Source organism: Cupressus sempervirens, chromosome 7, assembly GCF_028749045.1.
Source record: "Cupressus sempervirens isolate cs-2001-9-10 chromosome 7, ASM2874904v1, whole genome shotgun sequence".
Lineage (NCBI taxonomy): Eukaryota > Viridiplantae > Streptophyta > Pinopsida > Cupressales > Cupressaceae > Cupressus > Cupressus sempervirens.
In genome coordinates, this window is record NC_143124.1 from 453,037,094 (window position 1) to 453,109,182 (window position 72,089).

A 72,089-nucleotide genomic window follows, 5' to 3' on the forward strand; every position below is an offset into this window, starting at 1 on the left:
TAGGTAAAGGTGTGCTAACAACTTTAGCATTCTCCATAGAGAAACGTTGCAACACCTTCTCAACATAATCAGCCTGAGATAGCATCAATGTTCTATTCTTCCCATCTCTACAAATCTTCATACCAAGGATTTTTTTTGCTGCCCCCAAATCCTTCATAGCAAATGCATGTGCTAACTGACATTTTAGCCCCTTAATATGATCCATGTTAGACCCAGCTACAAACATATCATCAACATATAAGCATAAAATAATGTAGCTATCATCATCCAACCTCTTAAAATAAACACACTAATCTAAATGACACCTATTATATCCATGCTCATGCATAAAACTATCAAATTTAAGATACCATTGCCGAGGTGCTTGCTTCAAGCCATATAAACTTTTCTTCAATTTGCACACTAAGTTCTCCTTACCTTTGACCTCAAAACCCTATGGCTGAGCCATATATATTTCTTGATCCAAATCACCATGAAGGAAGGCTGTTTTAACATCAAGCTACTCTAAATGCAAATCTTTAGTAGCCATAAGACTTAAAATAGTACGGATAGAAGTCATTTTAACAACAGGAGAAAATATCTCATCAAAATCAATTCCCTTTTTCTATGCAAATCCTTTTACAACTAACTTGGCTTTAAATATTTTCTTACCTCCTCCCTCTTCTTTCAACTTGTAAACCCACTTATTCTATAAAGCTCTTTTACCTATAGACAACTTGCACAAATCCTACATCTTATTCTTCAGCAAAGAGTCCATTTCATCTTTCATTGCAGACTCCCATTGAATCTTAGTATCCACCTGCATAGCTTCATCATAACTTTTAGGTTCACCAACATCAGTAAATAAAATAGAATACCAAGATTGTAAAAATCTTTGTGGAGGTCTAATTTGCCTCGTTGACCGTCTAACATTCATCAGTGTGTGTGGTATTTGTTGTTGTGATTGTTGCACATCATGAGGAATGGCTGGAACATCAACTTTGGAGTATCATCTAGCACAACATAATCATCTTCTTTCTTCTCATGTTGCTACAACAGATCTTTGTACAACACTTTCTCATTGAATATGACATCCTAGCTTCTTAAAATTTTATGATTTTCAAAATCCCAAAGCCTATAACCAAATTCATTAATGCCATATCCAACAAAGACAGATTTCTTTGATTTAGCTTCTAGCTTGGTTCTATTTTTAGAGTCTATATGAGCAAAAGCTTCACAATTGAAGGTCTTGAGAAAAGAATAACTCACCTTCTTACTAGTCCATGCCTCCTTTGGAATACTACAACCCAAAGGAGTAGAGGGACCTCTATTAATCAAATTTACAATAGTATTGATAGCCTCTGCCCACATGTGTAAGGGCAACCCAACATGCAACCTCATGCTCCTTGCGGGCTCCATTATAGTCCTGTTCATGTGTTCAACCACTCCATTTTCTTATGGAGTCCTTGGAATAGTTTTTTGTCTACAAATATTATTAGTGGAGAAATAATCTTCAAATTCATGACTGCAATACTCACCACCATTATCAGATCTATCGGATCTGAGACATTTTAATTTCTTGCCAGTCTCATTTTCAACCAAGCATTTCCATTTCTTAAAAGTTTGAAATACATCAGATTTCTATCTAAGGAAATAAACCCATACTTTTCTAGTTGTGTCATCAATAAATGTAACATAATAATGAGAGCCACCAAGGGAAGATACCTGAGCTGGTCCCCATACATCTGTATGTACAAGCTCTAATTTCTCCTTTTTGTTTTCCATACACACAACTTTCACAAAAATCCATATTAACACATTTCAAACCTGGTAAAACTTTCTTTGAATGAAGTGCTTTCATACCTTTTTCACTCATGTTCCCAAGTCTATTGTGCCACAACACTGTATCAAAATCTATAGCAGCTATTTGTTATCTCTGCTCAATTGCAACAATTGTTCCTAAACATTCATTTTTCTCTGAAACAATCAAAGTGAAAGGAACAATATGACCTGTACAAAGATATAAGGTGCCTACTTTCACACCTTTTTCTATTACAAGGGAACCTTTTGAAACCTTCCAATTTTTATCATTCAAAGTAACTACACAGCCCTCATCACCGAGTTGCCCTTCTGAAATTAAATTCCTACTTAGCCTTGGAACATGTCTTACCTCATGTAGTAGCCAATGATTCCCATTCTGCAACTTAATCTTAATTTTTCCCTTTCTAACAATCTGACAGGGTTCATTATCCCCCAAATAAACAAGCCCAAAATCCCCTTGGACATAATCAATGAAATAACCTCTATGAGGTGTAGCATGAAATGAAACACCAAAATCTAAAACCCATGAATCATCAACACTTTCTAAAGACAAAAGCAAAGCATCCACTTTGGATTTGTTACCATATTTGCCTCCTTGTCTCCATTTGATTTATCTCCTTCATTTTTCTTTTGATTCCAGCAATCTTTCTTTTTATGACTTGGTTTCCCACAATACCAACAGTCATTCAGTCCTCTCGATTGAGACCTCTTCCCCTTTGAATTTCCTCTTAATTTCCCATGATTTCCAGAGTTACTTCCTCTCTTAGTCCTTCTGCCCCTGCTTTGTGCATTCAAAGCACTTTCTAATGTAGATCCACCTGAGGATTTCCTACAAGTTTCCTCACTCAAAACAACACTGATCACATCATCATATTTTAGGGTATTAGATCCAAGAACAAAATTACTCACTGCCATTACCAAGCCATTCCAGCTTTTCGGCAAAGAACAAAAAATCAAGAGAGCCCTAATTTCTTCTTCAAAATTGATACCCACAGAAGATAACTGACTAGTAATAGTTTTAAACTCAGTTAGATGATCTGCAAAAGATCCACCTTCTGCCATTTTTATATTAAATAAATGCTTCATGAGAAATACCTTGTTTGAAGTGGAGGGTTTTTCATATAATGTTGCTAGGGTTTTCATCAACTCTTCTGTCATCTTCACTTTTGTAATATTAAATGCCACTGATGGTGCCAGACATAATCGAATGCTTCCAAGTGCCTTTTTGTCAAAAGATCCCATTCATCATTTGACACAGATCCCTGATTCTTGGCTTTGCCTTCCAATGGCTTCCATAAATCCTTCTGATAAAGATAGTCTTCCATTTGCATCTTCCATAACTAGAAGTTCTATCCATTAAACCTATCAACCATCAACTTACCCTCATCTACCATCGTTTCCACTCAACTGTGAGACTCCCACTTAACTGTGAGACTTTCCTGTAGAGGATAACTGAAAGACAACCTCGTGCTGATACCACTTGTTAGGATAAAACCACAGATAGAAATAACAAGTACATGCAAATATAACCAATAATAGAAAATAATAGATCACACAGAAATGAACACAAAGCACCAAGATTTAACATGGTTCACCCAATCCCTAGGCTATGTCCACCAAACTGCAAGTCTGATATTATTACAATCCAGTGATTACAACTTGATTACAATCTGTAATCCCTTACAGCTCAATACCACCACAAGAAGCAATTTTGCATCACAACATAATGAAAATACCTAACCCTAAATGCTTTTATACAAGTATTTTATGCCATTTTAGGGTTACAACATGTTGGCCATATGTCGGCCAAAAATTATTTATGAAGTATGTACAGTACTTTGTTGATCAGTCACCACAATCTAACACAAAGAAATTTATGTAACTGAAGCCTTATGCATTTCTGCTAGTTACTTTCTGCTGCATTTTACTCCTTTTTCATGTCAAATATGGTATTTCCTAATGCATAAATCTGTCCAGTTTGCTCCTAAATACATATCAAAAGTCTGCATTTAACTTTTTGTTATATCACCAATGTACGCCAAAATATAGTCAGAAAATAATACAACAATAAGGTAAATATCTCCTCTAAATATTAAAAAAGTTATTGAAAGAAAGTGATCAATAGACATCAACAAACTGTTTGAGAAAATTCTTAAAGGAATATTGTGAAACTAGGATGAAAAATCAATAAGCCTCTTAGATCTATTCAGCTACCAAATTTTGGTCAAAAGAGTGAAAGGGCACTCAATGTGTGAGAGAGACAAGAATGTGTTGTTACCAACACTAAGACTAGTTAATCCCGAAAAAAAAATTGTTTTGATTAATCTATGCACATTTATACCAACAAATGCCTGTTTCAAGAATGAACCCATAAAGATCAACCAAGCTGTAAATCCATCTATACAAGAGGAGTCATTTGACTAAGACACAATTTCCTTTTTAATGGTAATGATATAAGGATGAATTGAAATATCCAATAACGAGACCTGGTTAGATTTCCCCCAGTAGACTTGGAACTTCATTTAAGTTATTTGATTACAAAATGCTTGTGTGATGACATTTTACAAGTCTGAGGATTAACAACTTCCCTTGTTTGCACAATCAAAAACACCTATGCATTGCTAATCAAAACCAACTCAGAAGAATGCAATCGGTGGCACTTTATTGCAATGCATTTTTATAAAGAACAAGCATTATAACAATCATTTATAATGCATGGGATTTTGTAGTTTTTGAGACAAAAAGGCCCAAAAGAATGAAAAAAAAAAGAACATTGGATTCCTTGTGATCTTTTCTAACCAAATTACTCAAAGTTAGAAATATGAACAAACCTTGAAATCTTTGAGGGGTGAAAGCAGGTTGCATATTTTTCCCAAGCCCTAATTGAACAACAATTTGTAGTTCATCATCCCATAGATTTGGCATCCGAGAGCATTCTAGGTTAGAAAATGTTCATAAAAACTAGTTAAGTGTCTCTGTACCTCTTAAAAAATCCATTATCAATGTATTTTGAATGTGATTGTATAATTTTATTTGATTCTAGATTTGGTTGTGTTTTTTTTTAGCATCAATGTTTGGGATCATATTCCGTGATCCAAAACATTGATCACAGAGCATGATTTGAAATGTTGATGCTTAAAAAACATACACAATCAAATCCAAAAACAAAAAATTATATTTCGAATGAAATGTGGAAATTTGATTAGATTGAAATAGTTTTAGTAAAGTGATTTAAGGCACCTAAGAATTGGCTTCTCTACAACCTTTAGTAGGGGCCAAGTGTTTGAGGGTAGTAGGAGGGCTTTAACCTTTCTATCATGAACCATCCTTTCCATTGCCACTGACATAAAAATTGCAAAGAAGATCCTCAAAAATAGATAAATACTCATAGTGTAAAAATAATAATAAAAAATAAAATAATGCTGCATATCCCTTTACAAATGCATCTCTCTATCTATTATAGATAATGTTGATTCCCTCGGATAATAACAAAAACATTTATTATCTGTAGGATACTGCTCATCTTTTGTAAAGCACTAAATGTGACTATAACAGCATTACTTCCAGGTCTTAGCAAAATAATATTTACATGTTTAAAATACTATATCTCATGACAGTATAAACATCCGTACCCAATTGATAGGTAAATGCCGGCTCTTCTAAAAATATCAGTACCATTTTATAGTAGAGGAAACATTGTAGAAATAGAAATAATATCATGCTTAAGGGAGTAGTATTTTGTGACCAGTTGGTGGTTTAGTTATTAACATGGCTTGGAAAAAAGAGCATATTCCTTATTTCAGGTGTGAGAACTTTTCTACAAGTTCCTATTTACTAGGTTGTTTCAATCCTTTGTGAAACCTGTTACTTCAAATGTTTTTTTAGAAAACAGTTCATAACAAAACCTAGACCACATCAGTGCTAATAAATTGAGTGCTAATAAATTGATAGCTAGGATTTGCAAGTGTAACATCAACTGCTCTTCAAATGTAAAAAAAAAACATAAATAAATCTTGGTGTGACCTACTCCATGTTCAGGTAAAAGACCAACATAAAAACATGCATAAACAGCTAGGCTTCAAAGATATTTATCATTTACTAACTACTCAAATGAATCCTTAAACCAAAATCCATAGGAATATAAAGTAACATTGTGACACACAAACACAAGTTGTGATTCAATTTTTTTGATTTTAAATAAAGACTTCTAAATGCTATTTTAACTTTTCAAAAGCATGAATGCATCTATTGACAATTTCATCACTTGGTATTTCATATAAATGACCAAATGAATCCTCCACACAAAGCAATAACAAGCTAGTTCTGGTGTTCCAACTTCCAAGTCATCAAAATTCATGAGCCCAAAATTTTGGCACATTTGCCTATAAAATATAAGACATTTCCAGTGTATATACTATATAGCCAATAATATCAACTCTCTAATGTAGAGGTGTTGACTAAAAGAATGTAGGGGCTTGCAGTACTTTGAGTTATAATACAAGTACTTATCTTTGCTTATGCAAATGATAGCATTCTCAATTATGAAAACCCACACATTTTCTCATGAAGTAAATAGGTTTTGTGCAGTCTTAGGCCTCTTACTAGTTTTTTATTCAGATGTGTAAATAGTCATTGAGTGGACAGACTAAGGTCACTTATAATGTTGGACTCATAGAATGAGTATCCAACACCTTAATACACTTCTATATCTTTAAATGTCAATTACAAATCGTTGATTGATGTAAGAAAATATGTTCTAAAAACTATTACAAAAATTAATTTAGGAAAATTTACTTTGTTTCTTTCATTTAATGAAAACTTATGTCATGCTCTAATTATGGTCTTCCTTCAACTAGGTCCCACAAGAGCTAGTTTTGCAAAAAAATGATTTCAAATATTTATTTGTTGGAAAATTTCATAAAATTTGGAAACAATTCTATTCAAGAAGGGCAAAATAAACCCGAGGAAAATAAGTTAGCTTAGACCATGATTTCTTGTTTCATAAACAATGAATTCAACTAGGTCTCAGAATCACATATCCTAGTTTTACTTGTACAGGTATTCACATAGACCATCGTATGCTCACTAATTACAATTCATCAACCATTAATAAAGTCTTATTCTACGTACACAACATTTATCATGTTAATTTCAAGCTGCATCTAACTTGCTAAGTTCCAAAGAGTAAAATCCAAGTGTAGAAGCCAACTACACTCCAAACTTCAAACCCAGCTTCCAAGGCATCCATAAATTCTGTCTTATGCATAGCCAACTTCCAAGGCATCCATAGTGTTGACCACATCTTTAGAAGAATGTTGGATAAAAAGTAAGCTGTCATCAGCAAAGTGTGAATTGAGATTGGAATTGGTAGGTAAGGAGATGCTATGAATAAGTTTATTAGTCTTTGCATGATGTAGAACATACCTAAGGGCATCAGCCACAAGGACATACAAGAAAAGGGCAAGAGGAAAACTAACACAAGATTGTGCAAGATAAATCTTCCTCCTAAAAATAATGTTTGCTGTAGCTGTGCACAATCATTTGGGTAACAGGTTTAATTCATCAGGTCAGCTTTAGTGGTAATTTTGTGGGAGGTATTGAGCATTGTAACGGGATGCCAACTATCCATAAAGTCTTCATCCTTTCCTTCAGGAATGAATTTTATAAGGTCTTGATTAATAACTAACCTAAAGTACCAATTTCAACTCCTTCCAGATACACATTGTAGAGGTATTTAGGTATGTAAGGCCATAAAGAAAGGTAGAGATCAATAGGAAGTATATCCATTTCAAGGTTCTTTTCAGTGGCCATGTTACAAAGTGCCTCATCAATTTCTTCCATTGAAAGATTCTTGTCAAGAAAGTTGCTATAATGAGACAATCAATTTAAATGATATTGACCCATGATTCACAAAAGGCTGATAGAGTCCCAAACACATACCTCAATTGCAACATTAAAAATGTAACCATTTAGTCAAGATAGATGTAAATACAATATATAGAACTAACAGTAAACAAAATATCCACACACCCAAATGGTATGATAAAATTTACAAAATGCAAGATGGTTAAAAGAAGACCTAAACTAAAATATTAACTTGGCTAATTTTTCAACAGTCACTATAAATACAATGAAATTAACATTTATACCAGAACAACATTTTCTATGTACCCTAAAACTGATGATACCCCAATAGAAGTCTAGGAAAAATAACAAGCTATATTATAACAATACGAATGTAAAATGCTGCCTAAGATTGATCTAATCCATAAAACCAAATATTCCAAAACCCGCACACAATCCCACCACAATCTTATCTTCAAGATACGAGGAAACTAAAACACAAATTGAAAAGACTTAAAATAAGTAGGAGAAAAGACAACCAGACCTCTCAAATCAATTGACAGTCTAGAGGAACTTCCATGGTACCTCAAGCATGCATGTCACTATCTCAAAGCCTACCCAAAATGTATTATCGAATCATAAATTATGATGAGCAGAGCAAAGAAAATAGAACTAAAAGATGAAAAGATCCGAATAGGAAAAAGTACCTCTATGATAATGGTCTGGAAAGCCAGCAGGAGCACTTACTACAACACCATACACACATATTTTATTTTTTGAATGGAATAAAAACATACTTGTTACCAAATAATAGTTTTGGGTAGAGACCAACCAACCTGAGAATTCATCTAATAACAAAAACGGTTCCAAAAACTTCAACTCTGGTCTATTCAGACCAAAGAATATAATAAGATATAGAAAAGAATAAATGAATGAGTGAAAATTACAATAATAAATTATCTTTAAAAAAATAGAAATATTAGGCACCTACCTATATTGTGCCTGATAGTGGCACCATCTCCTTTGAATTGTTGTCTGGCCAACACCTTCTTTGCCACATCACATCATATGCGAAGAGCTGTAGTTTATTAGAAATGTAAGAATCTAAGATTTTTGTGGAGAAAGAAAATTTTGTTTATATATGTTGCTTGTGCACATGGAACTCGCATCTGAGACTTGTTTGCTTTCTTTTGGCTGCATCATGTTTTTTTAACTCTTGCTTGAAACACCTCTTTCCTTAGAATGTAATCACTAAGACCTCTACTTTTTTGCATTTTTCCTTTGTATTTGTGCATTCTTTTGTACTTAGACCTAGAATGCCACTGCATCTTCCAATGCAAGCTTGCCAAGATTTAAATTTTACAATCAAACATTTAAATCTTGTTTAATCACCATTTTACTAGTAGGACAAAGAAAACCCTAATTGCTGATTTGGCGAGGAAGCCATCCTGCATAGGTATCTTGCAAGTTTTGGGGCAAATAAAAGTAGTATAAGGTAGCATTTTGTGAAATACCTTCAAAATTTTTAAATGTCTTCAATCACATTGTGCTATGTTGAATTACCTGACCAATTTTCAATTTACAAAGAAGATTAAAATACTTCTTCACCTGGCAATCAGATAGGATTAAATAGTGATGCATTGGACCCAATATAATAAACTACAACTCTTCTCATATGATGTGATGCACAAATTACCTTATGCAACTAGCTATCATGGTTTTTTAAAAGACTATGCAATTTTCTGAAGCCTGACATGATGAGCTTGAGCATGTGCATGCCTCTGCATCCTCTCTGCTCCTTGCATTGCCATTTGCACTAAAATCACTCAAGTTGGGGGGCACAAGCATAAAATAAGGACCGATGAATGTAGAAAAATATGCAATGAGGACTTGTAATGCAAAAGGACTAACAAATGCAGAAGGAAACAATGGAAATCAAATGCCACAGTAAGAAAACCCTTACACCATGCTCCACCTCTAGCTCCTTCGTGCGCTCCATCAAACAATGAAATTGAAAATGATTTTTCATTTTAGAGTTAAGCCTGTGTTGGTCAAAATTTTGACCAACATGAGCTTAGATTTAAAAAAAAAGAAATTTTTCCTTCTACAATCCAACCAACCTAAACCTTTTTAATTGATGGTGAAAATTTTTGGTAGAAAAATGAGGTCAAATGTTATAGTGCACCCTTCCATATGCATGAGTAGTGAATGAAGAAGACATCTCTAAAGTCGTTTGCATTTTCAAAAGTCTTTTTAGTTATTGGAAGCTCACGTGGGACTTTGAGTGGCACATAGCTACCGGTTTCGCAAAGTTAGAAAAACATATGGTTATCCAGAGTTTGGAGAATCCCATGGTAGCAAAGACCAAGAATCATCACCCTTGCAAAGCTCAACCTATGGATTATGAAAGAGATGGGGTACTGACACAAAGAACAGAGAGCCATTAATTCACCCAGCAAAAGCTCCAACCTCCATAAGAGATGCACAAGTTGTGGAAGCCAATTGAAATGTAGATCTGTTAGCATGAAGACAACTTCTCCTATGCACTCCAACTTTCTCATGAAATTTCCTTCTTTGACTATAGGTTACACATCAAACCATTGCGATGATTAGGGGTCACTGGTGACTATAAAGTGGAAAAGAAAAGATGCTCAAGAAAATAAGGGAGCAACTATAACAATTGCTGGTTGTCTTTTTCCCTCGATTCATTTTGTTATGTTGATGAAAATGTTTGGATTGACTTGGATGTTTTTGCCTAGATCATTTTTAGAGGGGCATTTTTCATTCAAAATAGGCAATGCAATATATCATTGGAATGAGCAGAAGATGAAATTTCAAAATTTGTAGTCATAATTTTCTTAGGTATTCACTAGTACAAGCTACAAGCAAATTTGTTAGACAGGGGGGAATTCTTAGTAGAATGAGTAGAATTCATTATTAAGTTGCAAAATCAGTTGGAAAACAGATATGAAAGTTTGTTGAATCCAAAATTTGGGGAAAATGATTCTAAAAGTTTCTTTTTGCCTCTAGAGGTCATTTAAGCAATGTTTTGCCCTTGCTTTGATATTAGATATGGCATCAAAATTAGTTACACTTTTCATCATTTTGAAGACATTTTAAAGCATTCTTTGAGTAGTAAAGAAAGGATCTGATTTTTAGTTACAGAGAGAGGGTAGAGAGATGTTCTTTAGTAATAGATGGAGGTTTTCCAAGTGGACAAATGGAAACATTTGATCTAATCCGGGATTGCTTCCTTTCATTTTAGTCTCTTCTTTTCTCCTTCTCTAGGGTTGGTTCCATTTTTGGAGAATTTTCTAATTGCTATGATACCACAAGATTGGCTCTAAGTTGTCTGTGATACCACAAGGTTGGATCTAGAGCTATGATTCACCATTCTTTAGTTTTCTCTCTTGTATCAACAATAGTAATGAAGCTAATATAGATATATTTGATCTATTCATTAGTTTTATGGGTTATTTACATGCATCTTGAATGTATAGTTTCAAAAAAATGAATATAATGAGAAAGAAACTTCTTAGTTTCATTTTGATTCTTGTCTCCTATTTATATAATTTGCAATGTTTTATGGCTTAGGGACAAAGAACTTAAATCCTTTTGCATCCCCTTAAGGTTGTATGTCTTGTATCTTTTTCTATTGGAAAAAAGAGCCAAGTGAATGCTTGATATATTTGACAAGGTTGCTAGTTATTTGAGAAGGATATTGCATGAGTATGAGGTATTTATGAACACTGATGTTTGATGCAAAAAGTGATAGTATAGATCTGATATCTTGATGTATCAAATATGTCATTGGTATCATAGATGTATGTGTGTGATTTATGGAACTACCTAATAGATAAGGTACTGATCAGCTACAAGATCAACTTGTTCTCAATGTTGCATATTTGGAGATTTGCTGAAATCAAATTTATAATCATCCATTTCCCTTTCTATTTAAGATGTAAAAGGATGCCCTCACTCAGCTTATGGATTTCATAGAATTACAATTTGCTATTGCACATCTTTGTTATTTCATAAGTATGGAAAAATAAGGGTTTTATCTACTTTGTTTAGATTTAGTTGTATGCTTTTGATACTGGTACCATATGAAGAATCTATAGGTCCACCCACCTAGGTTTTGCAGAGCCTGAAGTATAAGAAGGGTTTAGCCTTATAGTTGGCCCTGATGTCTGAAAGCGTATGTTGTATATGGGAAGTAGCTACCCCTAGATGTATCTTGTTCTCATTGGAATATTTTGAAACATTGACGTTTTGAAACTCCAACAAAAGGAGTATTAAGATCTTGCTAAAGAGATAGAAAAGGTTGAGAATGAAGCTCAAGCTACTAAAATGAGAAGAAAATTTGAGTTCCTTAAGTCTTCCTATGGTCTTGTTGTCGAACAAGTTGCATCTTCCCAAGGTATGTGTTTTGGTGTGTCTTGTGGCCCTCGAGAGAGTAATATAGGTGCTTCCCTATATGGTCCTATGTTGTCTTCTATTGAAATAGGTTAAAGTATGTCTAGACAACAAGTAGACAGTAATGTAGGGATGTTATCTAATCTTCATAGACCGAGAGCTAGTGGTAGTTAAGGTTTTCAAAGAAGACATTATGCTTAGAAACATAAAGGAAAATAAGCTTTGTAGGAATCAATGGATATCCTAACCCTAATCTTAATAAATTAAGAGATAAGATGACAAAAGTTTCTTCAAATAATGGTATTAGTGGAGAGGAAATGTTGGAAACTACAATTAGAACAATTTTTATGTTGTCATTGATGTCAAACCTTGTTGATGAGACAAGTGCTATGCAAGTAGAGTGTCATATCAATTTTATTTTGGAAATATTCAAGACTATGCTAGGATACTAAGAGGGGAGGGCTGAATCAGTAACTTTGAGAACTTTACCAAATTTAGATCTTAATTGCAATAATCCAATAATCATAAAATTATTAAATAAGATCTAACTACAATCATGAGAAACTGAAAACATAAACATTCATGACACATGAACACAATGATTTGGTAACCCATAAACCTTCCAAATAGAAAGTAAAACTAGGGTGGGGATGATACCCACAAAACTTCAATACTGCAGCATAAAGTTGGCTTGTTAAGGCTTACAATAATCACTTTTGATGATTTTCCCTATTAGGAGCAATTAGGACTGCTAGGTCCACCTTGTTCAAGGATTTGCAAACATACAACAAAGTATGCATTGGTAAAGAGATTTGAAAAAGATTGTTAAGTCTACCTTGTTAGAGGATATGAATTGGTTCACTTGTTAGAATGAAACAACTGATCTCTGACTTACAACTAATTTGCTAATAGACATTCTTTGAAGTATTGATTACCTTATGTGATAGATATAATTTTGCTGCTCCTTTGCTGATATGGACTTACAATATACTTTGCTGCTCATTTGCATTCATATACATACATTAATCTAATTGTTCCCTCACACTCACTTGATATGATACAATACACTACACATATATATCAATCCAATTTACAAAACTACAAAGTCAGCCAATATAGAAGTTAAAGCCAATATAGAAGTTAATACCAATAATACAAAGTCGGCTCGAATGAAGACACTCAAGTTCTGAGGATTGACTTGGTGAAGTTATAATACATAGCATCCACTATCATTACTTGGTATCATCATGCATTTGGTAGAAGTAGAAGCTCGGTCCATACTAATCATCTCAAATTAGTCTCAAACTTGGTCTACGTTGGTGACTCAGTAGATACTGTGTAACTTGGTAGAAACATTTACCATGACTACACTCGGTAAACACTAACTTTACTTCACATGAACTGCTGGCTCAGTTTGAATTGCAAAGCTTGGTAACCACTGAATTGCTCGGGTTGAATTACTGGACTTCACACTACCTGACTTCACTTGCTAACCACTGGGATGCTCAGTAGGAATTGTAAAGCTCGATGGCTATTGGATTACATGGAAAACACTGTAAACTATTCAATGAGCTCGGTAATTACACAGAATTTGAATAAGTGTTGTCACTAATAATAAACTTGACTTAATGTCAACAATCTCCCCCTTTGGCATTAGTGACAAAAACACTTATCAACCAAAACTTATATACATCATAGTGTGATACTGGCTAGGTATTGTTTTTGAGATTTTTCAAAATTTGTCTTTGTAAGTATATACAATATACTTTCCTTTCCTTTTTTCATGATTCTCCCCCGTACAATGTACATACTATTTTTCATATATAGACATTGTCTCTTCCCCTTTTTGACAATAATGCCAAAGATTTATTCAAAACTTATTTACACAGAGACACCAATATAAGAAAGAAACTTAGAATGTACCTTAAGTATAAGTGCTAAAGTCTTACCCCAATTTTCTTGCAAAACTTTGCACATATGTAAAGCAACTTGGACTTTTGTAGAGAGTTCTATCATGTGATCTGCAATTGAGAAATTGTTGTCATGGATCAATGTTTTTGAGTAAACAATGTGTTTCTGCATTATCCATGATAGGAAGGATCATATTTTGGATATCTATTAGTAAAGACCAGATTCATGCTTCTTCTCTCAAAAACTTTGCCTGTATATCTGACAAGAATTTGATTTTCATATGATGTGCAAAACTTGAACTAGGGTCAAGTTTCAACTGTTGTGCACTAGCTTTCAGATATTCATCAATCTTTGTCAGTTTTCTCTTTATTTCTTTTGTTGAGCAATGTGCTGAAGCACTTTGTTATCAAATTTCTTCTTTTCTTTCTTAATCAATTTATCTTGACCACTAGAGTCCTCATTAAACTTTTGGACTGCTTCTTCCAATTGAAACAAAATATGTTGAGAAGTATCAACTTCAACACCTATTACCTTAGTCAAAATATTCTTATCACTTTCAATGCTTTTATATTTTTTGTCTCTTTCCTCTCTTAATTTCTTTCATTTCACTTTCTTTTGGAGGAGTTTACTAGCTATTTGCATTTAATCTGCAGTGGCATTATCAAAATCCCACTTTGGAATCTCAATCTCCTCATCTAGATCAATGTCCTCCTCTATTTCCTTTCCACTCAAAAATCTTATACTTGGTTGAGCCTTAGGTTCAACTACCTTTGTACATAATGCCTTAGAATTGGGAATGGAAAAAATAGTAGAGATAGCAAGACTAGCAAAAAAAACTAATATAGTATCAACAAATGGAATACTAACTGGTATGCTTATTGAATCCAAAACTAATATACTTACATAAGTATCTAAAGCTATAGAAAACAAAACTGTAGAATCCAAAATTGTAGAAATCGAAACTATACTTACTGTTGAAGAACACAAAATCGTAGAACATGCTATACTCACTGCTGTTGAACTTGACTCGAGAATTGAAGAAGAGGGAGGCTGCAACTCGGTAGATGAAGTGGTTGACACTTCCATTAGTGATGTGCTGAGCTGTGAGGGAGCGAAGAGTGATTGGAAATTTGATGTATCTACTGTGGTCACAATCAAACTTGCTGAAGCTATCTCTGAACTTGATGTAGCTACTAATTTTCTTGGAGAATGAGGAAGTGAGGCAATGACTGCTACTACTATCTTCATGGGATCAGTCTCCTCATCATCTTCTTTGACTTCCTCGATAGCTTCTTCCCCTTTATCTTCTTCAACTTCTTCATTGTCAAACTGTATTGTCTCAAAGTGTGTTCCTTCTTCCTCATCATCACTATCATCATCCTTGACTTCTATTGGAGAGTCACTCTGTTTATGCAAGTGATAAATATTTTTCCACATGCCTATAGCATTCTTGACTACATGCTCTATATCTTTTAAAAAAATTAAACAAGTATTGAATCTAAGAGTCATCTTGTCTTCATTTTTCTTCATAGACTTTTTTTAACCTTAGCATTGGTAATGCTCGGTAACAGCTATTACTATTTTAGGGTTTGTTCATAGATATCTTTTGTTGTTTGCATAGCTGAGTCCCATCTTGGATTCAATCTTTTTAATAGTTCATTAGAAATTTGGGAGGCTATTTGATTAGGGGAATACTTCCATTTGCCCATCTTGGTTAGCACCAATTCTTCAATTTACTTCTTCTCAGCCTCTGTCCTAGTTTCATACTTCAATGATTTGAAGTTGTTTATGCTTGCACCTTCTTCCATTTGTTTCAATTTTTCTTGGAAGGTGAGAGGAGGCTTGCTAAACACAACTTTACCACCTTTCTTCCTGGTTCTCTTGACTCTTCTTCATCCTCTGCATCATCATCATCTTCTCCCTTACCCTCGGTCAACAAAAGAGGTGTGCTGGATTTGAGTTTTGCCATTCTCCTTTTACCTTTGTTAACCACCTGTGGAAGCTTGATTTCAAGCTCTATTCTTACCTTAGCCTCATCATATGTTCCAAAGTATGGTGCCAATGGGTCAACAGGTTCTTTTATCAAGGCCTCAATTATGTCTTTCTCTTCATCGATGTTTACCTCATAGGGAAGAGGTTTTACCCATACAACTCTTGGTTTTATTGCCTAAATGTAGACTTTGTCACTGTCTACCATGAAACAAACATCATCTTTGTAATCTTCAACCAATTTCTTGGGAATCTTGAATCTGTTATTCATTTTCTCCTTGAAGACATCAAAGTAGTTATCCATTATGCTGACAAAATTCTCACCCATTTCTACAATATATTCATTAATCTGATACAAAAATGGCACATCCTTTCTCCATATGACTGTACCTTTAGAAGGGAAAAAATTTTGAACATAGAAGAATAAGCATGTCAACAATGAACCAAATTTACAAGGATTGTTCTTGGATGTCCTTATACTTTCCATGTTTTTGTTAAATTGTTTCAACAACAAGTTTGCAAAATCAAATGATAGATTTTTCTTCACAACTTTAAATGCCAAGTTTACTGCTTCACATGACACACTATTTAGATGACTAGAACTATAAATCTTGTGTGCTATCACATGTATGCCAAATTTCAATTCTACATTTATTATAGAACTAATCTTCATTCCTCTGCCATCCCACTTGGCTAGGGTTTCCTTTTGCAACTCCACCTGACCTTGGGTTTTAGTAGCTTTAGCTTTGGAAAGCATGGGAAGACTGGTGATACGATGAATCATCTTCTTAGTGATCAAAACTAGTTGCTTAGGCCATAACTGACCATTGTGAACTCAGCTTAGAATGTATCTGATCCATTTGATTTGGAAACTCTGGGGCAGATGGGGAATGTGGGTTAAACCCTTATCTTCCAAGTGTTTGTGTTCAGGTTTAAGAAAACCATTCACACAGAATTCACCTAGGGCCTCATCCATCTCTAGGATTCTAATTTCTTTAATTGCACACTTCAAATGAGTTTGAATATCATTAATGAGTAGTACCTTAGGAGGGATTTGCAATTATGCTCCATTTGGATCAAGGGTTTCCACAATTGCTGGTACAAGTTTGAAATCTGGTGGTTTCCATTCGACTCCTTAGACCAACATTTCTGACCCTTTCTTTGCCTTGTTGGTACTGCTTGATGCTACCATGGCTACTCGGTAGGTGATGGAAAACTTCAAATTTTTTTATAGCAAATTCCACTCGAAATCACTTGATCGCTCTATAATTCACTTGATCACAATAACACTTAAATTTTTTTAATGAAAAATGAATTCTATCTCCTACCCTTTTGATAACATTTCTCTATTAATTCTTGGTACAAAAGTATCATTATGCATGATAGTATGCGTCAGTTTGTGATAGCCTGTTGTTCACTATCTGTTCAAATTTCTTAGTGAATGCTTCATAACTCGATAACCAAACATGTGTGACTAGTTACTCTCGACCTTGCTTAGTAGAGTCCATTACCCAACCTTGCTCAGTAGACAAAGTAACTTGGTGATAATTGATGTTGATCTTTCTGTGATCCCTTTGTATCGTGAATACTGATTTGGATATTTTCTTTCTTTCAATTTTGGAACTGTTTAGATGTGATCATGATAACACAGTTCCAATTCTTGCTTAAGAACTTAGTTTGAAATGGTGGAGTCACCCACTTCTTGAGTGGCATGACCATCATTTCTTGGAATTGCTTCTTTGGTGGATTTAGGAATCCATTTCTACCTCATTTGCTTTCTGATGTTGTCTGCCTTAGCTTTCTTTTAATATTCAATTCTACCTATATTCATGCATCACAGTTCATGCTAATGCGTCCATACTCTCCACAGTAATGACATCTGCACTAGGTGTTATAGTCCCAACCAAATATTGCTTTCAAAATTTTCTCTACTAGATTGAATGTCTTGGTTCTCCAGTTTGATGTCTTGTGACCTTGTTTCTTACATTTGTGACATTTGCCTTCAAAATTCTGGTTTATCTTTACATTCATTAGCCTTGTGACCATGCTAATTGAAATTGTAACATTTACCATTGAATTTTGCTTTACCATTAATCCAACATTTGTTTGATGTATGACCTATCTTACCAGGGTGATTGCAAGTAGGTCTTTGATTCCTTTGAGCATCTTGTTGGGAGAATTCACCTTCTTTGTATCCAATTCCTACTTTACCCTTTTGTCTATATAGATTCTGCTCATTCAGTTGATTCAATTGATTCATGTCTGCTTGTGATTTCATCATTCTTTCATTGATTTTCTTTTCAGTGTTTAGGTCATTCCTCAATCTTTCACTAATTTTCTTTTTAGATCTCAGCTCACTTCGTAATCTTTCATTGATTTGTCTTTCTGAATTTAGATCATTCCTTAATCTTTCATTGATCTTTCTTTGACTTATTATTTCTTCATTTGCATTAGAGATTTGATCTATAAGATCTTGATGCTGAATGTGTTGATTCTGGATCCCATTGTTTCCTCCATCCATTTCTTCTTTCATCTTGTTTCTTTGCTCCAAGATTTCACATAGCCTTATTGACTAAATTTCTTGTTCTCTTTTGAGCTTTTTTTATTTCTTCTTGTCCTCTTGTTCTCATTTTTTTGATGTATGACCTATCTTACCACAGTGATTGCAAGTAGGTCTTTGATTCCTTTGAGCACCTTGTTGAGAGGATTCACCTTCTTCTTTGTATCCAATTCCTGCTTTACCCTTTTGTCTATAGAGATTCTGCTCATTCAGTTGATTCAATTGATTCACATCTGCTTGTGATTTCACCATCCTTTTATTGATTTGCTTTTCAGTGTTTAGGTCATTCTTCAATCTTTCACTGATTTTCTTTTTAGATCTTAGCTCACTTCATAATCTTTCATTGATTTGTCTTTCTAAATTTAGATCATTCCTTAATCTTTCATTGATCTATCTTTGACTCATGATTTCTTCATTTGCATTGGAGATTTGATCTATAAGATCTTCATGCTGAATGGATTGATTCTGGATCCCACTGTTTCTTCCATCCATTTCTTCTTTCTTCTTGTTTCTTTGCTCCGAGATTTCACATCACCTTATTGATTGAATTTCTTGTTCTCTTTTGAGCTTTCTTATTTCTTCTTATAGGGAACCATTTTTCTCTAATGGTTCTCTTATTGCATCATTTACTTCATCTGAGTTGCTTGAAGGGAAAAGGTCTTCAATCTTCTCTTCAATGCACTAGTGATCATTCATTTGATTTGCAAGTTCCTTCCTTCTTTTCAGGGATTGGGAAAGTTTCTCCTTGGCTTTCTTGAGTTGTACAAGGGCCATTTCTAGATCTAGCTTTTCATCGTCAATTGCCTTATCAAGTTTGAATATCTCCATTGTCCTTGATCTTTGCTCAAGCTATTGAGCTTTATCCTGAGAACCACAAATGCTCTGATACCAATTGTTGGAAATATTCAAGACTATTCTAGGTTACTGAGAGGGGAGGGGTGAATCAGTAACTTAGAAAAATTTACCAAATTCAGATCTTAATTGCAATAGTCCAATAATAATAAAATCATTAAATAAGATCTAACTGCAATCATGAGAAATTGAAAACATAAACATTCATGACACATGAACACAATGATTTGGTAACCCAGAAACCTTCCAAATAGAAAGTAAAACTGGGGTGGGGATGATACCCAAAAAACTTCAATACTGCAACATAAAGTTGGCCTATTAAGTCTTAAAATGATCACTTCTGATGATCTGCCTTGTTAGGAGCAATTAGGACTGCTAGGTCCACCTTGTTAGAGGATTTGCAAACATACAACGAAATATGTACTTGGTAAAGAGATTTGAAAAAGACTATTAAGTCTAGCTTGTTAGAGGATTTGAACTAGTTCACCTATTAGAATGAAACAACTGATCTCTAACTTAGAATTGATTTGCTGATAGAGATTCTTTGAAGTATTGATCACCTTTATGTGATAGATATGAATTTGTTGCTCCTTTTTTGATATGGCCTTACAATATACTTTGCTGTTGATTAGCATTCATATACATGCATTCATCTAGTCCTTCCTTCAGACTCACTCGATATGATACAATACATTACACATATATATCAATCCGATTTATAAAACTACAAAGTTGGCCAATATACAAGTTAATACCAATAATACAAAGTCGGATCGAATGAAGACACTCGAGTTCTAAAGATTGACTTGGTGAAGTTTTGATACACAACATCCACTATCATTACTTGGTATCATCATGCATTTGGTAGAAGTAGAACCTTGGTCCATACTAATCATCTCAGAGTAGTCTTGAACTCAATCTACACTGCCAACTCGATAGATGCTATGTAACTTGGTAGAAATATTTACCATGACTACACTTAGTAAACACTAACTTCAATTCACATGAACTGTTAGCTCAGTTTGAACTATGAAGCTTGGTAATCATTGAATTGTTCGGGTTGAACTGCTGGACTTCATACTACCTGACTTCACTTGGTAACCACTGGGATGCTCGGTAGGAACTGTAAAGCTTGGTGGCTATTGGATTACATGACAAACACTGTAAATTGTTCAATGAGCTTGGTAACTATAAAAAATCTAAATAAGTATTGTCACAAATAACAAACTTGACTTAATGTCAACAATCTCCCCCTTTAGCATTAGTGACAAAAACACTTATCTGCCAAAACTTATATACATCACAGTGTGATACTAGCTATGTACTATTTTTGAGATTTTTCAAAATTTGTCTTTGTAAGTATATACAATATACTTTCCTTTCCTTTTTGCATGATTCTCCCCCATACAATGTACATACTATTTTTCATATATAGACACTGTCTCTCCCCTTTTTTGACAATAATGCCAAAGATTTATTCAAAACTTATTTACACAGAGACACTAATATAAGAAAGAAACTCAGAATGTACCTTATGTATGAGTGCTAAAGTCTTATCCCAATTTTCTTGCAAAACTTTGCACGTATGTAGAGCAACTTAGACTTCAACAAAGAGTTCTATCATGTGATATGAAATTGAGAAATTTTTGTCATGGATCAATGTTTTTGAGTAAACAATGTGTTTCTGCATTGTCCATGATGGGAAGGATCATATTCTGGATATCTATTAGTGAAGACCAGATCCTTGCTTCTTCTCTCAATAGCTTTGCTTGCATATTTGACAAGAATTTGATTTTCATATGATGTGTAGAGCTTGAACTAGGGTCAAGTTGCAATTTTTGTGCACTAGATTTTAGATCTTCATCAATCTTTGTCAGTTTTCTTTTTATTTATTTTGTTGAGCAATGTGCTGAAGCACTTTGTTATCAAATTTCTTATATGCTTTCTTAATTAATTTACCTTGAACACTGGAGTCCTCATTAAACTTTTGGATTACTTCTTCCAATTGAAACAAATTTTTTTGAGAAGTATCAACTTCAACACCTATTACCTCAATCAAAATATTCTTAGCACTTTCGATGATTTTATATTCTCTACCAAGCACCAATACAGAAAACCTTTCACAAACCTCTGTGTGTTTTATGAGGCAACCTTGTTACACCCCACCTAGTTACAACACCTTCATACCCTTTGCCCTTTGTAACACCAATAACGTCAATCATTTCTGTTGGAGTTGATGGAAGCCAACTCCGAAGATGCCCAAGATCATGTGCATGCGAAAACCTATCAAAGAGAAGCCAAGGAGAGAAGATCAAGGAGCAAGGGAAAAACCCTAAACGGACATGAGAGACAATATGCAAACACAAGAGAAAATGTATTTACAATATGCCTTGATGTGATAAAAATACAATGAGGGAGCCCGAATATAAAGAGCTCCAGGAATCTTCTAGAACAAGCTAGAAGATGCGAGGAGATAAGTGTGACAACTAAGCACACATCCACATGAGGTGGAAAGTCCTTGAACAATGTGAGAGGATATGTATGACTTAGAGAGAACAAACTCTCGTGTTGTCAACAACTTATAACTAACTCCTAGGCTACAACTAATTAATAAATGCATTTACCTAAGTAAGCTTAAGTAAATAGAATAAATAATTAGTAAATTAATTATTTACTCTAACAATTTCATCTTTCTGGAAAAAGCATCAATGTGTACCTCCTCAAAAAAGTTGTATGTATAATCTACTTTTTCTGGGATTGTTCCACCATTTACTTGGATTTCCATTAGGTGAGCCTTCTTCTCCTTCAACCCTTTCATCTTCTTCACCTGCAAAATAACGTAAATATGAAAATACTACCTATACGAGTAGCATTTCTAAATCAATTAAAAATATTGAGTCACTTTCCATGATTAGATCCAGATTGTTACACATCATAACACAAGCATCTGCTTCTAAAATTGAAAGCTCTCTAGATGAAAAGCTTGGCATAAACTGTTGATTCATCCAAATTAATACTATTGTTTTCACAAAAGCCTCCATGTAAGAAATTTGTATTAGTATTTTCAAAAGAATTTCAAAAAAAAAAAAAAAACCAATCTTGGGATCTAGAGAGACATACCATTGCCAGCAATAAAGGCGCAAGCTATTCTACATGTCATTTGAGAAAATGGGCATTCACCAACAAATGTTTTTTTATTTTTTATAACTTATGTTTAATAAGAACATAAGATTAATTTTTTAAATGTTGTAGGTCACTGAAGTGCTTCACTAATTCCTTGATGAGGATAGTCTTTGTTGGTTTGAGGATCATAAATTGAATGACTCATCTGTTGTTACTAATTTCCAATTTGTACCTACACATAGGATCCTTTGTTGGCTGCATATTGATCTACTTGGATCTGAGTGACCAAGTATTGAAGCAAAGTGTCTATGGTATCACAGGCTTGAGACATAGTGAGAAGTCTCACCATGGACCTAAGTTGATGTGGCTATAATTTGTTTCTAGATTTATTTTATATCCTATTGCACATTTTGACATACCAAATTGGACATCCAAAGTTACCCTAAAAGGGTTTAAATCCACAGAGCTATGAAAGTTTGCAAGTTTATATGATGCTTGAACAACAAAGTAGGGCTGCATCATCCAAAAGTATGCAGAGTTGTATTTAAACAAGAAAATTATCGCAGATTTTGATCCAAACCAACTTCTTTCTGCAATGAATAAACTGAACTGTATATTTCTAAAAAACTAAGAAAAATCCGTTAACTTAGCATGATTAAGATTCATGATAAACAATAGAATCATTTTTTTGGACTCAAATCACACAACACTCATCATTTTGTTTCTTTGAAAACCTAACACTAAAAATCATAAAGTTGAAACAAAATTGCAACTAACTAATCCTAATCTAGGCATAAGATTATATAGTACAACAAGAAGGGGAGAGAAGATAATGCAAACTAAGGCCAACAATCTTGAATTTCTCTCACAATTTGGCAAATAGACAAACTTGAAAAATCCAACATGTGTGAAAATCTTATGAATTGGACCAAATATGGAAGTCACTACAGGCTATAGTAACAACACTATTACATACATAGGTTGAAGAAACAACTCACAGCTCATGTGCACAATAATATTCACTTTCCAAATGTACACAAACATGCCAAGGTTGACAAGATACTAGTGACATAAAACACATTTCATTTACATCCAATATTTATGATAAGATTTTCCTCTCAAATGCATACAAGCCAAATTTTACAATTAAAAATCCAGTAGTCATTTGAAAATTGTACTTTTTACTTCTATTTTATAGTTCATTTCATCAAAAATATGATGTCTTTACTTTTCTTTTGCATCTTTTCCTGCAAATATGAACTGGAGTTGTCTAAAACTCCTTGGGACATGTAAATAGACAAATTTCACAAGAACTTTTATTCAGACTTCAATAACTTCAAGGGAGCCTTTTTGTGTGGGGATCCATTTCCTTTCCAAAATCTTTGTAAGCAATTATTATATTCAGAATCCTATTGATTGATGCTACATTAAAACTTGACACATTTGAAGAATCTTCAAACAAATCTTATCATACAAGTGGCACCCCATCCTTTCACAAAAAATTCTAATGTCAATAGCGTTCTAGTCCATGATCTTCCCTTAAACTTCTCTATCCCATTTTTCAAGATTTTCATCTAGAACCTATGTGTCTCTTTCTATTTCTTATTGAGATAAGTCATCTCTTCAATCTAATATACCCTCATCCACTGAAGTCCAAAAACCAACTCTACAACTTTAGTGTTTATTCTCTATAAATTTTCAAGCTATCAAGTGTGAGTCAAATGTGTGATCAAGGGAATTGTTTAGTTTTCTACTCAAATTGTTGTGTAATTAGTCAACTTTCTAATGTGGCCATTGAGTCAAAGGATCACATGCATGCAATGACCTTCATGGACCTAAGGAAAATCAGTGCCAAGGATTGGTGAGAAGATAGGCAAGTACACAAGTCAAATACAAAGTAAAAAATGCATTACTCATAATCCTCTACAGAGTGGTAGATATCTTGTGTGGAAGAAATTGTGATCTCAAAAGGGATACCACATTCAAAGGTGCTTTTGGATGCTTGGAGGTGGCTAGTGAATACCACCTTTCCACTAACAATGTTGGAAAGTTTCTCTCTTTGGGCCACAAAACCAATGATTGTATTTTTGGGGAAAGTTTCCTAGAATAGATTGAAAAAAATGAAATTCAAAACAAATGAAATCTTGCATAAAGTGTCCATTATTTTGGGGGATGACTATCTTATGGCAAAAGGCAGATACTGCTCAAATGTGGAAATTACATCATTGTTTAAGGGGCAATGCTTGGAATTAGATAGAACTACAAACATGAGAAGGGTAGTGTTGGGGTGTGTTTGAGAGGAGTGGAGAGAAGGCATGGAACCAGGAAATAATGGTCAAAGAAAATTTGCATTAAAAGTTCTGAATATCCTCCATCAAATATCAATGAACCAAGAAATAACCTAATTTAAAAAGCACCTAATAAAATAATGTGTATATGACAACTGCAAAAAGCTTTATTTATGAATGAAGTAGCTAGCAATGTGAGATGACAAAATTATAAAAATTAAATTAAGTTGCATATCCTAAATTAAAGAGAAAAGGGAATTGTTACATTAAGTACCATGGTAGATTCAAAAAGAAAAACAACATCAAACATACCTTTCTTCTTGTGGCATTCCAGAATGAATGCAGATTGATGGAAAGTTGCAATCCATAGGAAGCTTGTTCCGCTCTGTAGCTCTGTTAACACTCTTGACAAATATCACAACTTGATTGAAGTCCAGTGCATCAAGCAGATCATTTAGCTTCCAGTTCTTCTCCAGCTTGCTCAGTTTGATGTAGTGCTGGAAGAATCTCAAGACATAAATACCAAGCACAACAAAAGAGAGAATGGTTTACTATTTTATCGAACTCAAATAAATTCAATACCTGAACTAAACCATGAAGTGTCAATTTTGTCTCATTGTCAATGTATATCTCCATAGGCTGTAAATGATAACAAATGTGTGTAACATTAGGTGGTGTGATTGCCATCAAGAACCAACAGTGCCACAACAATCCACCTCATATTTGTACCACGAAAAAGAACTAAACATAGCTAGTGCAATTATCATCAAAAATTCCAGAGGTCAAGACATAATTTGTGCCCTCAAAGAATGGTTTATCTAGTGAACCTATCAAGATAATTATAGAGCAACTAAAGAGGGCACTTATATCTACAACAAATGAGGTTGCCATATGACACTTTATTCACAAAGCTAAAGAAAATCTAGTTAGAAGATGCAAATATGAGTTAAGCTGTGACTATCCATATGAGTTAGGGGACAATGAGATGCTACAAAACATACCAAATTAGAGTTACCAATAATGTTTGCAATTCACACAAGTATATTTATTATTTACAATTTATAGACTTATTGTGCCAAAAGTATTAAATAAGAGAAACCAATGAACAATATTGTGTTGTCTCTTGCACATAATATTAAGTTTAGGCTAAATTGATAATCTTTTTTTGTTTAAATTTATTTACTACTAATCTGAGCATTCCATTTATCTATCCCAATTCTCAACCTTAAAGTAGATGGTCATTTAGCTCTTCCCACTCATATTTATTGTGCCCAGGTGGCTATGTACCTAATTTCCATTAATTATTTAGAAATAGACTTTCCCAACTCTTGCAATGCAGTCACCCATACAAGGGAAACTCTGGACTTGTAATCCTACATCATATCCTAAGGATGGATCTCATACACAGTGCTGTCTAAGAACATTTTTTCACAATGTTATGAACCATGGAAACTAAATATCTTTAAAAGTAGGCATTGTATGACTGGAAAACAAAATAGCCAAAAGGATATTGAGAATCAAATTTGGCACGAAGTGCAAGCTTTTTCAGTCTTTGTTGTTATTCTGCAGACTTCAAATTTGTTTTATCCTCCAAGATATCATTAGCTTCATCTCCATATTTCTCTCCCATCTCCAGATCTTCAAAATCTCCATAGGTAGAGTCATCATCTTCATCACTCTCATCCATTGCTTCACCTCGGCGAGCAGCCTTTGACCAGTCACCAGTAACAAAGCGATCATGAATGCTTTCAATTACATCCTGACTTAACCAATCACTTAATTGTGAATCATCTACCTATGGCTTAGTGTAGTCATCAGCATTAGGATCCTCAACATTGAGATCCACATCATGATTTTTCTATCAAAGTACAAGCAGAAAAATATTAAGTTTGTGATGTAAATAATTGCTTACAGAAAAAAAAACATGCAAAGAAAATAGCAAATGGTTTTCCATCGCACAATTTTCTTTCTCCATAGTAATTGTGACCCAATTGGAGGAAAAGAATGAATGTGGACAGGTTTCAATAAACAATGAAGTATTACAATACATATAAATATCATATCAGTCAACACAATGTCTGAGGTGGGAATACCCATAAATCATCAACCACTTCCAAGTTGAACCTAGCTTATATCTGCACACTAAAACCTTGAATCTAGTAGCCATGAGAAGAAGTTTGGGAGGGTAGTGAAAACTAGGACAAGCTACGACTTCCAAAAAAATGTAGGAACATAAGTTTTAAGCGAGTGCATCCCCTTTTTGATTTTTTTGCATCAAACCTTTTCTCTACTATAATGCCTATTTTTGTATCTTGAATATTCACCAAAATGCTCTACATAAAAATCAGGGGAGCAATAACACGATATTAGTATCAATATTGTTAAGGAACAAGATAGCTAAATATCATCACCTAAAAGGTTAGGTATTTAAATATCATCACCTAAAACTTATGCAACTTTGATGGTTATTAATTAGGTTTTCCACTTGTTAGTTGTGCTTGTTATATATTATGTACTTTAAGCTCTTCTCATGGCCTCTTGACTTCTTATCCTTTGGTTTCTTATTTGAGATTTGATAAGAGATCCCATGTAATAGGGAAGCATCCATATGGGAAAAGTTTTCATTGCAAAGATCCAAAATCCAAAGATGTTACTATTTTTTAACCTTAAGCTTTGCAACTTGATGTTTTATTGTTTCAAATTGCATTTATGTGCTACCCTGCATCCTTAGTAATGGGGGTTTTATTTTAACTTATGAATAAGATTAGAATGAGACTCATTAAGATCTTTGAGTAATTTCATAGCGGATATCAATATAATTGGAGATGAATTCTATTCTTGATTAGTGTAAGAAATTGTTTTAGATTGTTCATTGTAGTTTATGTTTTCTATTACTATGGTTACTCATTGATGTGTGAATGCTCATGTTCTTTTTGTCATGGTCTGTATTCATTGTAAATTTTCCAACACTAATTTAGCATTAATTCATAATAAAATGCTCCATGTGCAAGGAATTCTAGTTTTTGCTTCAGTTATGGCTACATTGGGACTGCAGATTGTGTTAGAGTCTATTCGATAACTTGTTTCAAAGGTAAATTTCCCATTCAAGGATATACCTTTAAGAACAAGATATCTATTTCTACCTAATGGTTCTCATGATGATTTGAACTTTTCATGAACATGGAAGATATATTATATGCTTTTTTGGTCACTTGTTTAGCTTTGTATCCTATTACTGCAAATACATTATATTTTATTGGACATAATTACAACCATAGATACAATTTTGTGCTTGTGATTTAAATCCTTTAAACAACATGGTTTTGCTAAGTTAAAATAATAGTCAAGTGTTGGAGGTCATATGTATGTTCTTAAATACAACATCATCAGGTGATTGTTAATATTTTGGATTAGTAAACCCCCTTCACCATTTTTGAAGGAATTACATGGTATAAGTGGCTTGAGCTCTAGCTTTTTGTTTTTGCCAAAATTTTGTAAGTGGATACAAATGTAAATACTCATAGAAATCCTTGATGTTGAGTTTTACTTGGCTTGATTTACATGGTTTGCCAATGATGCAAAAGTGAACAAAATGAAGGCATACTTCCTTGTCCTAAAAGCTGAGTTTTATGTTTGTTTATTCTGATCATTATTTTGGAGCTATAAAATATTGAGCTTAAATGTGATATGGAGTATGCTTTTGTTCTGCACCAAATATTCTACTTTTGTTCTGCTCTTTTCCATCTGTTCCATCATTAGTTTATTGTCTTTTAAATGAGCTACTTTTGCATATTACATATAAGTAATACTCTTACATCAACTTCATTCCTAAATTATGCAAAACCGAGATGTATTGTTAGAAGGAGATAGGTGGTTCTGGGTTGTTGGAATTATGGTTTTAGTTACTGTTGTGAAGTTGGTCCTTGTAATCTATTGCCAGAATTTTACAAATGAGATAGTAAAGGCATATGCCCAAGATTAGTTCTTTGATGTCATCACCAATTCAATTGGTCTTATCGCTACAGTTCTTGGAAGTAAATTTTACTAGCAGATTGATCCAGCTGGAGCAATAGTGGTAAGCACTTCTCTGACCTTTTACTTTACACTGTAACATAGGATACTTCGCATTTTCTACAATAATGCCTACATAGTTAATAAAGCCAAATAATGTCTATATATGTGCTCCTAGCTAGCTCGTATAACCCACATCAAACATGGAATATGTTTCCACTTTCCACTAATTAGTAATTTTTTTAAAGGGTCCAAGTAGATGTGACCATTTGCATTACTTGATTCTGAAGATCTTATTTGTTTGGAACAGTATTGGGGTTTTGTTTCCTCAGAGATGATAGTAATGACTACTGCAAGGCATATGTATGTATACAATGTGTTTAGAACACATAATACCAGTTGGCTCCTTTAGGATTACCATATCTAACCTCTCTTTGTATGTACATATAGGGATAAAAACTTTTGTCTTTATAGATGGTAACACTGATAACAACCACACTAGATCCTAAGTTTAGATTCTTAGAAGCATTTAGAATGCTAGTGAGTAATAACAGCTATAGGCATGCACAATAATGAAGAGGATGTATTCTTTTTTTATTTAAACTTGATCATTAGTGTCTATCAAGTTATTTGTGTGGTGGTGGTAGCAAGAAGGATGTATAATCTTGTGATCACTAAAGCCAAAATATAGATTACTAGGCTTCCTCCAAGCAAATGCCAAGTATGCTGCAAGTTTTTATTAATGCGTATAATTTGAAATACTAAAGTTGATAGTGGGTCTTTTGTGTAGTTAGCACTCTATACAATCAGGACATGGTCAAGCATAGTTTTGGAGAATGTGAATTCTTTGGTGGGGAAAACAACATTGCCTGATTATTTGCAGAAATTGACATATCTTTCTTGGAATCATCACAAAGACATGTGCCATATTGATACCATCAGAGCTTACACATTTGGGTCTCATTTCTTTGTTGAAGTTGACATTGTGCTACCCAGTGAAATGCCCTTGTAGGATGCTCATGACATTAAAGAAGCACTTCAAGAAAAATTGGAATCTCTTCTTGACATAGAATAGGCTTTTGTGCATCTAGACTATGAATATTGTCACAGACCTGAGCACGAGAATGGAAATTCCTAATGTCTATGATAGGTTGTATACTTTAACTAACTTTGCCAACATCTTTTGCCCTTTTTATAAACCTATTATGGTCAACCAGTACATTTCTTGCAACATTATATGTAACCACTATCAATGTTGTGTATGAAGCACATGCCATCAAAAAGATCTAAATGATTGTTGACTAGGGCATAGACTTATTTAAGGCAGTTCTCAAAAATTTTCCATATATGGGGAAAAGTATTAAAATATTAACACCTAAGTCTTTCTTACTATCAAATTATATCCAATGAATACAAAATTATTATTTGCCCACCTGCCCATAACAGAGATATTCCCAACCTTAACATAATAGAGCTGATTCTTCAGACAGACGGGAAAAACTTATTTACTCTAAAAGGAAGAGCATAAAATCCTATTATAGTTTTCTCAAATCCTTTACCATTTTGGTCATTACATTAAGGAACTTTAATCATAAGAAGGAGCATAAGGGTGGTTATGGAAGAGGGGAATGGCTATGGATTCCTTGCTAGGTACACCCACTCAAATGGATGGTAAAGGGCCACACGAGGCCACAAGGGATGGTATCCACTCTTGGGCCTTAGGTAGAGGAATGATTGGATATGGATTTTTCACTAGGTACACCCACTTGTATGGATGACAATGGCCATAGGAAACCAAGAGTGATGGTATTTTCTCTTGGACCTAGGGTAGACGATTGATTAAGGCACCCTAATATGCCCCTTATCCTACCTCTCCTATAGTTGAGCTCCATTAAAAAATTCAATATTCTATATGATTAAATTAGCCATCCTAATCCTATTTGGAATGATATATGCTTTAATATCTCTAATAAGAAAGATCTATTTGTGGATTATGTGTCAAAGATTTCCTAAAATGTTGTAGGACCAAGTACATGATGTTACGCATTCTATTCTACTTCTTTTTCTACTTGGAATTTTTGATTCAGAGCAAATACTCAAGCATTTACAGAAAGGGAACATTACATACAACTACCATATAATCAAAGTCTTCCTAAGAAAGTAGCACTATGAAAAGTATATGAAAGCTTTCTGTATAATATCAGCTACATATTTTAATTAGTCATTAAAATAAATGTAAACAAGCAAAGATCATTTTTCATAAGGATTTGATACCTCTCAGAACATATCAGAGCTAGAAGATGGACATGTGCAAGTTACTTGTTTTGTGACTAGTAGTCATACAAAATGTGAAAGCCTAGCAAACAACCCAATCATAATATATCTACACACCACTACAAAAAGCATATTTATAACAAAATAAATGCAGCATATATGATTCATAAAAATGTACCACACTTGTTCGTTAAAGTAGGCAACAACACGTTCTATGCACATTTCAAGGCTTTCACCATTTGGGGGAGGAATGTCATAACTGTGATGCCATTCATGAACTTTCTCCTTTCCATATCTATCAATTGTTTCCTATTTGTTAAAGCCTTGCAATTCTCGATACCTACATTGTAGTAAACATTTATGGAGTAATCGTTATAAACTTATATTATACATAGTTTGAAACTATTAATATCCAAGAATTGTTAGCATTAAGCTTTTACATGTGCTCATTGAGTTTCCAAGTTGTTATGACTGGAATAGAGTGTTTTTGAGTATCTTCACTGAATATCCTTCTCCATGCGTTGGCCTACTAGTTCTCATTATGTATTATTATTGGTACCTGCATCACATGGAATTCAACTTCAAGCTTTAGTCCTGTTTAACAAGTCATTATATAAATGTTGACATCCAAACCTAATCACTCATATTATAGATATGCTACGAAAACCACAACAATAAATTTGAATTTAAGAATTGAAATGACATCCTAAAACACCTCAGCCTACCTGGGATAGTCATTTCACAACCGCCTCCAAAGAAATAAATCTAATATTTTATTCTTGTTTTCATTAAAAGGACCTTTAAATTTATACAACTTGTATAATCATCATTTTTAAAAACAATAAACGCACAGCTTTGAGATGATACTCAAGTTCAAGTCTATCATGACAATTGACCAACAAATTGTGAAAAAAGGGTGATTATAGAAGGATGTAATTATATTAACCCAATGCATATTCCAAATAAAACAAGAAAATCTTGACATAATTCAAGAAATTTAAGATGCACAAATCAAATTGAACTAGGTCTTTAGTGAATCCCATGTAAGCACATAGTTTGCTAGCTTTAACCAAAGGTAAGAGGTTTTATACCAGCCTCTATAGCTCTAAACATTCAAAATACTGCTCAAAATGTCAGAAACTTAGAAGTCAACTATTGAGCAGTGGCTTAGAAATTGGTTGAGCAACACTGGCCACAATAACCTTTTAGGAATATGAAGGCCTTAAAAAAAAGGATAATTGGAAATTTAGAAGGCTCCTACCAAATGCAATTTGTCTAATAAAATCACCCCCTCATTTTTCTTAATGAATAAAACTCCATCTATGCATTTGTCAACTCTTGCTGAATACATAATTTAAATTTCCTGAGAATTGATACTGAACTCAAGTAATAACCATTTAAACACCTGCCCTTGCATATATAGAGAAGCAAAGCAGTTAATGCTGACATAAACATAAAGTAAAGATTTGACTAAAAAAACCTTTTTCTTGTGGTGCTGAGTCATAGCAAGCATAGCAGTCATCTGAGCCCGAACCAATGTAGAAGTAAATATCAGATCAACTGGAATGTTGCTAATCCTTTTTCTAGCATCAACAACCTCTTCTATTCCTTTTTGAGTCAAGAGTACATCCACACACCTAGTGAATAAATTTTTCTCATTCCATAATGACTCCCCGTGATGGATCAAAATCAAGGCTACTTTAGCTGTAACATAAAAGAGGACAGAAAATTGCATTATAGATAAGAATGTATTTGCCTTATAGGTCAATTCCTAATCTTTGTAAACCATCATGCATTCACCTTAGTGTGTTTCTTTCTAATCCAAACCTTAAAATAAGGATCTATATGCATTTATTGAAGCTACAACTATGAATTTTTAATTACCAATAGAGATCAATTGAAATAGCCTAATAAAATTTCCTAGACTAGATGTTATGAGCTTGTCTTCCACAAAAATATGCCCAACTATTTTATTTTACCACTGAACTAAACTTTATCATGAAAGGTTCAAAAGCCAAAGGAGGAAGCTCTAACCTTTCTAGAGAGATTTAAATTGCAAATATGCATTCAAAGCTGAAATATGAGAAAGAGGAGAGTTTCAATTCAGTATAGGGAAAAAGGTGACTAAAAATAAGCCAAACCAAAGTCCATAAAACCTTAACAGAATTGGAAAAGTAACAAAAGTAAATACATAACAAGATGCATGTTTTGAACCAGTTTTTAAAAAGCCTATATTTTGATCTGAATTTCTAAAACTATGCACATTTAAGTCTAGGTTCCAAGTTTGGCTACAGATCCTTCTACAGGAAGATATGAATAGATTTCCATTAGCCAGGTGATTTTAAATTATAGTGATAGATCATATTTAATAGTCCTACCCTTTTACACCTAGCAAAAGGAATTTGCTTTACCAAATTAAGTAAGGCCCAATTACATTAAATGCAAGGAAATTGTAACACTCTGTTTTGAAGAATATCTTATGTGATTTCTTTGAAGAGTTATTTGAATTCTTTGAAGTTGAGAAGATTGGATCCAAAATAGGAGAAGCTTGTGCTACTACCAAACAAGTTCTCCTATACTTTCTAACAGAAATATAAGTAATATGCCTGCTTGCTAATGTCATATCATTTGTCAGAATTCTCCTTGTTGGACATAAAGAAGATGTGATGCTTGATAAGCCATCATAGCTTGCTAAATTTTGCACATTGTAAGATGATATAGTGACTGGTACAACTTGTATTGTTGCAAAAACCATTTTGCAGACAGGAATAATATTAAAAATTAATATATCTTCATAGCTCTTAAACAAATTTGAACAATATGGATGAACTTATTTTCTTAATAAATATTCGCTGCAAGAATATTTTCCTTAGATTTAGGTAGATTGGAAAGCCCGAGTTTAAACCTGAGCCTTCTCATGAGCTCAGAACAATGAAAGATATGAAATTGGAACAACATATATAAGGTGAGGTGTAAAATCCTTTTTGGTGCATTAAAATTTTTCCTAAATGAAGTTTCATTTCTCAACTGACGCCAAAGTCAAGCCACCTAAAATAAACTTTTCAAATTTCAAAATTCTCAAATTAGAACCATACAACACATGAAAACATTCCAAAATGCAGGCATATCAATATAAGATTTAAATTTATTTAGACCAACCGTTAACACATCATTACTTAACCCTTATAAGTTCAAATTTCTCAGAACAACCTCAAAATTTTGTAAAAGAAGAGAGAAGTATAAAAATGAAACTCTATCTTCTTGATTGCACAATTTTGCTAAAGGAAATCAAATTTCCAAGACAATACCATAATTTTTTTACGAAAAAAAAAACATCTCCCGAGTCTAAATATTTCTAAATAACCTCAAATGTCTCGGGACAAACCTTTTCATCATCTCATTGTATAATCTATTAACCTCTCCAAAGTTAGAATTCTCAAAATTTAGTTCATAGTTGTCAAAGCAATACCATACAAAGCAAAAGATCCTCATAAATAAAAGCACTTGCAAAGGGATCTTAAATTTTTCCAACATGATTCCGTAGGATGCCGATGAAGACACTTCAACGCTCAAAATTCTGAAATAACATCAAATTTGTCCAAAATACAAGCATCTCCAAAAGGACCTCAAATTCCTTACGAGAAAACTTTGAGACTTCATACAAAGTCCTTCAATGTTCAAATTTCATAAAAAGTTTAAAATTTATAAAAAGGGACTTATAAGATCGCATTCCCATAATTAAAACCTCTTCAATTCAAAGTTTAGAAATGACCTCAAATTTCTTCAATTAGACTATACATATCATAAAAGTTCTCCTAAATGTAGCAATTTGCCAGGGCATTCAATTTCTCAAATGAGCCCAAAAAGATCCCCACACACCCTCCAAAGATTAAAAATTCACAAAATGACTTCATGTTTATCAAAGCATAGAATGTCCTAAATTTATCTAAACAACATAGCCCAATGCTTAAAAATCCTCCTAAGCACAAGTAATTCCAAAGAACAGCTAAGTTTCTCAACACAAATTTTTAGAACCTCATTAAAAACACATAAAGCTCAAGCCACTGAAAATAAACTTAGATTAAATGTGCTAGAACACATAATACTAAACATAACCCCTAATTAAACACTCCAAAAGCTCAAACAACTGAAACTAGCCTAAAAATTTGATGTCAAACCAATAACAGACATAAATATCATTGTTTTGCTGCCATTTCTAGAATGTCCCTTGCATTTCAAAAGATCGACCTTCAACATCTCATTATGAAAAAAAAGCCTTTTGAATCTCAAATGTCTTAAATAACCTTAAAAATTAGAATAAATAGTTGAAAGCTGATTACTGATCATCCTAACCAAAAATACCTAAACTCTCTTCAAACTGTGGTGTCATTCAATAAATTCAGCTAAAAATAATGCATTCAAGGTGGATCACTATCAAAATAAATGCTAATCAAAATCTCATCTTGAAACAACTAAAACAAATAAAGATCCATTAGAAAGTTAACACTTACCAAAATATCCAGTGGAAGCGACTCCATATCCTCCACGGCCAAATTTTCCTCTTTTATAGAAACAGGGGAATAATTTTTCACAAGAGTTGCAACATAAAAACTTTCATTCATTCGCCCTCCTTCAGAATTGCTGGGTGAGCAACACTATGATGAATTTTCATGACTATCAGGAACACTACCAATTTGATAAGTGGGAGATAATTTCCACAACAAGTCAAACTGTGGTATTGATTTCAAGATTTAACTGTGTGATTTTGAGTCAAACTCATTGATCCATGTTTCATGAGTAGTGATTCAACATGAATCCATTTTTCATGAGAATAAATGGAACACTTATCACTCATTGGATCTAGGTGATGCTCATAGGGGTGAAGCACTGGGACTTCCTGGGAGGTCACCCATCCCAGTACTACTCTAGCCTGAGCGTGCTTAACTATAGAGTTTCCTCCATGGTTAAACCCAAAGCTTGCAACCCCATTTGTTTCCATTCATTCACATTTAACCAATTTGTTTCCAATTCATTTGCATTCATCCAAAGCTTAACTAACAATTTGTTTCCATTCATTCACATTCAACCCATCAACTCCCGTAGTAACCAACAATTCTCAATTTTCACACTTGTGCTTCTATATTCAACTAGCATGTAGCTCCTGTGCATGGTAAAATTTCCATAACAATGAAATAGGACCTTTTTCATTTTAACATTATGAAGCCCATGTTAGTCAAAATTTCGACCAACATGAGCATGGATTTAAAAAAAAAGATATTTTTCCTTGCATATTCTGACCAATCTAAAACATTTTATTAGATAGTCAAAAATTTTAGTCTAAAAATGGGGTCAAATGTACTAGTGTCTTATTATGATCTTGGAGTTGATGAAGACTTGAGTCTCTGGTGGATTAAGGATATCTTTGTCCCTTTGGTTTTAATAAGATTATCTTTTCATTACAATCTACTTTACCAAGAATTTTCATCGAGTCCATACTCTTGCTAAAGTGGGGGCTTAATGTATCATCTTAAGATGGAGGTACTTCCATGTTAAGAGCATTTAGCCCTTCAAGTAAGTGGTTTGGGGTCATTTCAAGCACCTTGATTAGGACTTTTCATGGATCTGGTTGTTTTCACCTTGTTCTGCTTCTCTCTCCCTGTTTCTAGCCTCTTTCTAACAATCTTCTTTGTGAAATTGAAGAGTTTGACTTTCTAAGTCAAGGAATACCTAAAGAGTCGAGGTCAACCTCAACCTTAACCTAGGTCAAGTACAACCTTGACATTAACCTAGGGCAGGGTCGACGTCATCCCTAACCCTAGGTCCAATTTTCAAGTTCTAAGAGTTTCAGGATATCAAGCTTCCAAAAGTCTCATTTTCCCACTTTTGGGTTGGCTATTTTGGATTTTAGAATGGTAAACTCTTAGATTTCATTTAACGTAGGTCCATTTATAGGGGTTAAGGTTAATTAGGATTTAATGCTCCCATGTCAGCCTTCTCTAGATGTTTTTGCCCTAGATCTCTATATAAGGAAGCTTTCTCTCATTTTCTCTAACACAAAAACTAGAAGGAGACATGATATTATATCAGATGATCCATTATCAAGAATTCAAGTTTTCAAGCATTCAAGATCCAATTCAAGGAGGTCCATTGTTAGCTATTGAAGGATTCAATCATTATGGAGCCCTCTTGTTGAAAATTTCTCCATCCATATTTATCCAAGCCTCTTCCTATGCAAAGATCCATTCAAGTTTGGTGTTGAAGATCTAATGCCATTGATTTGAGACATCCTAAATACATTCCTACATTCATTTGCAGAATTCATACTTATGGATTCCAGGATTCGAATCCTCTACAAGGATTTCAACATAAGCAAGGTGAATAGTTCCATTTACTTTGTATATATATTGCAATTTCAATTACATTTTAGGTTGATTCCAAACTGGAGTTTGACCAATGTAAACCCCCATAAAAGAAAAACCATTTTTATTGTAGGTACAAGTACATTATAGTGAATTATAGTGTAGATTTGGATACCCTTTTTGCTGAACATGCACGATTTGTGAACAAACATTTCGTCAGAGCACGACACACTAAGGTCAACTTTTTGGGTTACAATTGTGCCTTGGGGTAAGATTGCACCCCACTATCTAGGTCAAGGTCAACCTACCTTCAAAATGACAATTTTTTTTAGGGTTTTCTCCATCTCAACATTTCCAATTCAGAATAGGTTGCATAATTTTCCAAAAATTGTACACAGACATTAGAAATCAACATTTTCCAGATTTGTCCTATTTTTAGGTTGGTATTTATCTTCTATTCATTCCAGATTTCAACTATATACTTTCTATAGTAGATTATAGGATTTCCCCCTTTTTCCATATTCTCTATTGTTTGATTCATTTGTGCATTGATCACTTCCTTGTGGTTAATCTAATTGGATCATTCCTTTTGGGAATTTGGGTTAAGGATAGATCCTATATTCTACCCCATCATACTATTCACATATTTTACCCTATTCATATTTCCTTCTATACCATATGTAAAGCATGTTGAAGATGCATATTGATGAGATGGATCATTTAATGCAAGAGAAACTATGTTTAAGAATTTCTTGGAAAGGATTCAAGGAGAAGTTTAGACAAGTATCTAGAAGGTGAAAGAGGAAATGAAATGATGGAAGAATTTGATGATTTTGACCAAACCTAAGATCAACCGTGATGTTTAAGTGGAAAAAGATCAAACTACCTATTTAAGGAGACATAAGGGATAACCTAATGAGGTTGGAGCAATGATTAATTCTATTGATCAGCAAACTTGAGCAAAAGGCTGAACGATGAAGAGTTGAGGTGAAGAATGATTGCTTGAAGGGTTTCCAAGAACATTAGTGATGGAGATGATGATGGAGGCTAGTCAATGAATTAGATATTGGACTGAATTGCCATCTATATTTGTAAATTGAGTTGTATTTATCAAATCAACTTGTTATTACTTTCTAACCATTGTATTAGTTAAATTGCTTTAATCAAAGTTGATCTAATAGTCATTTATACTTCCATTAATCAACATGAAATTCTAATGGAATGTTCTAAATCTTTCTAATAGGGTTACTCCTAATAGGATGATTCAATCCTTTAATAGGGTCAACCTAATAGTCTGTATTTTAATCTTAACATGGTTGGCTCCTAACATAGCTCACTTTAGAAGAGTGAAAAATTGAGAGCATGTTACTAGTGACTTTTCCCAAATTGCGCTTCCATGTTAAATCCCAGTGTCTTACTTGTGAGGATGTTATTTGAGATTTTTTAGTGTTCATTCTATAAGTTAGTTACTATTAGATTATTTAACTACAAGTTTATGTTACTAATAAGTTGATATAGAGACAAAGTTGTTGAAAGACATGATCTAAGTTGTTGGAAGTGTTCAAAAGTTTAGTTGTTACATCTAGACCTAAGGATAACTCATTCATCCCCGCCTCAATTATTCTAAATCATTCTAACAATTAGTATTAGAGCTTGTGATTTTTGTAAGGAATTTTTTAAAGGGAATTAAAGCTAAGGATCAAGATATATAGAAAGGAGATATCCAAGTTGAACAAGGATAACTTTCCTACATGAAAAAGTTTGATGAAGCTACACATTGTGAGACTTGGAGATTCAACATTATTATACTTGGAGAATGACTATGTAGTAGTGACTTCACCTATGATAACTCAAAATATAAAAGAAAACCAAGAGGATAATCATAAAATGTTGGAGATTGCATTTAGCCTAACCTACTTTGATGATATAAAGCACTACAATACTACAAAGAAGATGCGGGAAAAGTTAGCAAAGATCCATTGAGGAGATAAGAATGTACTAAGAGAAAAATCATAAAGCTTAAGAGGAAATTTTATGGAGATGGTAGAAGGTGAGAAAATTTCTCAATATATTGGAAGAATAAAGAAGTTGTGAATGTACTCAAAGGATCTACTAGAATTATTAGTGATGAGACTGTGATCTAGAAAGGTATTGAGAAACTTACTTCCTATTTATGCTATTAGAGTTTTGCAATAAAAGAAATAAGATGCACTCTTGGTAATGATCTAACCTTGGATAGTCTAGTTGGTAGACTTATTTATTTTGAATTGTCAAATTTTGATAATTTTACTGCCCCTGCTATTGAATGTTATTTCAAGTCACACATGGTTTTAAATAACTCTAAGAAAAAGAAAGGAAAGTATTAAGATAATGAGAGTGAATCTTCTGATAATGATCTTGTGGATCTTGAAGCATTAATAGCTAGGAGACTACCAAGAGGCAAAGTAAAATTCAAAGCTAAAATTTCAATAATCTATTTTTCATGCAATAAAGTTGGTCATATTGCTGCAAGATGTTTTGATAGGGATGACAAGGATGAGAGAAAGATTGAAAGTTCAAAGTAAGGAGAGATGGAAAAGTCCACAAAGGATACAAAGACTACAAGGGAAAATGTAAGAAGTCTTGTTACATTACTGAAGAAGAGATTGATGATGATTTTGATAGTAATGATGAAGAAGTTGTTTAGTTTTCCATGGAAGACGATTTTGATGAGGATGAGAAAACCACAATTATTTCATATGCGAGTATAGGTGATAGATGGATAATTGATAGTGGTTTCTCACATCACGAATGGTGATAAAATTAAGTTTGAAACCTTAGAACACTACAAAGGAGGTAGTGTTAAGTTTGGTAATGATGCACCATGTCTTGAAAAAGGTAAAGAATCAATAAGATTGATTGATAAGATCAGTTGCGATAATGTTTATTGGGTTGCAAGACTTAACTACAATTTTTTGAGTGTGGCATAGTTGAATAGCTCAAGATAGATAATTGAATTTCAGCATAATAAGGTGTTGGAAATATGGTTAAGTAGGATAAGTTAGAGTTGTCATTTATGGAAACATATATCTTAGGATGATAAGGTACAATATACAAATAAAGGCCTCATAGTTAGATATAGAAAATAGTCTAAGTATCAGATAGTCTTACTAGTAGTATAAAGATAGTTTTGATATGTACAGTCTATAGAGAAATTTTGGGCATGTGTGCACTTGGATACAGATAATATAAAGTTTCATGATGATGTGTGTAAGAGTGCAACACGGTATGGAAAATACAACATCAGATATAAAAGTTTCACCAGTAAAAGCAGTAAATAGAGAAGGACAAAGGACATTAGTAATTTGGTATTTACAAGTTAAGGAATTATTCTGGTGACAAAATAATTACTTAATTAATTAGGGATAAAATCCTAGATGTTAACCCTAAGTTAACAAGAATTAATTTTGTATTATGTCAAGCATGTGAATGTATGAAGGTCAACAGGGAAAGTTTTATAAAAAGGAAAGGTATAAGTAGAAGATCAAGATATGGGAAGTAGTGTGGCAGTATATATAATATGAAAATATGTTGAATATGCAAACTTATGTGAAGGCTATGTGAGGTATATATGATGCAAATTCTGATGTATGATCAGAGATATGTGAAGTACAATAAACATAAGTAAAGATATTTTTATATCTATCTCTTCTGTATACAAGAGATACATTGTATAATTGCATGTTTGGTAGTGAGCTTATCTTGCATACATTTTGTAATAGAAACTCCTAACAGGGTTGAGGCTTTTAACATGGCCTATTCCTCTAACAAGGACCATGACACTATATGTACTATTCACTTGATTTTCAACTTAGCCAAAAAAATTGCAAAATACTTATGAAAATTAGGGGGAATGTGTCTAAATTGCCTAAGGATTTAGAAAAAAACTATTATTCATGTTTAAACCCTAGGGCTTTTCCTTGTCTTTTGTTTTGTTAGAGTTTTGATTTTAACCTTTTTTAATGGGATACATAAAAAACCATGCATATATTTCACATCCCTAAGTTTTGTGTTATATTGCCTTGTTATATATATCTATCCTCTAACATATCTTAAGTTGAGATCTTGTGAAAAAGCTACCAAGCAAAGCTTCACTACTTTATAAGTGCTAACATTGTTCATGGGTGCAAAGGTGTGAAACTATTACATTTCAAGTTTACAGGATTTTGCAACGGTTAAGGCTCATTGCATGATTTGTGGTATGGGGATGTGATTCAATGGATCAAATGGTCACGATTGTTTCCTAGCGATTACATTTTGTGGTGTGACTAGGAGAAATGGTTGCCATGGTTGTCGTCGCCATTTCATAGGGGTTAGATGACTATTAATAGTTTATGTTTGTTGGTGTAAATACATATTTAATATTCAAACTTTACTTAATTTTACTTAGATTAATGCATTATTTAATTATTTATTTGTTGAGATATTTAGGAGTTTGTGTACTTTTATGAGTTGTCATGTTGCCAATATAGAAGTAAGCAATTCTAATTTAGCACATGGTGTCTACAACACTAGAGTTTACATCATTAATTGAGTTGTCATGTAGACAACACAATTATTTGCACTCCTTTTTTAGCACATGGTGTCTACAACATTATTTTGCATGCTACACCTTTGTAGGCTTATCCTCTCATCATCACACTTACTCTTGTGCTTAATGGAGGATAATCCATATATGTTGGACATGTGCTTGGTTGTATGACTTATCATGTTGCCGATTCCTATGCATTCTAGAAGCATTTTGGAGGACTTTATATATAGGCACTCCTAGTGTACTTTCACATTGAATCAAATACATATCAATAATTTGATCATACTCTTTCTAGTCTACTATTGTGCTTGTGTTTGAGTTCTTTGATCTTGGGTGGATTTTTCCCGAAGGCAAATTCTTACATGGTATCAAAGCTTGGAGAATTTCTCTTCACATAGCCATTCAAGACCATTTTTGCTTCAACACCTCAACCCAGATTCAAAGTATCATAGTCATTGGGAGTGTCTAGAGCCAGAACGAACCTCGCCATTGCATCCAAAATGTCAATTTGGTGAAAATTGGCTATAAATTTGTCTACCCTAGGCCAAAGTCAATTTTGAGGCAAATTTTTTTTTGCAAATTGGCACCCAAAGGCCCAATTCACAAGTTCTGGTATGATCTTTTAGATCTAGAATTTAATTTTATTTAGATCTGTTATTTAATTTCTCTATATTTCTGTTACAATATTTTTTACATATTTTTGGAATTTTGTCGGCATAGTTGAGGCAGGAGAGAATTTTTTTTTGTAAACGCATCGAGCAGTCACACCCTGACCTTGTACCCTACACAGAATATTCCTACACCCAGTGACATCTGCATCAATCTGGCCTATACCATTTATTCTATAGAGAATATTCTCATTTAAGCTAGCACATAACTCTCAAGTTTGGTGAGACCCATGTCACCTGGGTGGCTTACCTCAACCACCCACTAGCGGCTTTGCTTTGCATTCACTACTAGTAGCGATTACTTTTAAACTCTATAGAGTTTTCTTTTCGGATCAATGTGGGACTAATCCCATAGGGCTCAACCATCACCAAACTTTTGCAATACTGGCATGGTAGTCCCCAACAGACCCTCATCGGCGGTACCAATTTTGTTAGTCAAAATGAACTCCAACGATGTCCTTTTTTTGGCTTGCTTCCCTTCAAGCTCTGATCAATCTCCAGTGTTGACAAAAGACTCTTCACCATCATGATCGAACAGCACCGGCGATGGAAATTTTTAATTCAGGCCAGATAGCGCATCCCCACCATGTTGCACACAACACCTTAGCAGATAACCACATTGATATAAATAGGCCAACATCACCACCCTCATGGCACTAAAATGTTTACCTGCCATGCAGGCCTTCTACACACATTGACCACCAACTCAACATACTTGCCTACATAGTGACACATCATTGAGTGACTCAGTTGCCATGTCTATACTTTTCATAATGCCATTTCACTTTTTCCACATAACCAACCATACATCTTAGTCAGTTGTTGATGTCATCCTGATGTCACTGCCACATTAGCAAGGGAGGTTGATCTTTTGCTAATGTTATCATTGCATGAGATTGAATTTGACAGTTGTCTGACCGTCATTCCTAGGCATTTTTGAATTGCAGCGATGACCGTTTGATTGTCAAATTTAATCTTGCAGTTATTTGCCTAGACCCCTCTCCAAATGCAGTTTTGATTTTACAGTCTAACTTTGGGAGGCCATAACTCAATCATCCGGACTCCAAATTAGGTGCAATATTTTTTGATTTTGGGTAGAATTTCTAGAACTTTTTAGTGGTGGTGTTCTTTTTTAGTTTTGGTGCAAGGATTTGTTAGCAATTGTGTTTTTTGGAAATTGTACCTATTTAATCCTGCATTTTGCAACTTGAAACACTCTATATGGACTCATCTGGACACATTTTTAGGTTCCATTTTTTTTTGAAAGTGTTTAATTTTTCATCTACTTTCTAGATCTGCATTCAGATGCTAGGCTTGTGTTGACAAAAATCTCACTTTTAGATGTAGGGCCTTTTTTGCATTATAATGCTTTGATTGCTTTTCAAAATTGTTGTACATATGAGCTATAGTTCTTAGTGATATATTTAAACCTCAAAAGATAGTTGTATACAACATAATTAGAAGTCCACTTTGTACATTTTGACAAGTGGCCTATTGTACACACACTACATATAAAGTGCCAAAAGCATCTATTTTGGGGGGTCTTTTGATTGAGTGAAAAGAGGAGGTGTGTATTGTTTTTTTGTGTCTCTCTTTTGTGCTCTCTTACTTTTTTGCATCATGGTTTCACTTAAAGGTCCACTTCTAACTTCACACAATTATTCTACATGGAAAGATATTGCATGGAGTAAATTAAAGGAAAAGGTTCTAAGTATTTATGTTGATGGTACAATTCCCAAACCCACTAATGCTACATCACTCATTGATTGGAAAACTAAAGACAAAAAGACTTTAGGAATTATCAAGGATTGTGTACATAGAGATCTTGTCTTCCACATTTCCAGTTTCAAGGAAGCCAAACCTGCATGGGACAAACTTGAAGCATTGTATGGTGAGATGGATGAGGAAAAGGAATTCTAGATTGAGGATGATCTACTTCTATTGGATCCAAAGAACTTTGACACAATTCAGGATTATATCAACAAATCCAATGAGTTTAGGTCACTACTTAAAGATTGTGGAAATTCCATGAAGGATGAAAAGTTGATTCATCATATCTTGAAGAGGCTACCTTCAGAGTATGCTTCCTTTGTTTCAAGTTATAATACTCATAGGTTGACCATGGGAAGTGCTTTCCAAAAGCCTACTTTTGATGCATTTGTAGAAATGTTGATTTTTGAAAAATATCACTTGATAGATATGGGACTTCTCATGTCATCAAAGACCAAAGCATTAGTGGCTAGTGATGAGAACCACTCAAGCCAAGGAGGAAGAAGTTCTAGCAACAAGAAGAAGAAGTAGTGGAAGAAAAAATCACAATCTAAGACACAACAATCCTCCTCACAGCAAGGCAATTCTTCTTCCAACAAGAAGGGAAGTACTGAAAAGAAGGACAAACTTTTTTGTGCATATTGTACGAAACCAAATCATGATGAGCATCATTGCAAGACTAAGAGAAAAGATGAGTTGAAAAACCTACTCAAGAAGAACAAAATTCAAGTACCAAATGATTCCAAGGATTCAACTCCAACCACTTCAAAGGGAAAAGGGCAAGAACTTATGGTAAATACAAGTTCTTCATCTAAATGGATTCTTGACTCAGGTGCCTCCTATAATATGGGTTGTTTAAAGGGAGACTTTTCATCATTAAAGCAGTCATAGGTATTGCACATCTTTGTGGGAGATGATACCAAAATGGAAGTTGAAGGGAAAGGACATGTGGAGATGGAAAATGGGGAATTCAAAGATGTTCTCTATGTTCCAAACCTTAGCTCCAATCTCCTCTCAATTTACCAAACCACTCACCTTGGAGATGGAAACAAAGTTGAGTTCCTTCAAGATTCAGTAATGGTGTGAAGTCTAAAAGATGATTCATTGGTTGTAGTGGGGAAAGTCAATCATGACAAGAGTGTTTATTCCTTCTCCCACATTGTGCCTAAGTCTCCTTCACATGCCTTGTTAACTCAATCTAATTCACAAGCCAAATTATGGCATGAGTGATATGGTCATCTTGCCTTCCACTATCTTCAACAACTTTGCTCCAAAAACATGGTCAAAGGTCTACCTATAATCAAATTTTCTAAGGGCGAAAGTTTATCATGTTTAGTAGATATGCATCTTGAGGAGAAGTTTGATAAAGGGAAGCCTTCAAGAGCACTGGTTGTTCTTCAGTTAGTCCACATAGTACTAGTAGGTCCTTTTGCAGTGACATTAGTCAGCCAAGGCCACTAAATCCTTACTTTCATTGATGACTTTTCACGCTACTCATGGGTCAACTTTCTTTATCACAAGAATGAAGTGTTTGATAAGCTTCAAGCCTTCAAGAGTCATGTTGAACAACAATCAAGGAAAGCCATCAAGGTTCTTCAGATGGACAATGAAAGTAGATATGTGGACAAAAGACTTAAAGACTTTTGAAAACTTGAGGGTATTGATCTTCAAAATCCACCAGCATTTAGTCCGCACAAGACACATGTTGTAGTACTGAGGATACAAAATCTTAAGTCCATGGAAAGTTGCATGATACAAGCCAAGTATCTTGATCCTACACTTGAAGTTAAAGCTATAAGTAGTGCCACTCACATACTTAATAGGTCTCCTCATAATGCTTTAGATGGTAAGACTCCTTTTGAGGCATGGTGGCAGAAAACTAGTTGTGAAATACTTTAGAGTCTTCAATTGTCTAGCACGAGAAAACATATCTTTCAAGAGATGCAAGGCACCACCATCTAGGCCTTCTACTTTCATTGAATATGAAGATGGTGTTAAGGCATATAGACTTTTGGATCCTAAGACACATGAGATTTTTGTAGAGAGGGATTTACACTTTGATGAAAGTTCACCCAGCTTATCCTTTAATCCTCTTCACGTTTCATACATTGTGGAAACTGGTAGTGACACCAATGATAGTGCTTCAATAGATTTAGATACATAGGGTTCTATCAATAGTTGTAGAAGAGGTCACAACATCAACATAGTCCACATGCATACATAGCCATAGTGATAGGTCCAACACAACAGGGTACACCTTATCTTCCAGCTCTAGCAATAGGGAATGACTACATAGCAGATATTTTAGTTTTTTTTGTGGAGTCATACATAGTGGATTTGCGGGACATCATCAATGATAAATATCTTCTCTTTAATGAGGCAGATCATTCTACAATTTTTGTGAGGGCTCACTCTGACCCTCATGTCCATTCTCTACATGATTGATCTTCACAGGTTGATATGATTGTGGATCCTTATGTACATTAGTTTCAAGAGGTATCTTTATCATTAGAGGAGACATATGGTTCTTTGGGATAAGTTCTAACTAGATCCTTGCACGATTTGACATTTTTCTTTTCAGCAACATTGGAAGGGGTGATAGTCAGTATCGACACAAGGACAGTTGAATGGGTTTCAGAGGCATCATTGATCATTGGGATTCTTTCTACACATAGGGGAAGCATCTCACTTGTACCTTTGCCATTGTTTCTTCCAAAGGGGAGGAATGTTATTCAAAACTCAAGGACCAATTTCTACCTTGGAGCAACTATCACTAATTGACAGTCTTCATTTGGGGGAGGGGGAACTACTTTGTCTGTCTTCCTCTTCTTTTTTATGGGGGGGATTTTTTCCTCTTATTGGGTTTTGTTCTTCTCATTCTTCACTCTTGTATATACTTGATGTATGTTGTAATGGGGGGGTCTTGATTACTCCATCCATCCATGCATCTTGCCTTTTCATCTCTCTTTTTGGGGAGGGTTTTTCCCATGAGGTTTTTCCTCTATCTCCACTTTATGAGAGATTGCATTTCATTATGTACATGGGTACCTAACATGGCCTAGTAGCCAAAACCCATTTTGCATTTCATCCTAGTTTTTGTAAGTTTAAGTACATTCCCCTAAGTTTCACTTAAGGGGGGGTGTTGGTGTAAATATGTATTTACTATTTACACTTTACTTAAGTTTATTAGGTTAATGCATTATTTTATAATATTGCATTATTTTATTATTTATTTGTTGAGACACTTAGGAGTTTTCATACTTTTATGAGTTGTCATGTTGACAACATAGAAATAAACAACTCTAATTCAACACATGGTGTCTACAACATTGGATTTTGCATCATTAACTGAGTTTTCATGTAGACAACATAGTTATTCGCATTCCTATTTTAGTACATGGTGCCTACAACATTATTTTGTGTGCTACACCTTTGTAGGCTTATCCTTTCATCATCATACTTACTCCTGTGCTTAATGGAGGATAATCCATATTTGGTGGACATGTGCTTGGTTGTATGACTTATCATGTTGCTAATTCATATGCATTCTAGAGGCCTTTATATACAAGCACTCCTAGTGTACTTTCACATTGAATTGAATACACATCAATATTATGATCATACTCTTTCTGGTCTACTATTGTGCTTGTGCTTGAGTTCTTTGATCTTGGGTGGATTTTTCCCTAAGGCAAATTCTTAAAATTTTTCTTCTAGGTGATCAAAGGTTATAGGGTGGTTGTCATAGTTTTTTAGGGGTTAGATAGATATTAAGAACTTATGCTAGGATTGGGTGAAGAGGTTAATCAGATGGTTTAGTTGTAGGGTGTTTGCAATGTCAAAATGGATTAATGCTAACCCAAGGTTAAGGCTGTGATATGGCATTTTCCTTGTCGCAGGATCACATGAAGTTAAGGTTAACCCCAACATTAAGCCATGAAGTAGCAAAATGCAATAGATCACATAATCACTAGAGTTAAAGGGTTACCATGGTTTAGAGTTGTGACAGGGTGATGACTTGGTTCATGTGGTTGTAGGGTTTACATTGAGTTAAAGTTTTCAAGTTGCGAAGGCATGACTAGCAGACATTTGTCCCTATAGACCTGTCTTTCTCTTCAGTTTCCAAGTAGTGATTGTGCATGTGTCAAAGCCGTTGATTAGGTGAAGGATCAAAAAATGTTGTTATGTTGCTAATGAAAGTTGTTAGATTTTAAACTAAAGCGACACAAGGATAGCTCGATGCGTGGAAGTTGGTGGGACTTGCTTTATCCTTGGGCCACAAATGAAAGGTGTTAGAGTGATATGGCATATGTGTAGTTTTTGATTAGACAGAGATGCTGATATACATAGAGGAAAGCTTCATTTTTCAAGACCATCAGGTGATCCAGATCTATGACTATCACTTTATCGCAAATGAAGTTGCAAGGTTTTTAACCAAAGTGAGAATATGACGTATTGACACGTGGAAATGGTAGGGTATGATCATAAACATGACTTTCTTAAAGGATGCTATTAAAATGATTTTCTAGGTGGCATGATGTGATTCAAGTTCAACATTAAATGTAGTAGAAAAGGTATGCATTTTCATAATCATCAAATCTAGGAAGATTGACGATTGTCATATTCTTGCATTTTAAAGTTGTAAGGTTTTTAACCAAAGTGAGAATACAATGTGAGGACATGTGTCCTAGTGGGCACATATGACAAAGCCAAATAAACTATAAACAAATCACAAGCTGACATGTGGCACATCCTAGGAGAGACGAAAGGTCAACAAGAAATGGTAGGGTCGCATTTTGAAAGAGTTTTATGATATGATTGATAAAGAAGATATAAATTCATTCAATATATCTCAATCAAAGAAGTAGTTAAGATTCAAGCTTGTTGCATGTTTGCATAGGTTAATGTTAACTTGTGGTCAATGCTACGAAATGGTGAAGCTTTGGATCATGCATTCACACAGGTTAGTGGTTGAGTTAAGGATTGCATATAGGGTTAAAGTCATCTTTTGACGGAGTGTTGATTGATAAAAGAAGTATTGATTCATTTGATGTCATTTAGCTAAAAAGGAATGGGTTACAATCTTACAATAGTTGTAAGATCATTAAGTAAAGGAAAAGGGCTTGAGATGTTACAATGAAACCATAAACTCAAGATGTCAAGATGATATGATAGTGCCTTCATCATGAGATCGTAAAGATAAATATAAAGGGCTACAACAAGATGATGTGTGCTATGATCATAAGATCATAAGTCATAAAAAATGAAGCTAAGATGCTATGCCAAAGGGGTGTAATCTGCAATCTTAAGAGGCTAAAAGATGTGTTACGATGTCATGGTAACCAAGGTATCATATGGTCATAGAAGCCATTTCCAAGGCTTACGATGGTGATAAAGGGTTTAACTTTTGATGATTGTAAGATCATAAAGCCAATGCTTCCCTCCAAAGATGATACAAAGAGCTTCTTCTCCAGTGTATCGTGAGATCGAGAGTTAAAAAGGTTCAAAAAAATTTCAAATGTTGCGTATGTGGATCTCACTTAATAGTCAGCTAGGGTTTGACTCTAAGGTGGTAGTTGTATTTGGTTTCAAAATATGAAATAGGGCATGGAGCAGGTTGACACAAAATAGATGAATGGGTTGGTGACTCAAGAAGCACAGTTTTAATGGATATCATATTTTTAGTTGGAGTAGGGATATGGTAGAAATTAGATAAAATCAATTTCATGGAATGACCACCAAGAAAGAAGTAAATATTTAGGAGGTAATTGAAGATTTCATGATTAAAGGTAGTAAAAGACAAACCAAATCAAGTTGAAGACTCTTGTATCAAGTTCCACCATGCCAATTTAGCATTCATTGTCCTGGTTTCATCTAAATACAAAGAATGTTTTGAATGCAATATCATTTATATCTTTGCATGTATTTTCTAGTTAGAATTTTGGCATGTGTCCTCTCATCTGTAGCTTGTTGAAACCCTTGGATTTGCAGGATGAGGAGGAGAGGGTTCTAGTTTGATCACCAGGGGACCAATAAAGTTCCAATTTTATTACCGTGAGACCAATAGTATGCCAGTGTGTACTACTATAATCATAATGTTGACTCCAGTTCTATGACTGCGATACCATTTTCTTTAGTATTTCTTTGTTACGAATAATAGTGTTGTAGTTTCTTGTAAGCAACTAGTTAATACAGTCATATGTTGTGTCTTATCTAAGTTTTGCATACACTTGATGTATTGGTTGAATTGAAATGAATACAAGGAACAACCAACTTCTTAGTTTCATTTTGATTCTTATCTCCTATCTATGTTGTCTGTAATCTTCTATGGTTTCTAAACAAAGAGCTTAAACCCAATTGCAATTCCTTAAAATTGTATGTCTTGAAATGTTTTTCTTTTGTAACAAAGAGCCAACTAAATGCTTAATATATCTGATAGGGTTATAAATTTCACAAAAGGAAAGGTTGAGTATGATGATTTTTATGAACACTAATGTCTATTTGCAAGGCAGATAGATAGATTAGATATCTAATTTGTATGAGTATATTTGGGTATCCAGGTGTATGTCTTGACTTAGTTAATGCCCAATGGATAAGGGACTGATCATCTTGAAGAATGCATGCTTTTGTTGTTCATACCTTAGTCTTGCTGATAATCAACATCATTAATCAAATCTTTTCCCTTTCATGTTGAAAGAGCTAAAAGTGTTACCCTCACTTATCTCATTCATAGGTTATGTTGTTAGCTATTCAATGCCCATGATGTCTGTATACGCATTAGAATATTAAAGGTATTATCTTCTTTGTTAGATTCGAGTGTATTCTTTGACAATGGTACCATATAAATGAATTTGAGGTGCACCCACCTAGGTTTTGTAGTACCTAAAGAGAAGAAGGAGATTAAATAGCCTTATGGTTGGCCCTAGTGTTTGAATAGTTGCATTGAACATGGGAATTAGCTACCCCTAGGTGTATGTGTTCTTATCATTGGGTTATTCAAAAGTTGTTAATTTAGAAGCCAAAAAAATGACAACTCAGTTGGAGATGTATTGAACTTGAATGGTGATTCAATATGGTTAAAAGAAAGGCATGTGCAAAGTTTGTTATCAGTAGCAAGGTTATGTTGAAGTTTCATTCCTCCTAGTAATGTTTTATCTAGGACAACAATAGCTTTGAGAGTTGAATAAAAATTTCATTGTTACTAATATTTTCATAATCAATTAGTTTAGCTAAAGAATTGTTTTCAAAGTGCTATAGTGTTCAGAGTCAAGAATGAACAACATGGTTGTTATTTTGTTCAAGTTTGTAAATCTACGAGAGTGTTTTGATGATTTGCATGTTTCCTCCAATTGAAAGTCTAGTTCAGATTTTGTCAAGTGACAAATTATGTTTTATTTCTCACAAGTGCAAGTAGTGACTCTGTATCTTTGTACTAGTGTTCCTAGTTGATTTCATGTTATATTTTGAAGGACTTTCAGTCTATATGGGTAGATCTAAGGCTTTTGATAGTTTCTTGGAAAGGAATTCTAGATTCTTGATTAAAGTTTGAGTGTTGTTGCTTCTGCCATTATAAGAAGTTTGAATGTTAGAAAGTGAATCAAAACTATGATTTCATTGTCCTCTTCAAGGAGGTGGTGGATCTACAAGGTATTTATCAATGGTGTGAGAGATTTTCATGTTCACACCCATGCCAAATCAACAGATCGAAAGTTTTGCATCAACACTAAAAGGTGTTTTGCTTTTCATGAGTTTCTTTTTCATGGAATGTCAAATGTTAGAAATAGTTGCCTCTATTCAATGATTTTCTGCACTAAGGAAAGAGGTAGACTTTTTATTTTAAGATGGAGTCAGATTTCAGATTTGAGGTTAGCTTGCTAAGTTCTAAAAGTCTGGAAATTGTGGTTAATAACATCACTATGTTGAATAAGCAAATCCACATTAGAATTGTCAACTTCATAAGAATTGCAGTAGGAAGTACTCATGGTATGTTGAGTAGTGTTATCTAAAGTTTAAATTAGTAATCAATATGATGCCTTTTCATTCTATACCTAAAGAATCTTCCCTATCTAGTGTTTTCCTAGATATTCTTGTGCTTAATTCAGTTAACTGGCTAGGACCTGTAAGATTAAAACAACTTTTGCAAGCTAAAAGATTCATTAAGAAGATGGAAAATGATAACAATAGAATTCATATTTTATATTCTAATGATGATGGTACATGTGTTGAAAGTCAAGGTAGTAATGAATGTAATGAATCCATATATAATGATAATCTATCTTCCAAGTGTGAAGAGATGGATTCAAGTGTTATTGAATTGGATGATTGTAGTCAGCATGAGGAAGATGGATATGTAACAAAAAATGAGTCTTGTGATAGTGTATATGAAGTTGAAGAAACGTGTAATAGTAGTAGAGGTAATTCTTACCATGATAAAAATGAGTATAGTGAAGCTTCTAATTTTTTAGATTTTACTACTAATGTTTTTGCTGCTATGAGTTCTTCATGTCATTTAGATGATAATCACAGTCAGGAGAAGATTTGTGAGGTTATCTCCTTGAGCCCTAATGAAATCTTAGATTTTTTAGCTCGTGATTTTGAAAAATATGTAAGTTCTTCTAAGGATGCTCATATTTTCCCTTATGATGTTTCTTCATTTAGTCAAGTCACTTCCCCAAAGTTTGATGTGGAAAGAGATACAAAATTAGAACAATCTTTGTCAAAATTTGGAGGTGTATATGATAGTACCTCAAATGTCTTTGCACATGATGACTTGTTAGATGTGGGGGATGTTAGTGAAGGGAAGTTTGATGTTGTTTCAGATTTTTCTCATGTTGGTGGTAATGCTGCAATAAGTTTTGATGCTTCAGGTGATCAAGAGGAAAATAATGAGGGTTGTAATTCTGATTTTGGGTTTCTTTATGTGTTGATAAGTCTTGTATTGATAAGTTCAAGGTTCCCTCTAATAGTTTGCTACATGAGAACTATGATTATGATCAACACATGGTAGATCAGTAATTTCAGAATAGTTTTTCAAGCTTGGTGACTAACAAAATTTTTCAATCTGCAAGAGTTTCAACAGATGATAAATTTGATTTGATAAGTAACATGACTACAAGTAGGTAGGGATTAGATTTCACATACTCCTCACACCAGGTTACACAAGGTGAGTTACATTTTCTTCACATGTATAACTTTGTGAATAGAGTGGAATTTGACCAATTTGTGTTTCCAATTGATAGCATGCATAAGTCTTTTGGTTTTGAGAATTCTCAGTTTGATTTTGGAATTCAAGAGCATGCTAATATGAATTTCCATTGTGAGCAAGATGGAGAGAGTGATTCAAGTTTTTATATGCACTATGAGAATGATTTTGTTTAACCTAATCTTCTAATGATCAATTTTAAATTTTTTGGTGAAACAAGTGAAAGTGGTATTTACAGCTTACCTCAGGGAGATGTAAATGAAAATCAAGTTTTTGACAGAGGTAAAAGGTTTTGAGTTTTAATGGCCTAGGGCCATCACCTTGTATAGTTGGAAAAGGTTTCCCTATTTTCAATAAGTTTTTTAGAGAAAGTATTGCTATTAGGTATATGATCTACTTCCTCCAGTGATTCTAAATCCTTGCCATACCCACAAGGGGTATACATCCCTAGAAAGAGCCTCTGTTGGCCTGATTTTTTGCTTACCCAAAAAATTTGTTTTGTTAGGGTTTTGATTTTAACCTTTTGTAATGGGATACATAAAAAAAATGCATATATTTTATATCCCTACATTTTTTGTAATATTGCCTTGTTATATATATCTTGCCTCTAACATATCTTAAGTTGTGATCTTGTGAAAAAGCTACCAAGTGCAGCTTTACTGCTTTATAACTGGTAACATTTTTAATGGGTGCAAAGGTGTGAAACTGTTACATTTCATGTTTGTGGGGTTTCACAGTGGTTAATGCTCATTGCATGGTTTGTGGTGCAAAGATTCGATTCAATGGATCACATGGTTGCAACTATTTCTTAGTGGTTACATTTTGTGGTGTGACTGAGAGAAAAGGTTACTGTGGTGGTCATCACCATTTCATAAGGGTTAGATAGCTATTAACAATTTATGTTAAGACTCGACAATCAAAGGTTATGGTGTGGTTGTCATGGTTTCACAGGGTTAGATGGCTATTAATAGCTTATACTACAACTAGGCAAAGAGCTTAATCAAATGGTTTAGTTGTAAAGTGTTCGTAGCATCACAGTAGATTAATGCTAACTAGAGGTTAGGGCTATGATATGGCAATTTCCTTGTCATAGGATCACATGAAGTTAAGGTTAACCTCAATTTTAAGCTACAAAGTAGTTAAATGCACTAGATCACATGATCATTAGAGTTAAAGGGTTACCATGGTTTAGAGTTGTGATGGGGCAATGACTTGGTTCATGTGGTCACAAGCTCTACATTGAGTTAAATTTTTCAAGTCATGAAGGCACAACTAACTGACATCTGTACTTATGGGCCCCTCTTTCTCTTCAATTTCCAAGCAGTGGTTGTTCATGTTTTAGAGCCATCAATCAGATGAAGGATCAATGAAAGTCATTATGTCACTACTAAAAGTTGCTAGATTTTTAACCAAAGTGACATAAAGATAGCTTGATGCGTGGAAGTTAGTGGGACCTGTTTTAGCCTTGGGTTGTAAATGAAAGGTATTAGAGTGATATGGCATATGGGTAGCTTTTGATTGCATAGAAATGCTAACATAGACAAAGGAAAGCTTCATTTTTTCAAGATTGCCAGATGATCCAGATCTACGACTGCCACTTTCTTGCAAAATGAAGTTGTAAGGTTTTTAACCAAAGCAAGAATATGATGTGCTTACAAGTGGAAATAATAAGGCATGCTCATAAACATGACTTTCTAAAAGGATGTTATCAAAAAAATTTTCCAGGTGGCATGATGTGAGTTGAACTCAACATTAAATGTAATAGAAAAGGTATGCATTTTCCTAATCATTAGATTTGGGAAGATCGATGATTGTCATATTCTTGCATTTCAAAGTTGCAATGTTTTAAACCAAAGTAAGAATTTGACTTGAGGACACGCATCCTAGCGGGCCTAGATGGTGAAGCCAGAGAAAAGGTAAAAAAATCACAAGCTAATATGTGGCACATCCTAGGAGAGTCGGAAGGTCAACAAGAAATGGTAGGGTCATATTTCGAAAGAGTTTTATGGTATGATTGATAAAGCAGATATAAATTCATTCAATATCTCTCAATCGAACAAGAAGTTAAGATTCAACCTTGTCGCATGGTCACTGAGGATTAATATTAACCTGAGGTCAATGTTGTGAAATGGAAAAGTGTTGGATGGCACATTCACATGGGTTAATAGTTGAGTTAAGGATTTCATATAGGGTTAAAGTCATCTTTTGATGGAGTGTTAATCAATAAAAGAAGTATTGATTCATTCAATGTCATTCAGCTAAAAAGTAATGGGTTACGATGTTACGACAGTCATAAGATCATAAAGCAAAGGAAAAGGGCCTTAGATTTTATGATGAAGCCATAAACTCAAGATGTTAAGATATTAAGATGATACCATAGTGCCTTCATCGTGAGATCATAAAGATAAGTATAAATGGCGAGGATAGGATGAAGTGTGCTATGATCATAAGATCATAAGTCATAAAAAATGAAGCTAAGATGCTATGCCAAATGGGTGTAAACCGCAATCGTAGGATTGTAAGAGGCTAAAAGGTGTGTTCCAATGTCACAATAATTAAGGTATCATATGGTTGTAGAAACCATTTATAAGGTGTATGATGCTGCAATAAAGGGCTTAATTTCTAACAATCATAAGATCATAGAGCCAATGCTTCCCTTCAAAGATGATACAAAATGATTCTTCTCAACTGTATCATGAGATTGTGACATCATGAGATTGGGAGTTAAAAAGGTTTTAAAATTTTTTAGATGTTGCATACATGGATCTCACTTGGTAGTTAGTTGGGTTTTGACCCTAAGGTGGTAGATGTATTTGGTTTTAAAATACAAAACATAGCATGGCATAGGTCGGCACCAAACAAATGAATGGGTTGGTGACTCAAGCAACACTGTTTTAATGTAGATCAAATTTTTAGTTGGAGTAGGGATATGATGGAAATAAGATAAAATTAATTTCATGGAATGACCACCAAAAAAGAAGTAAATATTTTGAAGGCGGTTGAAGATTTTATCATTAAAGGTATTAAAAGACAAACCAAAATAAGTTGAGGACTCCTATAGCAAGTTCCACCATGCCGATTTAGCAACCATTGTCCTGGTTTCATCTAAATACAAAGAATGTTTTGAATGTAATATCATTGATATCTCTGAATGTATTTTCTAGTCAAAATTCTGACATGTGTCCTCTCATTTGTAGCTTGTTACAATCATTTATAAGGATTTCCAAGATGAGGAGGAGATGGTTCCAGTTTTATCACTAGGGGACCAATAAGGTTCCAGTTTTATCACCATGAGACCAATAGTATTCTAGTCTATACTATTATAATCACAAGGTTGACTCTAGTTCAATGAATGGAATACCATTTTCTTCAATGTTTCTCTGTTATAAACAAAAGTGTTGTAGTTTCTTGTAAACAACTAGTTAATACAATTGTCTATTGTGTCTTATCTAAGTTTTGCATACACTTTATGTACTAGTTTCAATGAAATGAATACAAGGAACAACCAACTTCTTAGTTTCATTTTAATTCTTGTCTCCTATTTGTGTTGTCTATAATCTTCTGTGGTTTTTGAACAGAGAGCTTAAACCCAGTTGCAATTCCTTAAAATTGTATGTCTTGATATGTTTTTCTTTTGGAACAAAGAGACAAGTAAATGCTCAATAATCTGACAGTGTTATAGAATCCACGAAAGGATAGTTTGAGTATGAGGATTTTTATGAACACTAATGTCTATTTGCAAGGTAGATAGATAGATAAGATATCTAAGTGTATGAGTATATTTGGTTATCCATGTGTATGTTTTGACTTAGTTAATGCCCAATGGATAAGGGACTGATCATCTTGAAGAATGCATATATTTTTTTTCATACCTTAGTCTTGCTAATAATCAACATCATTAATCAAATCATTTCTGTAGTGCCTGCCCCTAGTTTACATTTTTGCTATTATTGTTGAACTCTTTTAGGCTAGTTTTATGCTTGATTCTAGTACTATTGTTTTGAGATTATCAGATATTGTTTCGGATTTAGTTGATTTATGATGAGATTACTTGGTACTTTGTACTTCATGTATGCATGATGATTATTACAATTTTTTTCAGTTATTGATGATGATTAGTTAGATGGATTATAATATGTGTTTTCTTATGGATACTTACCCCATACTACATGTTTATGGTGTGCATGTATGTTTTCTTTATGTATGGTGTTTTTGATGTGGTTAAGGAAGGGAGTAATAGTCACCTCCTAGTCGGGATCTACACAATGCACCACTTCCTGCCATTGCCTATTTAGTTTAGAATATTGTGTTTGTACATGTGTGAATTTTATGCAGCTTCTAGGTATCGGGTATCGACTTCCCTAAATTGCCACGATGAATGTACCCTATCGCATTATCTCAATGGAAAGAGAGGGGAGATAAATTCTTAAGTCCAAATCCTATTCCTTTAACCCAGCTGTCTTAGAAATTTAGGATGAGTATCTAAGTTGTTTACCTTTCGAATGTGTTGAATGACGTTGATTCATGATTATAACCCTTTAGTTTTATCTTGTATGTGTTTTTCTATGATGGGTTTTCATATTTTGTTTTATGAGTCCTTGCTGATTTTTCTATTAATTAAGTCAAATTGAATGATTAAATTAATAATTTAATTTAATGGAAAATTATTAAGGTATTTTTAATATTTAATTATATTTAATTAATTGGAAAAATTAATTAAATAAAAAGAATTAAATTTGAAGATAAAAGTTATAAGAATAATTTTAGAACGTGATAATATTTATTTAATTTAATAATAATATATTTAGAGTTCATTTTTAAATAAATGCTAAATACTATTATTATTTAAGTTAATAAATATTTTATCATTTAACATTCAAAAATAAATTAAAAAGTGAGAAAGATATTAATTTATTAAAAGATTCAAAATTGCATAATGCATGCATGGGATTAAAATTTAATAAATTAATTGAAAAGAGAAGTCAAGTGAAAATTAAATAAAGTTATTTTACAATTCAATAAATGTGCATGAAAAAGATAAAGAAAAAATAAAAGGAGTTAAAGTCTGGTGAGCAAGGAGTCCTCTCGGGTGAACGCACAATTAGTGCCTTGATTTTAGGAGAGAATTCCTTATCACCAATTGAGGGTTCATTTTTGAAGGACCGGAAATTTTTGAAGAGGAAGGATTTCATAAGAGAGAAGGTTTTGGGAGGAGAAATTTCTCTCATAATTTTCTTGGGCGTAGTGATTAACATAAGAGTCCAAGTAGATGTTTGTGATTATTTGCATAGTTTATTATGTTCTTCTCTTTCTTGTCTTCATCGTGACTGTCAAATGGTTATCTAAATAATTCTTGCGACAGGTGTTTTCAATATTGTGAATTTCTAGTATGCAAGTTAATTCTTTTGTATACGTAGGGATTGAAATATTTTAGAAACCTCGTCTAGTAATTTTGCAAATTAGATATTAAACTGGGGAGGGTTTTGAAATTTAAAAGGAAAAATTTAAAGAGAAAATTAGACTAGTTGGTCATATTTTCCCTATCAGATTAAGGCTAGAATTTTGTATTGAAAAAATTTATATTTTAAAAGGGCAGGGTTTTTTTTGATGATCTTGTTTTGTTTTAATAAAATACTTAAAATAAATAAATAAATAAATAAATATAATATTATACGTTTGAGGGAGGGGGTTACCCCACCTCCACCTTTCCTCCTTAGTCACAACAGCTCTGCCGCTAACGTAGGGATTGTGATAGCAACAGTACACAGTACTGCCGCGACTGACAGTTGCAGAGAGGCTGCGACCAAGGCTGACAAGCCTTTAAATAAACATCAATTTTTTTTAAAATTTTTTTTTTTATATAATAAAATTTATTTAAAATTTTATAAATAGTTTATTAAAATTAATAATAATTAAGTTGTTAAATTATTTTTATTCTTATTTAAATATTTATTATTTTTAATAATTTATTTAATAAAATATTAAGATTAATATTTGTTACAGTTATTAATTAATTTAATTAAATAAAATTTAATTAAGTTTAATTAATATACAAGAGTACTTAGTGAATTGGATTTATTTTATTAAATGATAATATTGACTTTAATAAAAATTGAGAATAAGTTTTATTAAAGGATCAGTAGATATTATTTTAATAATTTAGTTAAATAAGCGATTATCCTTAGAATATTTTAGGTAATGACTTAATATATAATGGGGGTAATCCTATATTTTATTCAAATAAATGAATGGGTTAAACTATAGGGTAAATGAAGAATCTTTTTACTTGAAACATACACTGAAACAAAAATTGAAACCTTATATTTAACTCAACAATATGTTTTCAAAATCAAACCAAACTATGAAACATACACTATGCTATCTATATGTTGTCTATGTTTTGGGTTTGGGTTGACTAGAGTGTTAACCAATTTTAGGATGTTTACCAGAGGCTTGAGAGTTCTATGATTGTAATATTAAGATGAATTGATCTTGATCTTATAAACTCAACCATGGTAATGTGTCTGGTATGTTGTTTGATGTGTGTTGATCTATTGATTGTTATTTCTTTCTAGTGTACTTGTGTGAAGTTGAGGTGAATGTTATGTCGTATTTGACTTAACCATTTTGAGTCTTCAATCAATATTTTTGGAATGCTTTGCAGTTGCTCATAGAGAACTGATGTGTTATTATCTTTTGATACATTCCAGTCATTTGTATACGATTGAAGTGATTTTTACTATGATTCTTTGATTTGTGATTTCATGAGCCTAGGGTAGGTTATCTATATGTAATGTTGGGAAGTGACTTGCAATGGAGGCCGTGGCCCTAAGTGGCTACCAAGGTAACCCATTGTAAGTTGTTTAATAAGTGAAAAAACTACACTAAATGAGAGTAAAATGAACCTAATAAGAGTCTTTGTATGTTCTCACCCATGCCTTGAGTGCTAATATAGACTAGGATGAGAGTAGAGAGAATGCTTGGTTGTGACCATGCATTGTTAGTATTCCTTGTCAGTACAAGAGGATACTAGTGCTGCATAGGGATCACTAAGGGGCCGGGGTCCTGCAAGACTGCCAAGGTAACTCTAGCATGATCTGTGCGATGACACTTGCTCGCTTACATAGTAGGTTTCCTACCTGTCTTTGTGTGTCTTTGGGTTTAGATGTCGATTTATCTTGGAACCTTTGAGTTAAATTACTTTTAGAACTTCCTTGACTTAAAGAGTACTTTTGATATTTATATTTTTATCTTATTTGAGATTTGAGACTATCTCCTTAGAGCAGTGGGAGTGGGCCTTTTTGGGTTACCACACGGTCGGGTGATAGTGCTTTCTACTCTTACCATTGAGATCCATCTGTTGCTATCGTGGCTGGAGTTTCCTTATCTGCATTTCCTTTCATTCTATTTTTGCATCATTATGATGGATGGTTATATCTTATGATGGATGTTTATATCTTTCATGATGGATAGTTTCATTTATAGTATTAACTTTGTATGATGAATCCAAGGAGGATAATGTAATTCTATTTTTGTATATTCTTTTAGCCTTTCATACCCTATGCCATGTATAATGGATGATTGAGCATTTTGAATTTTATTGCCGAGTGGCATTTGGAAAAAAATGTATATTATTTAAATTGACATTGGACTTTTATTTATTCTTTCATATGGATGTAGTATTTATTAGATTAGTATTAATTATATTTTAATGTAATTCAATGTCTTGGGATCCTTAAGGAATGTAACTTGTTATGTATGCTTATAAATGATTGTATGTTATTACTTCCACTACTTTATGTTTGATGTGTATGTTATTCTTCCTTGTTAAAAAAAAAAGTTTGGAAAACTTAGTAAAACTTTAGGTTTATTCTTTTCGATCCCTTGGCGGAGTGTTACATTTGGTATCAGAGCCCAAGTTTCTACATTGGAAGCTCTAGGTATATTGGAATGCTACTAGTTGTTAACTAGTTGAACTAAAATAAAGATTTAAACTATTATGTATATCCTATTCAAATTGAAACTTGAACTAGTTGAACTGAAATAGAACTTAAACTTTTAGTTGTATACTTTCAAGCATGAACACTTAAACTCAAAACTGAAATTATACATAAACCTAAAAATAGGCAAAACTGGAAATTGAAACTTATTCTATTTTCAAAACATGTGTCTTTTATATGTGCTTACAGTAGTATGGTTTATGTTTATGATAGCATCTTGTATGTTTTTCAATGGATTAGGGATGTTGATCCTTTGTTTAGAGTGTTTAGGGGATCTATTCTAGTACTTGTTAAAAGAATGAATGTTAGATCAATATGCTTTTCAGTTTACTATTAAACCAGAATCATATTGCTCTAAGTGACTGAAAGTAGTATGTTTTATGGTTATCATAGTACCTTGTTATCTTGGATATTATTATTGTAGTGTTTTCAGTGAAGTCACATCCTCCTATAGGGGGAAAGGGTCCAATAGGACCTGCACAGTGAGTTCTTTAGTTTTCCCATTCTTGTAAGCTTCTAGGTGTAAGCCTAAGTCTAAGGTGGGGTGGATGTAGTGCTTGCCCCCAGTTTACATTTTTGCTATTATTGCCGAACTCTTTTAGGCTAGTTTTATGCTTGATTCTAGTAGTATTATTTTCAGATTATCAAATATTGTTTCAGATTCAGTTGATTTATGATGAGATTACTTGGTACTCTGTACTTCATGTATGCATGATGATTATTACAATGTTTTTTAATTATTGATGATGATTAGTTAGATGGATTATCATATGTGTTTTCTTATGGATACTTACCCCATACTGCATGTGTATATTTTCTTTATGTATGACGTATCTGATGTGGTTAAGGAAGGGAGTCATAGCCACTTGCTAGTCAGGATCTACACAATGCATCACTTCCTGTCATTGCCTATTTAGTTTAGAATATTGTGTTTGTACATGCGTGGATTTTATGTAAATTACAAGTACCAGGTATTGACTTCCCTGAATTGCCAGGATGCGAGTACCCTATCACATTATCTCAATGGTAAGAGAGGAGAGATAAATTCTTAAGTCCAAATCCTATTCCTTTAACCCATTTACCCTAGAAAATTAGGACACGTATCTAAGTTGTTTACCTTTCAAATGTGTCGAATGACGTTGATTCATGATTATAACTCTTTAATTAGTTTCATCTTGTATGTGTTTTTCTATGATGGGTTTTCATATTTTGTTTTATGAGTCCTTGGTGATTTTTCTATTAATTAAGTCAAATTAAATGATTTAATTTAATGAAAAATTATTATGGTATATTTTATATTTAATTATATTTATTTAATTAGAAAAATTAATTAAATAAAAAGAATTAAATTTGAAGATAAAAGTTATAAGAATAATTTTAGAAAGTGATAATATTAATTTTATTTTATAATAATATATTTAGAGTTCATTTTTAAATAAATGCCGAATACTATTATATTTAAGTTAATAAATACTAAGTTATTAACATTCAAAAATAAATTAAGAAGTGAAAAAGATATTAATTTATTAAAAGTTTCAAAATTGCATAATGTATGCATGAGATTAAAATTTAATAAATTAATTGAAAAGAGAAGTCAAGTGAAAATTAAATAAAGTTATTTTATAATTCAATAAATGTTCATGAAAAAGATTAAAAAAAAATATAAAAAGAATTAAAGTTTGGTGAGCAAGGAGTCCTCTTGGGCGAACGCACAATTAGTGCCCCAATTTTAGGCAAGAACTCCTTATCACCAATTGAGGGTTCATTTTCAAAGGACTATGAGTTTTGGAAGAGGAAGGATTTCAGAAAAGAGAAGGTTTTGGAAGGAGAAATTTTTCTCATAATTTTCTTGAGCATAGCGATTAGCATCAGAGTCCAGGTAGATGCTTGTGATTATTTGCATAGTTTATTATGCTCTTCTCTTTCCTGTCTTCATCATGACTGTCAAATGGTTATCTAAATAATTCTTGTGACAGGTTTTTTCAATATTGTGAATTTCTAGTATACAAGTTAATTCTTTGGTATATGTAGGGATTGAAATATCTTAGAAACCTCGTCCACTAATTTTGCAAATTAGATATTAAATTGGGGAAGGTTTTGAAATTTAGAAGGAAAAATTTAAAGAGAAAATTCAACTAGTTGGTCGTATTTTCCCTATTAGATTAAAGCTGAAATTTTGTATTAAAAAAATTATATTTTAAAAATAATTTTAAAAGGGCAAGGTGTTTTTTGATGATCTTGTTTTATTTTAATAAAATATTTATAAAAAAATATAAAAAGAAATATTATACATTTGAGGGAGGGGGTTACCCCATCTCCCCCTTTCCTCCTTAGTTATGACTGTTCTGCCGCTAATGCAAGTTGCAAAGATGCTGCAGCCAAGGCCGGCGCGTCTTTAAATAAATGCTAAAAGTTTTTTTAAATATATTTTTTGTATAATAAAATTTATAAAAAAATTATTTAAAATGTTATAAATAGTTTGTTAAAAATTAATAAAAATTAAGTTATTAAATTATTTTTATTCTTATTTAAATGTTTATTATTTTTAATAATTTATTTAACAAAATATTAATATTAATATTTGTTATAGTTATTAATTAATTTAATTAAATAAAATTTAATAAGTTTAATTAATATACGAGAGTACTTAGTGAATTGGATTTATTTTATTAAATGATTATACTGACTTTAATAGAAATTGAGAATAAGTTTTATTAGAAGATCAGTAGATATGATTTTAATAATTTAATTAAATAAACAATTATCCTTAGAATATTTTAGGTAAATGACTTAATATATAATGGAGGTAATCCTATATTTTATTGAAATAAATGAATGGGTTAAACTATAGGGTAAACAGAGAATCTTTTTACTTGAAACATACATTGAAACAAAAACTAAAACCTAATATTTAACTCAACAATATGGTTTCAAAATCAAACCAAACTATGAAACTTACACTATGTTATCTGTATGTTGTCTATGTTTTGGGTTTGGATTGACTGGAGTGTTGACCAGTTTGAGGATGTTTACCAGAGGCTTGGGAATTTTGTAATTGTGATGTTATGATGAATTGATCTTGATCTTTTAAACTCAACCATGGTAATGTGTCTAGTATGCTATTTGATGTGTGTTGATCTATTGATTGTTATTACTTTCTAGTGTACTTGTGTGAAGCTGAGGGGAAGGTTATGTCCTATTTGACTTAACCATTTTGAGACTTCGATCAATATTTTTTGGGATGCTTTCCAGTTTCTCGTAGAAAATAGATGTGTTATTATCTTTTGATGCTTTCCAATCACTTGTATATGACTGAGGTGATTTTTACTATGAGTCTTTGATTTGTGATTTTGTGAGCCTAGGGTAGGTTATCTATATGTAATGTCAGGAAGTGGCTTGCAATGGAGGCCGGGGCCCTAAGTGGTTGCTAGGGTAACCCATTGTAAGTTTTTTAATAAGTGAAAACACTAAACTGAATGAGAGTAAAATGAACCTAATAAGAGTCTTTGTATGTTCTTTCCCATGCCTCGAGTGCTAGTATAGACTAAGATGGGAGTAGAGAGAATGCTTGGTTGGGACCATGTATCGTTATTATGCCTTGTCAAATACAAGAGGATACTAGTGCTACATAGGGATCACTAGGGGGCCGGGGTCCTGAAAGACTGCCAGGTTAACTCTAGCATGATTTGTGCATGACACTTGCCTACTTACATAATAGGTTTCCTACATGTCTTTGTGTGTCTCTGGGTTTAGATGTTGATTTATCTTAGAACCTTTGAGTTAGATTACTTTTAGGATTTTCTAGACTTAGAGTGTACTTTTGATATTTGGATTGTTATCTTGTTTGGGACTTGAGACTATCTCCTTAGTGTAATGGGAGTGGGCCTTTTTGGGTTACCACGCGGTCAGGTGGTAGTGTTTTTTACTCTTACAATTGAGATTTGTCCATTTCTACTATGTCTTGAGTTTCCTTGTCTGCATTTCCTTTCATTCTATTTTTGTATCATTATGATGGATGGTTATATCTTATGATGGATGTTTATATCTTTTATGATGGATGGTTTAATTTATGGTATTCTACTTTGTATGATGGATCTGAGGAGGATAATGTAATTTTATTTTTGTACATTCTTTTAGCCTTTCATACCCTATGACATGTATAGTGGATGATTGAGCATTCCAAATTTTATTGCCAAGTGGCATTCGGAACAAATGTATATTATTTAAATGGACATTGAACTTTTAATTATTCTTTCATATGAATGTAGTATTTATTAGATTAGTATTAATTATATTTAAATGTTATTCAACATCTTGGAATCCTTAAGGAAAGTAATTTGTTATGCATGCTTATAGATGATTGTATGTTATTCTTCCTTTAAAAAGAAAAAAGTTTGGCAAACTTAGGAAAACTTTAGATTTATTCTTTTGGATCCTTTAGTGGGGTATTACATTTTCCCTTTAATGTTGAAAGAGCTAAAAGTGTTATCCTCACTTATCTTATCTTGTTCATAGGTTATGTTATTAGCTATTCCATGCCTATGTTGTCTATATAATCATTAGAAGATTAAGGGTATTATCTGCTTTGTTAGATTCAAGTGTATGCTTTGACACTGGTACCATATAAATGAATTTGAGGTACACCCACTTAGGTTTTCCAGAGCCTAAAGAGAAGAAGGAGATTAAATAGCCTTACAGTTGGCCCTAGTGTCTGAATAGGTTCATTGAACATGGGAATTAGCTGTCCCTAGGTGTATGTGTTCTTATCACTAGGTTATTCAAAAGCTGTTAATTCAGAAGCCAAAATGTACTTCATAGACTCCTAATAGTGTCAACATCCTTAACATGATACTTTTTTTTAGTGGATCATTTTCTAGGTATCGTCCCCACCAAGATTTTCCCTTGGCCATATTGTAAGGAATCACGGAGTACTAGTTAATCACAATGGACCTAATCAGAGAAGAAGTAAACCTGTATGTTAGATATGCAATAAATTTAGTCACATTGCAAGATTTTTCAGAATGGATATAAGTAAAATCAATAGGAACCAAAACTTCAGAAGGAACAACAATATAAATGACAAAAGGAATGACAACAACAATAGTAGTCAGAAAGATGCACTCAAAGAGCATGTTGAAGAATTCAAGGAAGTATTTGTGAAGGAAAAAGACCCATTAAGTTTACAATTGGTATTAGAAAATGATATTTTGATGTGCCTGATGAGAGATTGAAGTAAACCACTATGTGTGATTCATCTTATTTGAGTTGAGCACTTTGTCATTCAAGAAAAAGTACCAAAAAGATGGAATAGAGATTAGAGATAGGGTTAAAAGTTTGTAGAAGGAGAAAAAGATCATAAGGAAGCTTTGGTTTAGAGTGCAAGCCATTTGGAGATCACATCAACATGGATGAATGAAAACAAGGTTATTGATGTTTAAGAAAAACTTTTTATGGATTGAGTAGTTGCACAATCAATTCAAAGTTTAATCTAAAAGGATTTAAAGGATGCAAACAAGATATCATGTACCATTCGATCGTGTGAAGATCTAAGGAGTAATTAAGAACAATTTGACAACAAGTTTAAGGTGAATTAAAGTATTTTCAAGTGTGAAGTAAAGAAAGTCCTAGTTACATAAAAAAATGGTTGTCTTTGAGTTTACAATTGAAAATTATGAAGCTTTTTTGAATCAAAGAAATGGTGGAGCCTACTATGAGTGATTTTAGCGAGAGGTTGCAATACATATTCAACAAACACCCATTTGTATCCTTGGAAGAGGATCCTTTGGGAGAATTTTTGTAAGTTCCACTGAAGGTATTACATGTGGAGGATGTAAGGGCATACATTCACTGCAAATTTGTAACTATTGGTGACAATGAGATTAATAAGGAGTCAAATGTGGTCTGTAACAATGATTTGTCTTTGAAGCAAGGTTTTCAGCACCTAGAATAGTTGAACATTATTAGGCACATGTTTTATATAGAGTTTGATAAACATGAATGGACTAGAATCATCTTGAGTAGATATCAAGAGGGAATATTTTGGGTAGGAACATTCTTGTTATGATTGGTAATGAAATGATCCATATGCTTACTAGATTGAGAAATAAAGGGGGCAATCAAGTGAATGAAAACAATGTAAAGAAAATGGTTGAAACCAATTTGAAGACTATGTTAGATGGGAGAAATATGAGAAATAACTTGAAAAGGAGGATGATGTAAGAATCATCAACAAAATTATAGGGTACAAGATAAATTATAGTTCAAGAGTTATTTATGTACCTACTGGATTCATCCATGCAGATATCTGATGACAATAAAGAAAGAGAAAATCAATGTGTAAAATTATGAAGCAACATTCTCTTGACAATATTGAGATTTTAAAGATGATAAAGAATGTAGTTTTCAGATTTGAATCAATGATAACTCATCTATTCTTTTAAGTTATCATAAAGTTTTTGGGTATGCTAGACTATGAATGGAATGGAAACAAGTGCACAATGAACTTGACTACTTACGATTACAAAATATAGACATAGGTAGGAATTATTGAGGATATAACAAAGATGATGAAGAGTTTCCAGTTAGAAATGAAAATGAGATTCATAATTCCTCCCTCACTTGTAGAGAAGTACAAAGATGACATATGTTTCATGGTTGAATTTGATGTTACCTATATGGAAGTAGTAGAGCCTAGAGTTAAATTCATAGACCCTATGGGATATTAAATGAGAAAAGAACTAATCGAAATTTATGTGAAGATCATCATGGAGTATGATAGAGATAAGAAATTCCCTACATGGGGCACTTTTGAAGAAAATATGAAAGAATTTCATAGTGAATTGTACAACAAAGACACCAAGAAGAAATTTGACAAAAAGATAGAAGTAATTTTGAAGGAATTTGGTATTACTAGAGAGAAGTTCAATGAAGTTAAAGGTATTTCCTTAGAAATTGAGAAAAATGGATAAACATAGGTATTTTAAGCTACAACTCTTGGGGTGGCAAGACCTATAGAAGGTGTTACACTAGTAGGGCTATCTAGTCAGATCCCTACTACCCCTTATGTCATAGTTGTACAAGTAAAATTCACTATTATACAACCCATTTAGTCAAGGATTGGTGAAGAAGAAGTTACCATTGTTGAAGAAAATTAAGTGACAAGGAAATCCGTAAGACTTTCTAAGGTCAAGATAGAACCTACTGAGACCCCATCAAGAAAAAGAGTTAAACAACAACATAGTGGACTAGGGAAGAGAAGAAAAACATTGCAAATGATTGAGTCTAAAGTTGATGATGAAGAAGAAGAAACAAAGGACATACCTAATGAGAAGGTAGTTGCAGAGAGAGGAATGTCAACTAGAAAGAAGGTTTGTAATCCTAAGGTAGAGAACCTAAATGTTCAAATCATTGATAGTGATAACTTTTTTCAATCAAACAAGAATTATAGCATGTATAATAGTATGGATAGATTATAGTTAGAAAGTGTAGTAGTTAGGAACATGATTTTGAAGAGAAAAATATTTTAGAAAATTCAAAAGAACATTCCATAATATCTATATAATAGCCTTCTAAATAAGAGAAGAAGAGTTGTTGATGAAGAAAAAAGAACTAAAGAAAATGTAGTAAAGAAGTTTTGTGAAGTTAATAGTGATGAGGACATGAGTAGAAAAATGAAGGGAATTGAGCCCTTGTCAAGGAGCAAAAGAAAAGCCATTCTCTTAATGGGAGGAAATTATGAAAAAGTGAATAAAGAAACAAAGGAAGCTATTGTCAAATACATGATTTTTGTACCTAGTACTATAGAGGAGAGCTCGAAGTTAAGGGGAGAAATCCCCATTACCATTGAACAGAGTACACCTAAACCAACAACAATGGAAGTCAAGGATACCAAGATGCTAGAATCATCTTCAAAAATCTCAATTGGTACTAAAACCATGCAAGTGGATAGTACTAAAATAACTATTGATATTAAAGAAAATCAATTTAAAGAGTATGGACCAAACACTATTGGAAATATAACTAGATACTCTAGTACTAATGAGGAAGAAGATATAGAAGAAGAGAGAAGAAAGAAAGAGGAATAGGAGAAAAAAGGAAAAAAAGAGGAGAATGAAAGAAAAAGGAGGAGAATAAGAGGAAATAGAAAGAAAGAAAAATAGATAGTGAAGAAAAGGAAAAGAAAAGAGTAGAAGATGGAAAAATGAAGAAAGAAGAAGAAGAAAGGAAGAAAAAACAAGAAGAAAAAGAAAAAGAAAAAAAGGAGGAGGAGGAAGAAGAGAAAAGGAAAGAAGAAGAAGAAGAGAAAAGCATAAAAGAAAAGGAAACTAAGGAGAAAATAAAGTGTGGTTAGAGGATTGTGATGCAAGAGTCATAATTTCAACCACAACTTAAGCATGTGACTATAGAGGTGGATAAGATAATCTCTCAGCATGAAGTAGATATACTGCTAGCTACTACCATGAAAGATAAATCACCCTTGTTACCTATACTATTAGCAGCATTTGATGATGATGATTACCAAAAATGTCTCATATCTTCCTTGAGAAAATTAATAGAAAGGAAAAAAGCAGTGAAAACTCTGGAAATAACCTTAGGAGAGATCTTGAAAAGAATGTAGAACACACTCACTTCAAAGGTGTTTGAGCCAGACTTGTAATAGAAGGAAAATTAAATGGTGAATTTTTTTTTCATGTAGAGTTTACCACTCTATCAAACATTACATCAATTCAGTGACAATTAAAGCATAATGCATAACAATTTGATATAGTTTTCACAAATGTGCACAATGATCTACATACATTAGATGCCTATATAAATGAGTTAAGGAACTATTTGGAAGAGAAAAATAAGTTATATGGGAAATGTACTATGTCCTATAACTATTTGAAAAATATTAATGACAAATTCTTAGTATAGATGAGTTAGCCTCAAGCACTCACAAATAGATTGAAGCAGCCTAATGTAAACATTAAGGATGTTGAGATTGGTATATCAAAAGTTCATGATGTTATTAGGATCATGTAACTAAAGAAGGAAAGGGAAACCAAAAGGTTCTCTATATTTAGAGAAGATCTATCACTAAAGATTAGTATGCTACAAAAGAAATTGGAAGAATGTCTTGCTATGAAGACTTCTTATGAGAATTTTTATTATACTGATATGAATGTAGATGAGGTAGCATCCTATGCACTATGTGCACTTTTGATCACCATAGAGGTCATGAGGTCCACTTGGAAGAAGGATCTTGAGAAGTTAAAGACTGATTTTTTAGATTGCGTACCGAGAATCTCAAGTTAAGCTAGAAAAGGTAACCCAAAATTGTAAATAAAAATTTGATACCTTTTTCATTGATGTCAAAGGGGGAGAGTAGTATATGAAAATTGTATAAAGTATAATGTAAGAGGGAGTAGTAATATATAGTATTTGGAGTTATAAGGAAAGATGGTTATAAATGTAATGATCCACAAGTTTTGAATTTTTTAAGTTTTGTAAACTTTTGAAGACCAATTTTGAAGGAAAACTTTTGTACAACATTTTGGGACTTAGCCAATTTTTCCATATGTTTCCATCAATGCCAAAGGGGGAGATTGCTAGAAATATGGCCAAGTAGGGTAAGTTGGAGTTTTCATTTATGGCAATATATATCTCAGATGAGAAGGCACAATGTACATATAAAGGTCTCATAGTCAGATATAGAAAATTGTTAAAGTATCAAATAGTCTTAATGGTAGTAGGGTATGTGCAGGATCATGGTGGGCCAAAGTATGGACTTAAGTGGAAATGAGAAATTAGGACATCAATGTTAGTCAACTTGATGCAAAATATTGAACTAGTTATGAACCTTATATCAAAAACTTGTTAGAATAGAATCTATAGTAAATTGAACATAGTTTCTAAAACAATAGCCATTTTATGAGAAAAAAGAATTTAATTAGTTAAAATTAATATTTTCTTTGAAAAACTACAAAAAAAATTCAAGAAAAAATAAGAAATAGGTGTATGTATGACCACCTTAATCAAAATCAAATTGATAATTAAAATAAAAAAAATTCTAGATATAAGAAGTAGACTCATACCTAGATGTGACGAATATTTTTTTAATAATTTTATTTCAAGTAAATAATTAACTTTGAATTTTCTTAAACAAAATTTTTTAGAACAAAAAAAATCTCATGTCTGACTACCTTAACCCATTCAAAACCATATAAAATTAAGATTTGTTTTTGTTTTCCTTATATAGTAGGAAAAGCACAGAATGTGATACATCTTTCAAATTTTGAAAAGTTTATACAGTTTGAAAGTTATAACTATTTTTCAACCGATATGTAAATCAACACTTTATAGGTAACTCTATTAGAAAATAAGTCATAAATAATTGATGAACTCATAATTTGACAATAATTATATCAATGGAAATTAAATAATGTCTTTAAGAAACCCTTTTTATTTCATCAA

At 33.2% G+C, this 72,089-nt stretch overlaps 2 pseudogenes; one reads left to right on the top strand and one right to left on the bottom strand.

Annotated features, from left to right (window-relative positions):
- The first annotated feature begins 27,778 nt into the window (after nucleotides 1-27,778).
- LOC149547517 (metal tolerance protein 11-like) lies at nucleotides 27,779-29,932 on the top strand (annotated as a pseudogene).
- A 237-nt stretch (nucleotides 29,933-30,169) lies between these two features.
- On the bottom strand, nucleotides 30,170-33,823 carry LOC149547518 (2,3-bisphosphoglycerate-dependent phosphoglycerate mutase 2-like; annotated as a pseudogene).
- Between the last annotated feature and the right edge of the window lie 38,266 nt (nucleotides 33,824-72,089).